This window comes from Onychostruthus taczanowskii, unplaced genomic scaffold, assembly GCF_017590055.1.
Source record: "Onychostruthus taczanowskii isolate IOZ18803 unplaced genomic scaffold, ASM1759005v1 scaffold3, whole genome shotgun sequence".
Classification (NCBI taxonomy): domain Eukaryota; kingdom Metazoa; phylum Chordata; class Aves; order Passeriformes; family Passeridae; genus Onychostruthus; species Onychostruthus taczanowskii.
This window is the reverse complement of record NW_024500349.1, coordinates 20,859,532-20,917,174: the sequence shown is the minus strand read 5'-3', so window position 1 is coordinate 20,917,174 and position 57,643 is coordinate 20,859,532. Positions and strand designations below refer to the sequence as shown.

The 57,643-nt window shown below is 39.0% G+C and overlaps 1 protein-coding gene across 1 annotated transcript; it reads left to right on the top strand.

Annotated features, from left to right (window-relative positions):
* Window positions 1-23,450: 23,450 nt before the first annotated feature.
* On the top strand, window positions 23,451-57,138 carry LOC121338003 (sodium channel protein type 5 subunit alpha-like). The gene is made up of 27 exons (XM_041408533.1): window positions 23,451-23,705; window positions 24,700-24,818; window positions 26,876-26,980; window positions 28,676-28,804; window positions 29,572-29,663; window positions 30,372-30,575; window positions 33,147-33,204; window positions 33,876-34,017; window positions 35,088-35,285; window positions 36,587-36,769; window positions 37,456-37,857; window positions 38,580-38,706; window positions 40,455-40,693; window positions 41,030-41,230; window positions 41,982-42,335; window positions 44,021-44,458; window positions 45,330-45,476; window positions 46,620-46,740; window positions 47,910-48,064; window positions 48,728-48,901; window positions 49,130-49,237; window positions 50,686-50,964; window positions 51,979-52,032; window positions 52,934-53,075; window positions 53,763-53,863; window positions 54,281-54,551; window positions 55,940-57,138. Exons 1-27 carry the CDS (start codon window positions 23,451-23,453, stop codon window positions 57,136-57,138), a joined length of 5,997 nt encoding a protein of 1,998 aa, XP_041264467.1.
* The last annotated feature ends 505 nt before the right edge of the window (window positions 57,139-57,643 follow it).

Here is a 57,643-nt window from a genome sequence, read left to right as displayed (position 1 = left end):
TGAGGGGTAGAACAACAGTAATATAATTTTCCCAAAGTAGCTACCTATTAGCAAAAGATAACTGAAAATATTTTGCTATTCACAGGGAGGCAGGAAAGATTTAGCATTTTCAGGCCAAGAATATAAAGAAAAATAAGGCAATGAATTTTTACTGTAATTTACCTTCTTAAATACTATTAAAATAGGACAGATTTAGTCAAAATGAAGCTATTTTCAGGACAAATAAAGGCACAGGCAAGCTAAGAGTTAAAGAGCTCAGATACAGTATAACCTGAATTAGATTTATTATGGTCCAACATTGGAACAGCCTCCCCAGGGAAGTGGTGGAGTCGCTGTCCCTGGAAGAGTTCAAAAAATGAGTGAATGTGGCACTTGGTGGGCATGGAGGTGTTCAATCAAAGGGTGGACTTGGTGATCTTGGGGGTCTTTTCCAACCTTAATGATTCTGTGATTGCTTTCAGAACCAGCTTCTGCTCATACAAAAAGATCTGCAGAGCTCTCAGGAGAACTCGGGGCTCCGTGGGATGCAGAGACACCGGGCGGGTCTGTCTCCTGTCCAGCCTGGATTGTGCCATGCACAGTGATGCTGCTCAGGTGAAACTATAAATTTTATTCAGTGTGAGCTGGAGTGAGCTCCGGAGTGAGCCAACAGCTTTTGTTCAACGATCAGGCTCCATTAGATGGCAGCATTTACTGTGGTTTAGGATGTGGCCACTCTTCAGTGGAACAGGTGAAACTCACCCACTTCAGCACACAGGTACTACCTTCATTCTAAATTGTTCACAGGTCTCTTTTTTTCCTATCCTGGGCTTTCAAGTTAGCTGCAGGTCTCAGTAAGTGGTTGTTTGCTGACTGTTCTGGTGTCTGATAGACCTTAATTGTTGTGAAAAAAAAAAAAAAAAAAATTGTTCTCCTGTGCTTGGAGTTTCCAGAGGGGTAGTTCAAGCATTTCTCTATAGCACTGTAAAAGGAAATGTTTTTTAGAGAAGAGGTAAGACTGCTTTGTTCTTGCAAAAGAAAATAGAATAATTGGAAATAGGAGGAAAATTAAAATATATTAATAATAATAATAGAAAATATATTAATAATAATAATAAAATATATTGGAAAATAAGTAAAGACTGGAAAAGCCATGTAAGAGAATTTTAAACATTAATCACTCTGATCTTTCCAATTAAAAAATGTTTGTTTGAATGCAACACCGGGTTCTCTGTCCATACCTAGAAATACTTCAAAGATGAACACTTCATTTCTGTTGCAGGGGCAGAAATTTTGACAAAATCACACCTGGCTTGAACACATCCTTAGTGATTATGTCACCTCAGCAACATACAAAACCACCTGAATTCTCCATGGGGATAATTTAAAAGTCTGACTAATTCTTTAGTATTGCTTAAGCATTAAAATTGCCTTAGCAGGCTGTTGCAGGGTTGGAAGGAGAAGGGTGATATCCAGCTGCTGCAGCTTCTTCCTGCTGGATTTGTCCAAGAGCCATTTCAGCTCCTGAAGGAATGTAGAGTTTCTTTAATAAGTCTGTAAATGGTGATGAGTTAAAGAGTGAACAGGTGGGAGCTTTTAACAATTCTGTTAATTGGGAACTGTGTGTTCCTCCAGGTAAAACTGCCTGGATTTCTGTCAACTCTGTGAGAAATTCAGGAATGCTTGGAACACAGAGTAAGAATATTCGTTTCCGTTTGTGAAGATTGATATTTAAATCAGAGAACAGCAGAAACAAAGGAATATTGGATCCCTCCAGTGAGGAAATACTGTGAATGTGGAGCTCCCAGGGAATTTCTGAGGGTCAGCAGTAGAGTACCAGCCAGCACTGCCTCCTAGTGCTGGTGCAGATCTGTTTTACATTTCCATGTGTCACTGTCCCTGTATGGAAATAGAATGAAACAAACCCCTGGGAAATAAGAGGTTTTTCCACTTTTGTGGTAGCACTGAATCCCTCTGAGCAGGATCCCCAAAGGTTTTGTGGAAATTGTCCTTTTACTTTTTGGAGTTCCTCAGTTACTGCTCACCTTGCAATGTTTGCACTACCCACTGTTTCCTCAGGACTCAAAAGAGACCCCATGTGTAAATAAATAAGTTATTTGAAAAGAAAGAACTTCGAGTGAAAAGTTCCCTGCCCATGGCAGGGAGGTGGGAACTGGATGATCTTTAAAGTCCCTTTCAACCCAAATCATTCTGTGATTCTATGAAAGGTACCAGAAAGAGAATCTCATCATTTCATCTTATCCCTGAACCTAACAGAGGTTTTTGTGCTTGACAAGTGTGTCATCTGCAATGTCACTGCCCAAAGCCATCAGGGATCTAAACATTCTCTCAAAACATGAGAAATCCTCACAACTTAAGTGGTGCAGGAAGACATCCCAAAATATGCTTTTCTAATTCATGTTTAGAGTGAATATTCCCATAAGAAGAGAACGCCAAACAAGCTGAGAGCTTTAGGCAGAGGTCAGGGTCATGGCTAGAAGTGGATCTGTTGTGTTAGAACCAAGTAGAACAAATTATTCAGTATTTATGGTAAAAGTTTCAAGGATGCAGGAACTGTATTTAAATACTTTCATTAGCTACCACCAGCTAAAAGCACACCTGACAGCAGCCAGATGCTTTTCAAACTTAAATATTATGGCTAAATAGATGATTTAATCAACAACCTGGGAGTCCATCAATTGATACTGTTTGGACATGCACTTCTAGTCTCTAGTCTAAGGCAAATTACCAAGAGATTTCTCACCTGCCCACCGCTGGAAACTAAATTATGAGTCCTCTGTGACATGCACAACATATCAGATTTCTTTCTGCAAGTTTCTTCAGTACCCTCATCCATTAAATATATTTGGATGAAGGTACTGAGCAGTGTCAGAGCTGAATGTGGTGGCACAAGTTGTGACTCTTTTCTCTGCCAGTTCCAGGGAAAATGTGTGAAGGCATCAACTTAGTAAGTGGTTTTATTGATCTTCAGAGACTTTTGAAAGAGCAATAGAGATGTTTTGGCAACTCCTCAGGAAAAAATAGCTGTTTGGGCAAATCTGTTGCAGTTATCTGCTTTGTGGTTCCATGGAGTTAAGGTAAGACAGGCCAAGCTGATTTTAATGACAGTCTTTACCTTAATGCAGAGCTGTTCTAATTGTGGGTAGACTGAGAGCAATTGAAGTTTCCTCTCCAGTTTCCAGGGAAGTTGGGTTTCTGCAGGAGCATTCCAAAGTTAGATATCCATAGGTTAGATTACAGACAACAGCCACCCTACCTTGCTGCCCAAACATTGCATGGAATTTGTCCTCAGGAACAATTTAAAGTGGTCACCAGAAAGAGCAGCTCTTTTCTAAGTTTTCCTTTATATATCCATACCTTTCTGGAAATGAAGAGGGTAGAACTGGAGGCAGTGTTTTAGTAATGCTACCAGTCTCAGCAGTCTCTGCAGAATTCATCAGCAAAGGCTTCATACCCTAACTCCAATTATCTATTTTTCGTGCTTGTGGCTGAAGTAATAACACAGACATGATGAGGCAAATAAAAAGCTACCTTTGCGTTCTTCACCTGGGATATTTTTTGCTGCTGCTACCAGTGAAGCCTGTAACTGCTGCAGCCAGAAATCTGTGTTTGCATGAGAAAGATTCTCCATCTGTGCACAGAAATTCACCAAAATATTTCCAGCTGTTTCTTCCCCCCAACCCCATCCTGAACAGAGAGTACAGAAAACTTCTCCCCCTTTCAGTGAGGTAACAGTAAGCTTCAATAAAAAAAGCAGCAACAGGATTCCACCACAGCATCTTCAGAGATGGACATTTGCTTCCTAAACATCCCTGCTGCCCATCACTCATTTCTCAGGCTCTCTGACATCCCATTCAATAAAACACTTGTGCTTCTGTCCATTATGTCCATTGCACTTATCTTCAGCTTCCTCCTATGAATTGTTTTGTCTGCTAGCTCTGCACAAGACAAATCCCATGGCTGCCAGAACATCAAATAAGATGGGTAGTAGTTAATGTCCCTTACTCTTGTAAATTGGGTGCTCACCCCTTAACAAGCAGCCAATAATACAGATCCCCAAAAATCCAGATAGGAAAGAGAGAATTAATGCACACGATTGGGTAAAATCAGCACAAGCTGCGCTTTCTAATGCACCTGGGAATCCACCAACAAGAAAGCAATGGAGATCACATAGGTATTGTGATTGAAATCTTATGTTGCTGTATTTTGCTAAGTGTGACCTTATATTTGTATTGTGATTTTGCCATGAATGAGTGTTTTAGGCTGCTCAAAGGATCACTGGCAAAAGCAGGTTCAATATGAAAGTGAAAGCGTGATGAAGTTCATTAGCAAGGTTCTCTCTGCTATGTAGTAGGTGGTTAAAGCACACAGAGAAAAAACAGGCTAAAATCTAAAATCAACCAGTCTAAAACTAAAATCAGTCTAAAATGACCTGTGTGAAGGCTGGGGATGGAAGAGAGTGAGGCTGGGAAAGCATAAGGATAAAAAGGAATAAGGACAATCCTATGGAATCACAAGGTTCACAGTGGCTGATCCTGCCAAACTCAGCCCAGGACTTGACCAACAGTTTAGGCCTAAAGGTTTCAACAATATTTGAAATTAGCAGGGTTTAACTGATAACCTAATGTAAACATTTTAACAAAAGACTCTATAGAATTTGCTTCAAGCACAACAGTAACTCACTTATGGGCATCCTCAGGACTTTAATGGATCCAAGAGAGCTCCGTTCCTTGTTCATTTCTGTATCATAGTCACACTCACACACACACAAACCTAAAGGAGTCTGTACAAGCTGAAAATTCCCACTCTGGTTCACTCAGGGCAGAAGCCTTTGCATCTTCTCAGAGGATGAAATGTTGAGCCTTGAGGAGTGGGGGTGTCAGCCCAGGCTCCATCATCAGCTTTCAGCAGCGATCCTCTGAGCACAGCAACCTTGAGAGTCCACAAGCTGCAGGGGCAGATTCTGGTCACAGCCCTCTGTGACCAGGAGAGCCCAAAGGGTCTCACTCTGGATGCTGCTTAGAGGGTTGCAAGAGTTTTGCCTTCAGTCATAATGATTTTTTTGTCCTGGACAAAATTTGGGTTGATAACTTTCTTGGAAAGTTCAATAGCAAACGTGTTGTTCCACTTGGGCTGTTATCCAGGCAAGGTAAATAAGTTTGCAAGGCTGTTGGTTAAAAAGCAGGAGCTCATTAGACAGCCCAAGTTCTGGGAGCCCAACAGTGTCCCTGACAAGCTCAGCCCAGGAGCTCTTCATCAAGGCTGAGCCCTAATGAGCATTTCTGAGATCTCAGTGCAGCCTGAGGGAGTGGGAGGGGAACAGATTTCAGCACATTATGTATCATTCAGCTGAATCAAAATCCCAAGTAAAATCAAATATATTGAAATAAATCAATTTGACATTAAACATCTCATGCTCTATGCTTGGAACAGCTGAAAGAATCTGTTTGGATTATTGGACTCTGAGAACCAGGCATGGCTGTTCTTCTTTCTGAAATTATCCAGGGTCAAGAGTACAAATGAACAAACATTTAGAGAAAAGCTTTTCTATTTGTTAAAGACAGAAATTATTATTTTAGAACCTATTTATTTCCTCATCTCAATGCTTATAGAAACAGTGACAACAACCATCTTCATTTAAGATTTTAAATTTTGCATGTTTACTTATGTACACAGAAACAGGTATTTTAATTGCAGTGCAATTAAATTAACTCCATAACATTTCATAGCACGCCATGAATAATAGATAAGAAGTAAATTGAAACCTGTCTCCACATTTCCAGGTTTGGTGATGAGAATTAATGGATTTGAATGCCACACTCAGCTGTAATAAAGGGGAAACAATGGGCTGGGTTGGCTGAGGCTTTCATTTCCTGGTGCCACCTCATTGCCCCACTCATCTCATGCCAGTGCTCAGTGCCCAGTGGGCCATTCCTCCCTGGAAAATGCACATTTTCAAACCTGGCTTTGTGGCCACAGTGCCCATCTCTCATGGGTTAAAGCAGAGGATGTCTGTAAATGGTCAGTGAGGAGTAAAAGCCATTTTCTCACAAAACGCTTTCTGGTTTTCTGCAGGTGATTTAGAAAACCTGCTTCCCTAAATAATCAAGTGTTTTTCCATCCTGCTTGCAAGGCTTCTGTCTAATTCCATCTTTCTATGGTGTGGAAGAGTGTAGAGGAATTTATAAGGCTGGTGGCCTTTTTCTAGTGCCAGTTCTGCTAAATTCAAAGTTGAATTTTCATGTCCTTTACCCCAGTAGAGAGGAAAGGCTTTGACTGACCTCAGACTCCAGGCAGCAAAGTAAATCCCCAGGAATCTTGTCAAGTATGTCCTTCCCAAACACTTAGGAATCACAAGATTATATATCATTTACCCCAAAAATGAATAAAGAGAGTCCTTAAGCTACCCAGCACTGTAAGTTAAAGGTGGGAGCATGCTTGCATGTTCCCATAAATCCCAATAATTTTGAGATTTTTGGATGTGATCAAACCGAGCTATTAAGACCATACCTTTAGCTTTTGCTTCAATTTTAAACCAAAGACTATTGATGGCCCCAACATCTCACAAATAAAAGTATGTACTAACATTGCTGTAAGGATTCCTATGGATCCTTTGTGTGTGTGTGTGTGTGAAAACCATCAGATTTTGCTATCTTAAAAAGCAATCCCTGATGCACCAGCTCTGGTATTGTGAACTGATGATTTTTTTTGCAAAGGAAGATCCTTTACATCAAAAGTTGACCTCACACCCAGAGAAAAAGAAACTGAATCCAGTTTCAGCAGAACTGAGTAGGCTCAGTACCCGAGTGGGATGTTGTATGAAGCTTGTGGATAAATACAGGCATTTCCTTCCCTTTTCTTTTCCTTTCCTTCTCCCTCTCATCTTTTTCCATCTTTTTCCCTTTCCAACCTGTCACATTCATATTTTCCGAAAATTCCCTTTGCCCAGGATTTTTCTCCTGAGAAGCTGAGAAGCCTCAGAGAAGAAGGAAAACAATTCTTATCTGATTTGCTTCTCCTGTGTTGTGCTTATTTGGAAGATTGTTTACCCACAGGTGATTGTTTCACTGCATTCTGGTGTGAGTTGTTTTCACTCTGGCCAATCAGTGCCGAGCTGTGTCAGGACTCTTTCCAGAGTCATAAGTTTTCATTATTATCTTTTTAGCATTCTGTAAGTATCCTTTCTGTATTCTTTAGTATAGTTTAGTCTAGTAGTCTGTGATATAATATAGTATCATAAAATAATGAATTAGCCTTCTGAGAATATGGAGTCAGATTCAACATTTCTTCCTTCATCGTGGCACCCTGCAAATACAATACCAACCTTTATTTCTTTATATCTTATGTGTTGCAAGGAATTGCATGATGAAAATCTGATGGACAAGATATGAGAATTAAACCAACCTCTACAAATCTTTTGTTGAATGTGTTTCATGTCTGGCACCCAGCAAATGCAAGAATATAAGAATAAAAATATACATAACATAAAAGTGTGCCCACAACTACAGAGCCTTTGTTTTATTTGGGAAGAAAACACCCAGTTTTGGCCTTTATAGGTGTAAATAGGCTCATGTGTCCATAGTATGTTATACCAGGTACTGACAACAGGAGCCTTGAACTTTCTCTTCTTCAAATCTTGAAGAAATTTTAGAATGACTTACACAGCTGAGACACTGCTGCTATTTCAGATTATTTCTTCCTCCTGCTTTTATATTATTTTGACACAAAACCACTTGTGGCAGGCGATGTGAACATTACACATTTCATAGCAGGAGAAAATCCCTTTGACCCTCAAGCTGTGTGCTCCTGTTGCCACAGACTCAAAGCTCCAGTTTCAGCTTGAAAAGGTGAGAGTGAGATGAGGGATGGAACAAATTCCAGACATTTTTTCCCACTCTGTTTGCTGAATTTGATAGACTTTTAAAGCCTGGCTTCTGAGAGGCAATTTCAGACACTTCTCTTAGCATCATCCAATTATGCATTGGCTGCAGCTCACTGCATCTATCAAAGTGTCACGGATGCTTTCATGTAGGCAATATATTGCTTTTTCAGACCCAAGAGAGGGGAAAAATCAGGCACCCCAGCATCTTCTCCTTAAGTAGGTGTTGAGCAAATTAGCCCCATTACAATCCAGCCTGCATTAGTCCATTAAAGAGCTGGAGGAAGATTCCTTTGTGCAAATGACTGGATGGTTTCACTGTATATTTGTATTAGTCATTTCCTGCTGTTCTTTAAAGAAAGTTCTTGATCACTGATGTTTAAAAGGTCTTCATTTCCATATAAGCATAACTTCAAAAAAAGAAAAAAAAAAAAAAGAAAAAACAAAGATAGAAAGCATTCTCATATATTTTAAAAGGTAATTAATTATTTTTTAATATCGTAAATTAAACTTTGTGGCTCAAAGGACATAACAGAGTGCAGATACCCAGGGAATTATCCTTTGATTAGGGTGGCTTCTCGTACACAAAACTTTTCTCCTTTCCCAAACCATTTGTGCTGCTGCTGCCAGATTTAATGGTAGATTATGCACAGCAGGTATTTGGGCTCTGATTTAGAGGATTTACACATCCCACCTGGAATGAACCTGCTGAATTCAAACCAGCAGCACTGGCTGGGGCTCTTCAGCTGTTTTGAGACACTGGAAAGATTTGTGGTAATGAAATGATGCCTTGGACATGAATTTGACCTCTTTTCACATTCCTGTTACACAAGAAGTTTAAAGACAGACTGAAAATGTAAAAAAATGGGGGAGGGGAAACCCCTTTAAAAATATATATACACTCACTTCTGTTGTACCACAGACTACAAGAGCCAGCAAAGTCACAATTGGACAAGAAACCACAAAACCAGAGGTGGAGATGCTGAAAAAAAAAAAGACCTCACAGAAACGTGTCATAGGTGCAGAATTACAATATCAAGATTACTAACGAAAAAGTGAAAATTCCTGCAGAAAACTGTTGAAAAGAGCAGGCAGGGAGAAACTCCTCTGTCCCAGGTAAGGTGGAAAGAATAAAGGGTGATCTGTTGGGGGTTGTGCAGTTTAGATCTTCCTTTACAATTATTCTGTGTTATAAAAGAGAAGACCTCTTTTCTAGACAGTGCTTGACACTCAGGTTTTTTTCAGCTCTTCCTGTCTAATAAATAATACAGTCTCTAAAAAACCACACTCTGCCAAACAGATGCTTTAGTCAATCATCTTATTATGTATTAAATAGCTCATCCACTGTTCTCTGTGTTTAGGTCCTTAAAATCTGCCTCTCCTGAAGGCTGTGGTTTATTCTCACCCATCTGGACCTTAATTCCAGGGTGTGATGCCTTCAAGTACCTAAAGCTGCCTCTGGTTTACCTCAGATAATCAAATTTTTGTGTTTTGCTTCTTCATTAAAAAAAAAAAAAAAAGAAAAAATATATATTTGGGTATAAAAAAAAGAAGGTTTTTCAACATGTACATATCCAATGCAATGTCTGGGACATTGAGGGAAATTTCCAGATACACCAAATGCTCCTTGATGAAGCAATATTAGGAATATTAATATTACAACTTTATTTCCTTCACTACTCTAATTCTCTTAGTGTTATTCTGATAGGCCTCTGAGGAGAGAGAGAAGAGCAATCCATATTTTTCCATCTGAGTAGGTGATAAGCAAATTTTCCTGATGGAAACGTGCATCGGACCATTTAGCAAGCTGGAGATTACTGTGTGTAAGAGAATGATTTTAATACACACTTACAGAGAAAGCAATTTCCTGTTACTCTGTAATAACAATTATCCATACAAAAGAGTCTGAATTTTACATCATCATGAATTTTTTTTTTAAATATAATTTCATCCTCTGACAAAAGGAAATGAGATTCCTTTATCCTAGGTCTTTTATTTTGACAAAAATGCCAATTAGCTACTTTACACCATTTAAGGATTCACTATTATGTGGGTCAGAAAATGGCTTCAGCTATTCTTTTAAAGCAACATAGCAATGGAATGTATGATAAAAGCTATTCTAATCTCTGTGCAGTAAACAGCCTTCATAAATCACTGGAAGCTCTCTGCAGCATCATTCCCTCCGTTCTCACTGGGCCACAAATCCCACATATGTTAATACTCATCCCATAAACAGCAATTGATGGGGATTTCCCCTCTTGGCCAGGAGGTTCCAGTTTCTCTTGTGCTATAAAAAAATCTCAAAACACCGAAAAACTTCAACATGCACAGGTGACCATAACTCCTGAGCTGACAGGCAGCATTTGGGAGTTGAGTTTTCATACCATGATTTCATCAACCAAATAAAATCAACAATACATCTCCAAAAAATGTGAAATTTATTATAAAACCCTCATCCTAGTAAGGGGAAAAAAAAAAAAGCATAAGGTGATCATAAGGTTCTTTATCTTATCTGTGTAAAACTGTGTCAGTCAAGCAATTCTAAATTAACCATAATTTTTATACTTGCACCAAAGCTGCAAAATAATTTGTTCCAGTCTGTGCTGGTTGGCACTAGAAATTACAATGCTTTCAATTAAAAAGCTATAATTTATTATTTTAGTTAGAAGGATGCTGTTCAGAATGTGAAAGATTCCTTTTGATTAAGGAGTATATAATTTGGCATTGCACATCCCAAATAGCCAACAGTGAAGGAAAGACATCACAACACTGATATTTTTCCTTTTCCAGATGATCTGAATTCAGGTCTGTTTTTGCAAACTAGACATTAACAGTTCCTATTTGTTTTTCATCTCCTTTCTCCCACATCATGCAACTGAAATGGTTCTGATTGATGAATCCTTATGCCATGAAAAATGAGGATCAGTTACCAAGCAAAACCCTACACTGTATCCTTACAGAAGGGGACTGTGAAATGTAAAAGGATTTTACAGCTGAGATTTCCAAATCATGTCTAACTTCTCAGGAAAAGCCAGAAATTAATCTTTACCAAATCTGGTGATGTTGTGAGAGTTCAGAAATAAATTAAAAATGGATTGCACTCATGAAATTTATCCTCTTTCTCCCAATTAAAGCTGCCATTGTATTCACCATTATGTTTCTGTTACTATAGTGATGAAATCTCTGTAGAAACCTGGAGAGATACTGATTGCTGCATTTCATGTATAATTTTTCACAATCTACCTTCCATTCCTTACTTCCTAAATGGCCACAAAACAGCATCATTTATCATAACAGATGGGTGTGTACACACATATCAATTACAGCATTGTCAGGAATCACACAGAAATAAGTTGGCAGTTATTTTTAAAAGAACCAAGAAATGGAATTATTTTGTGCTGGTTTCAAGTAACCATTCCCTACCTCAGAGTTATTGCTAAGCTGTGGAGGGTAAAACTGAAGGACAATTTGACTCTCACTTGAAGCTGAGCAGCTTTATTTCAGTTTAAACTTCTTCACACTTAATGAATATTCTTTTCTAATAGCAAGCACACACCACATGAATGTTTCACTTGTCTTTAAGTATTATTTTTCTTAAGTTCAAATATCCATTACTATCAAATATTTGTCCCATTCCATTAAGCCATTTCTGTATCATTTGTGAATGCAGATATCTCAGCTCTTTAAATACCTCTCCATATTTTCCCTCTAAACACCTTATTTTTTAATGGACTATTTCCATATTTATTCTTCACAAATGGGGAATGCATTTTGGTTTTCTTCTTCATTTAGCAAGGTTTAGATTTTGTGATGGCAGCATTCACATTTTTACTTTTTAAAGTTTCTTTTAGCTTGAGGTTTTTTTCCCTCCAGCTGCTCTCTGGACTTGAAGTTGCTAGGGGTGGAGATTCTTCCCTTTTCCTATTAATGGGGTAGAGGGGACTCAAACAGCTTTGCCCTGAGTCCAGTGGGAAAAAAATAAGGATTTAATTTCGGACAGGGAAGGAAAAGTCAATGCCAAAGGTTCCTCACCCTTCCCTGTCCAGCAGGGATTGTCTATTTTCTCCCCACACATTTAAGAGGAGATGGGACACTTCTAAATTCCAGTTTTTTCCCAAGGCAGATTTCATCAGCACAGCCAGGGGAGTCCAGAATTCTGCTTCTCTCACCTTCAACTAAATTTTTTTCATCTCCTGCAATTCAACAGCTCTGCATTTTTCATGCATTTGCTGCCTTTTGCAGGGAGCTGTGACCCAGGGCTACTTTGCCTGACAGAGAACATGAAACACCTGCTTTTCCAAGCAGTCCCCTGGGATAAACCCTGGGATAAACCAAGCAGCCCCTGGGATAAACCAGGCTGACTGGCAGAGAGGATTTCGTGCCCTCCTCACCACGAGCAGTCAGTGGGCTTGGACAGCTCAGTGCACACAAGGATGCGCCTGGAAAGGAACCTGAAAAAGAAAGTTCAGTTCAGAAACACCCTGGGATGTTTTTAATTACTGAGAGCTAATCTTATCTCTGATTAAGTCTGGGCCATCTCGAGGTTAGCACAAGGACCTGGGGAAGCCAGACATAAACATGAGATGCCTTCCTGCTTTCTTCACCCGTGGGTGACAATAATTATTTCTTGCCTATTGGAAGTGCAGGTTCTATTTCCCCGTCAAGTACAGGAGATTAACTCACAGGGAGGAGGCCAAGTCCAGCTGCTGCTTAAAGTCTGCTATTCATCTCTAACTTTGGATGAAATGTAAGGAACTTTGGGTGAAATCTCTAAATTCATGTTAAATGTAATTTGAAATTAGCACTGGAGATGGATAGGAAAGCTGTCTATGTTACTGGTGCCAGAGACCCTTTATGGTGTCATTCTCAAAAGTATTTAGGAGCTTAAGTCACATTATTGCAATGCCATTCTCACTGAAAATCCAGTTTGGCATCTATGTATTTCTTTGGGGAGCATAAATATATTTTAAAATATACCCTTATTAGTTGTCTGTTCTTTTCCTGTGAATGAAAGATGCAGATATTTGTACAAAGGAGGTGAACTTTACCCACCTTCATTGATATCTAAGCTTCAAACAGCTCACCCTTCATAAAATTAATGTCAGATGGTTTAAAAGCTATATTAGAGCTATGACAGACAGCTTGGAGGGAACAAGAGATGATATGAATTGAATTTGTTCTGTACCTGGTATCCCACTTTGAAGTGGAATAGTGGTGACAATTCAGAAAGTCAGAAGAAGGATTAATAAGTGTTTTATCTCTTTAACCTGCCATGAAATTTCCTAATTTCATTTGTGGATAGTCTTCCTCTTCATTTCACACGTGCATCTTCCAATGAACTCAAACTTTCTGTGCAGTGCCCTGCCCAAAGCCTCCAAAACAGAGTTTAACTTTCTACAGCAACACTCATTAAATTTAGAGCCTAATGAAGCAAAGCTCTGCACAAAAGACAGCAATTTTCCACAGCACATTAAAGACAGAGATCTGGTGTTCCACCATGAGTTCTTTCCCCCCTTCCTCACAGCCCTGAGTGTTCTGAAAGAAGGTAACTTTAAAGATTCAGCAGCAAGCCAAAAATTCAACAGAAAAACAATAGAATTTTTCTCAGGATATTCCAGGACTACTTCTTCCTTTGAAAGTTTCTCTTCTACCTCAACCTCTACTTCAAAGCTGCCAAGGATTAAATAAGAAAGAATTAGCAAATTATTTTATTGATCCTGAGAATGTTTGTTATAGGGAAGGATCCAGCACCATGATCTTTGTCAGAGCTGTGCCCACATTTTTAATGGATTCTCTTGCTGGAGAGGCACCATCACAAATTCCACCCAGAGGTCAGTTGGCTTTCCTTGGATTCACCTCATTTTAACTAGTGCTGACATCCTGAAAGGGAAGTACTATCTGTAATGATTGTATCATTCTTAGCTTCTCTCTTTAGTGTCTAATAATGAATCCTTTTCTTGTGCAGCCAATGCTTAATGCAGAGACAATATCTTTCTGTCTTAAAAGTTCATCAGCCAGGGTAATTCAGAAATACTGATCCTTTGGACCAGACTAACCATGAGATCACACTCTCTGTCCCTAAGCAAACCACATGGAGAAACAAGAAGAGAAACCCTGGTTCCCCTGCAGGAGAGGGAGGATCCTCTAAAATTGCTGGAGTTCCTCCTTAGAGAGGTGGGCTCTTGCTTTCCCTCTCTGTTTTTGAAGGATAAGAAAACTTAGTTTTATGGGCAGAAGTTTACTGTGCTATTAACTCCAGGGCCAGGGAATGAGCCCTGTTCCATTTTTCTAGGAGTACAGATGCAGCCATAAAGACAAAGGTCTCTCCCATCCTACCCAACAGGGGCTTCAGCCAGGGAGGAGCTGCAGGTCTCAGGAGTGAGTGAATTTCCCAGGCTTCTGTCCTACTTCTTGTTAATGTCATCATCTGTATAAAATTAACATGAATCTCAGAATCATAGTATGGTTTAACCAGGTTGCTCAGAGCCCCATCCAGCTGACCTTGAACACTTCCAGGGATGGGGCAGCCACAGCTTCTCTGGATAATCTTTTCCAGTTCCTTATCACCCTCACAGTAAAGAATTTTATCCTCATGTCTCACCTACACGTGCCCCTTCTCAGTGTGAAGCCATTTCCCCTTGTCCCATCTCTCCATGCCCTTGTTCCAAGTCCCTCTCCTGCTCTCTTTAGGCACTGGGAGAGGCTCTAAATCTTCCAGGAGACTGAGCAACCCCAGATCTACCATATACACCCTGAACAACCCATCTATATGAATCTTACATATACACTGACATTTTCTTTATATATGTGTAAATGTTCATGCACACACACATACACACACACAGAAAGGTAACAGCCACCAGTTTTCCCAGTCTTCCACTCAGCTTCAGTCAGAGTTTTTAAATTCACTTTATAGATGCACCCTTGTATTTTTTTTGGACTGCACTAAAGCAGTGAATTGAAACAGAGATAATCAAAGAAAAGATAAAGGCCAACACCTTTTACAGACAGTGTGTTAGAGTGCAGACATCCCACACTGTGAGGTTGACAAACACATCTTCCTCCGTGTTTCCCACGCACTCTGTCCAGCCTCACTCCTGATTTTCTGCGAAAGACTCTCAGAAACCCAGGGATGAGATGAGCACGGGGAAACGCTCAGCTTGGAGCCTCCCCAGCTGAGGCTTCTGCCTCTCCCAGGAGACCCTGTGTAATCACTTCAGCTCCTTCCCTGGCTCACACAGACACCTCCCTCAACACCCCCATGTACAAATAGCACGGTTCCTGGAGGAACAGCATCTCCAGAGTGGGGAGGGATCGCTGCAAGGGGACACAGGGATGCCAAAGGCAGCGGGGAGGCTTTTCCAGCTGGGCTGAGATCATGCTCCTCCTGCACGGAAAGAAGTGACTCCTTGAACCTTCACTTAGAGGGATGGAAAATAATGTAAGTCCTGTGGTTTACTGCACTTTCTCTTCTTAGGAAAAAAAAAAAAAAAAGGTGGTTTGTGGTAGACTCTTCTATAGGATTCAGTCACCTTTTGTTTGCCTAAAAATCATTAAAAAACCTGAGCAGCAAATTTTTCTTCCTGAGTGGCATGAAAAAAAGTGGAACTGGGGAGGAGTGAGTATTTATTTATTCCTTTACACAGGCGTTTCCCCAGTGTTTTTGACTTGTTATTTTGCTGAAATAAGTTAACTAGGGTCAAAAGTAGAACCCTAGAAAAGTGAATAGGCATATAAGAAAGTTTTTTTTCTGAGCATGAAAATTGCAGATCTGTATATTTAATCTATAAACATCAGGTTTTCTAGATGTAATATTTATTTCAAAGCAAAGACAGAAGAATTTCAATAACCTTAAGTTTTATAACATTATTCTCTCTTACATAGGTTTATGCTTAGTAATATTGTTCTGATACAGACTAACACGTGGTTTTTTTGAGACTTAAGAATGAGAGACTTATTTTAAGACTTTTTGAGACTTATTTTAAATAGGTTTTTTTTGTGTGTGTTTGAATAAGGCAGAATTGAATCTGTTTTATTTGTGGAATATGCTGTACTGTGCCTGGTGAATGCTTTTAAAACTGTGGGGCAAAATAAACTAAAAAGTGAGACCAGGGAAAACTAGATGCTCTGGAGGTTCCTCCTGTGGTACAGGTGCTGCTCCTTTTCCATGTCTCAAAGGTTTTAATTTTTTTATTGTATTACATTTTGGGTTTCTTTGTAATCATTTGACTTGTTCAGATATATTTTCCATATCCACAAAAAAAGTTTTGTTTGAAATTCGAGTTTCAAAATTTGAAAAGGGCAAATAGTGAATTTAATAAAGAAAAGTGAGGAACCTAATGACATTATGTGTGTCCTTATTAAGTGAGACTATTAAATGACACACCTAATGCAAATGGTTTGTTCAGAACTTACTTCTGATTAGATACATTTTAATATATTTAGAAAACTATCAGACAAAAGACCATGTAAATGGAATATTTCATTAAATTATGGGACTAATAAGGCTTTGTCAATCCAAGTTAAAATTGAGATTGTGGATTCAAATTAGTTTTTTTTAAAACTTATAGTTAAAAGCTTTCTCAGTGTGTTTTGGTGATAGATGAGGGGGTGTCTTTCAGGTTTTCTTTCATGGACCAGATACATTTTGTTATGGTCTTGGAAAAAAATATTTCTCTTGCATTTGTCCTAAGTTTTTTCCTCCATATATTTAGCTGCTGAGAGACCTTTTTGTATCAAAATGTACACAATTGAAGGAATCTTCAGAATGATAAAATGACAAGTCTGAGATACTTTTGGTGCATTTATTACTTTCCTCTTAATGGTGACAGTCCAAAATCCAAACCACGACTTTCTACAGCTTTTGTTTGTTGTAACCAAGTCATGTTAATATGAGTTATAAGTTTATAGAACCATTAATCACTTTTGAAACACTGCTTACATGTGGAAAGACAAAAAATCTGACTTATTGTCAGCCTGACCTGTAAAAACCTAAATCTCAAAACCAAAAAACCTAACTGCAGTTCTCACATGGACGTGCTTTAGCTCTTGGATGTTAGAGGCAGCAAGAGCATAGCTCTCATTCCTTAGTGGTGAAGACAACTCAGATTCCTCCTGTTTGCTTCAAAGCTGAGTATCCATAAAATCTGCAGGTGGTTCAGAACAGCACTGTAGAAAATAGATGGTTAAAAATCAGAGCTTGCCCCTCTCCTGGCAGCCAAGTGTAACCTGCTGCACATTCTCTTCCTTCCTCCCACTGTCATCCTTGGGCAGGACCCTGCCTGCCAAGCTTGGTGAAATGAGTGAATTCTCCTTTCTCCTGCTCGTGCTCCTCTTCCCCACTTCAGAGTGATGAAAGTGAGTGTTTCACACTGTCTGGTCACACTTCTAAAACCTGCCCCCAGGCCTGCTGATGTTTCTTGGTATGGCACTTCTAAATCAAGATATATTCCATTTCTTACTCAAGTTAGGAGAGGGCTGGGTCCTGACCTGTTTCTTCTCTTTGTTCTGTAAAACCTCACACCTCAGGTTTACTTCCCTGCCATCTGACCAGCACCTGACCAGTTTCCTTGATAACAGCAGAGGAAAGAGACTATCTCAATTAATCTCAGTAAGAGAATATCTCAATTCTTTGTGCAGTTGCCGCCATACAAAGCCACAGTGTGGAGAATCAGTGGATTCAGATATTATCACACTTTAACCACAAATATATGCAATTTTATAAATTAACTTTCCTGTAGGACAGCTCCAACCATAGCCCTGAGCTGTGGGGGTTCCTTGGGGTCTTCTCTACTCCCTGGGCTCCTCAGAGGTAGGAGAGATAATTCCGGATCCTGTTGTTGGCTCATGGACTTTCCAACCAATCTTTCCTTGCATTCTGGTTACACCCACTATCCTTAGGGACAGGGATGGCCAGGGAATGCCTGGATGATGATGACTCAGAGTGCAGACCACATTGTCACATTTGCAGTTGGCTTTTACCCTCTTGTTCTTGCCACTTTTGGAGGCTTTTGTGCTTCTTGATGACCAACAGGTTGTTTCCAAGCTTTGGTTATTTCCTTGGGGACACCAAGGATACGAGTTAGGGTTCATGGGCTGATGTTAATGGCCAGGTGATTACACCTAACTCATCCTAACTCCAGCAGCAATGGACTCATCCATGGTCATTAACAGCTTTTCAGCTCTTTTCTCTCAGGTTCACTCCTGTGCTGCCACTGAGTTTCTCTGCTTCCTCACTGCTTGCAACTGGCCTTTTGACAACTTGTCAATTGACTGCTCAAGCACTTACAGAAAGTGATCTCTGCACAGATTTAAATTATTTATGATGGCAAAGTAGCTGAAAATTAGTGCCCCCTTACCAGGCAAAAGAAAATGTGACTTAACGCTTCACTAATTGCTAAGAAGGCTTGTGCTGGAAGTAATCATTAATGAGACAATTCAATATTAGGCAATCATAGAATTTTTATGTGTTCACAGTCTGCTGGTGACTAATGATGCTTGCCCAGTCCCACCACTGACTGTAGAATCACCAATCTTTGGAAGTTTAGCAGGTGTCCATTAGTAGGGGCAGTGAGAAGAGTTGGTGTAATGGATGCAAAGAGTTGAATTTATCTTGTCTCACTTGAGACATCTCAGGTCATCAATTGTAGTCAACTGGCATTTCTTTCCTGAAATAAATGTGAAAAGGGGTCTCAGCAGGCAGCTTGGGAGCTCGTGGAGCTGCAGCTGTGTAACTCCAAGATGGAGGAACTCCCAACTTCACTGAGGTGAAATGAGTCCCACCCAGAGGGGCTTTCTGGATGAATGCCAACTGGCTTTATCAGGTGAATTGTTTTGTCACTCTCCACACTGTTTGCTGCCTTCATTCCCCAGCCTAGAACACTAAACTGTAAATCCCAGTTTAAAGAGTGGGAATTTATCTGACACTAGTGAGAAAAATCTGTTGCTTTTTTTTTTTTTGTACTCTCCATGTGTCTATGTTAATCTCTGTGTTTAGTCATCATTAGCTGCTCTGAATTCACAGTTTTGCTGATGTCAAGGAGGGTGTAGGGTCTGCCTCCCTTGGCAATCTCAGTGGAGCTGCACAGGATGGTGGAAATCAGACCTGGGAGAAGTTCCTTGCAGGCTGCAATGGAGGAGTAACTAAATGGGCTGAAGAAGGGGTAAAGTGTGCTCTCCTTATGGAGAGGCATTTTGGGGGCTGCCTTTTACCTTTCAAATAAAAGACAGACTGAGAGAGCTGAGGCTGTTCATCCTGGAGAAGAGAAGGCTCCAGGGATACCTTAGAGCTCCTTCCAGTGCCTAAAGAGGCTCCAGGAGAGCTGAGAGGGACTGGGGACAAGAGAATGGAGTGACAGGACAATGGATTTAAACTGACAGAGATTTAAACTGGATATTAGGGAAAAATTCTTTCCTGTGAGGGTGGTGAGGCCTCAGGGCCCAGGGTGCCCAGAGAAGCTGTGGCTGCCCAAGTGTCCAAGGCCAGGCTGGATGGGTCTTGGAGCAATCTGGGATAGTGGAAGGTGTCCCTCCCTGTTGAGGCGAACACCTCATGTGTGGAGACACGAGGCTTGACTCCATTTTCTCAGAAGGCTGATTTATTATCTTATATATTATACTAAAATACTACATTAAAACTATACTAAAAGAACAGAGAGAAAAGAAGAATGATCAGAAAGCTACAAAGAACAGGAATAGAATAGAATGCATAACAAAATCCTGTGACTGCTCACAGCCTCACAGGATTTTGTGAGGCACAGGTGGCTGTGATTGGTCATCAATTGAAAACAATCCACATGGACCAATTGAAGATGCATCTGTTGCATTGCACAGCAGCAGATAGTTATTGTTTACATTTTTTTCTTGGGACTCCCAGCTCCCAGGAGGGAAAAAATCCTAGGAAAGGATTTTTCATAAAATATCATAGTGACACCTGCCCATGGCAGGGGATTGGAACTGGATGATCTTAAGGATCCCTTCCAACCCAAACTATTAAGTATTTCGATTAATGCAATATTTTCTTTCCTTTTTATTGTGACAGTTTTGTATAGTGGGAAGACAAGAGGCAAGAGGCATAAATTAAAACAAGGGGGATCCAAATGAGAGACAGTCAAGTTTTGGAACAGGTTACTCAAAGAGGTTGTGCCAACTCTGTTCCTGGAAATTTGTCTGGGTAAAGCCCTGACCTCATGATTTACCCATTTTGAGGAACCTCCTAAATTCCCTTTCAACCCAAATTATTCTCTGATTAAAAAGTTACACGTGTTAAGATACAAGTGTATTTTAATATGTATCTTAAGAGCCATTAAGAAAATGTCAGCTTGGTTTGATTAAATCATCTGCCTCAAAACACAGAAACATTTTTGGGGAAAGAGTAGAACAGTTCTACAGAAACTTTGATCTCCTATTACTTACATATTTTATGTATTTAGTTCTAGAAAAATTTGACTTCTCCTCCAGAAATTCAGGTGTAGAAAGATGCAACACAGCCCAAGTGAAACATAGTAACAATCTGCCAAGTTAAAAAAAACCAACCAACCAAACAAAAAGAAATAGGGTTATCCTGGCAACTCTAATCATACTAACTATTTTGGTCATGCTGAACATAGGAATAATCAATATTTTTCACCTCTTTTTGTAACAGATGATGAAACCGTAAAAGCAAATAATTGAGAACAATTTTGTTCATTAACTGGGATTGAATTGGGGTGATTGTTATCACAATTAAAGGAGAGAAAACATCTTTGACAATAACCATGTTTCCCAGTCTGTTCACAAAGAGTATTCCTAAAGAGGAAAACAAATTTGGAAGAAGGCATCTTTACTTACTTTGGAAATATATCCAGCTACACATTTTGGTATTTGAGAAAGAATTAATAGAAAGTACGTTTGATGGCTGAGAGAAAAAATTATAATTTTTTTTTTGTTTGTTTCTTTGTGGTTTTTAATTTAAATAATTATTCTTTGATCATGGTGATTTCATTATCGATGTTTGGTCTTCAGGAATTACAAGGATAAGAAAAAATTTAATTTTCAGGAGATATTAAATGTAACACTGCTTTGTAGGTATTTCAAGTCTAGAGAAAAGGCCAAAATGGTACTTTGTTTCTTCTGTGACACGAAAGAGAAAAATGGTCATGAATCAACATTTTTTTCTACTTTAGGTCAAATTGCTCCATTGATACCTGCTCACATAAAAATTAAATACATCTCAACTGTCTTTTGTGTGCCACCCTCCCTGAGACTATGACTAACAGAAATTATTTTGGGGGTAATTTAAAGATGCTTGAATGAATCAGGGACATTTTTTCCCCAATTACTCAATTTCTAACAATTGCTAGATTTTATTCAGCATTAGGCTGATTTGTTCAGAATTGCCCATGGATGAAAAGTGTAGTTTTAGCCTTTTGCTCCATGGCTTGCAGCTGTTCTCATGGAAATTTTGCTGCTGACATGTGAGACAACAAGCTCAAGGCTTGATTTCCTTCCCTTAATGTTTGAAAAATTAATTTTTTCATAATTGTTATAAAACCACCAAGAAAGATCTCCCTGCCTGCTCTCCAGCTCTGGCAGAGGACTCCAGGCTCTACGTGCCCTCGTGCTTCCTTCTAATTCCCCATCCTTGGTTTTAGCCAGCTACCTCTTGTTTTCCTAGAATCTCCTCTGCCCTGGAATAATCTTGAGGGAAAATGGTGTGAGAATCAAAGTTTATTTTCTGGAAGGTTACAAGATGGTTTCTTGGAAGGGAAGACATAAAACCACAATGAAATCTGCAACAAACACAGAATTTTAATGGTGAACTTTTGAGAGCAGGTGAACTTTTATGGAAGTGGAGGGATGGGTATGTTTGGAAAATTTGGCACAAAGCCTAACAAAGTAATTATTGTATTCCCTCCGTGCATTGCACAGAAATTGCATCTTTTCATGCATCGTTCACAGCTCCCATTACTGATATCACAACATCTGAATTACTCTGAACATCAACAAAACAAACACTGCTTTGTCCAGATGAAGGCTTGAAATCTTGTCAGTGGATGTTGTAGTTTTTGTTTTTGCTGTAATACTACACACAGCTTCCAGACTGTTAACCTGATACTGAAAAGTATGGAATAATGAGTATTCTTGCCTGACTGTCCTATTTCTCTTCCAGAAATGATAATTTGTGCTGGGAGCAAGGGTTACTTCTCATATTCATAATTTCTTGTGCTGCTTTAATGGGAGAGGCAGGCAGACTGTAAAAATGGAGCAATTTCACTGCAGTTAGTTTGTCACTGGCCTCCAGCTGTTCTCACAGCAATGGTTTCCTACAGCTCAGCAATGTGGGGTCAGCTGAAATCATGTTGTATCTGTGGAAAAATGAAAAGGCATTGCACGACAGGGGAAGACACAGGCAGTCAGCACACACAGAAAAATTGTTTACAAAATAAAACAAAGCCTCTTGGTTCAGGCAGGGTTTTCCTGGGGTGTTCCATGTAGTGACTGGAAAGGAAAGGTGGAAGAACAGGTTGGTTGGCAGGAGGACTTAAATTTCAAGATTAAGCTCTCACTGCTGTCATGGAGTGAAATTTGAAGCACACTTGAAGGGGTGGTGGCAGCTTCTGAATGAAAAATGCTGACTGTGTGCCTCTAAGGTGATCTGTGCCTGCTGAGCACAGGGAGAGCCCTTGTCCAGGTGGGATCATTGCCCAGGGTGCAGGTGGGGCTGCACTGGCTCAGGAGTTCCCTGACCCCTTACTGAATTAACAATGTCCTCCCAGAGGTTGTAATCAAAGAAACTATTTTGGAGAAATCTCCTTGCAGAACATGCACTCAGGTTGTGTTTAGTGGATGGATTCTATCCAAAACCTGGCCAGATTTCTTCATCAAAAATGCAAAAGTGTTTTTCTAGCTTATTCTCAATATTTTTGTTCTGAGAGGAAGGCATAAAATATAAACTTTGTTAGATCAAGCACTTCTGTGCTCCATGCTCTGTGGGTCACAAATTAAATCCTCTTGGATGCTGCTCATTCCTGTGCTGGCTCCACCAGGATGGACTTTCCATCTGAGTGTTCCCATCTGCATTATTTAATTCAATACTTGATCCTCCTGTTGCTGACAACTTCCACACGTTTGATGTTGCAGTTGGATGAATTTTACTGTGCCATTTCCAAATATTGGGCTGAACCAGAAGAGTAGGTGTTTGTTTTTGTTTTTGTTTTTGGTTTTTTTTTTTTTTTTCCTGAGCAGCTGAAGGGCATTTAGGATAATGAGTATCTTATGTGAAGTGCTCCAAATACACTCTTAAGTTTATAGAGGTTTGCTTACATCCTATCTGTGCATATAATTAAAAAAAATATGGAGAAGACATCTCACTGCAAAAAGTATTTATCATATATTTTCTTCTTTTTTTTTTTAATTTTTTTTTTTTTTACATTTGTAGAAGCTGATGGCTTAGAAAGTTGATGTTCTTTGCTATGCATGAGCTAACAGTTGTTCCATTTCCATAACTCACCTGTTTTGGAGTTACTTGACTTCCTTTCTACTTGTTTCTATTGTTTGGACAGAATTAGTGACAGGAAGAGAAGCATGAAAAATGGCTGAATTCTTGCTACCTGGAACCAACAACTTTCGCAGGTTCACCCAGGAATCCTTGGCAGCGATCAAGAAGAGAATTGCTGCCAAAAAGAATTGTCAAAAAAATACCACAGAGCAGAAACCTGAGGAGAAAACACGTCCTCAGCTTGACCTAAAAGCTTTCCAGAAGCTGCCAGCTCTCTATGGAAATCCTCCTCCAGAGCTCATTGGGGAACCACTGGAGGATCTCGACCCCTACTACAAAGATCATAAGGTTAGAGCCAACCAAGATACTTGGATTTTATTTTTAATTAATTTAATTTAATTTATTGCATTGCCAAAAGTTTCTGTGGGCAGATTTTCAAAGAGTTTTGCTTACATCCCTTTATGCAAACCCTCATCCCTTTCTAGGTTAAACAACGTGTGAAGTTGGCAGAGCTGAGTGATGTGCTGTAATCCTTTTTTAAAGAAAAAACTTTAAATTTTAAGAATGAAATCATATGAAATCAATTAAGATTTGAATCAGAATAGAAGCAGAAAAAATAAACTGGATAAAGGAAGAAAAGGGGAGTTTAGAAAGAAATTATAATAATTAGGAGTTATAGTAATTTTGTACATTTTGCACATAATTTTGTAATTTTCATAAATTCCATAGTTTTGAACAATGTGCTTCACTCCATCTCAATGCTTTTGTTCCACTTACACATACAATAAATGATACTAATTATAAAGATTATTTTTAAATGATTGCTGATGAATCCTTACAGCCTCCTAACTCAAGCTCCATATTACAGTTGTGGCATATTGAAGAACATGATTTTCAATAACAAACAGAGAAATGGAAACTAATCCATTGGGAATTATGTTTTTTGCTTGAGAGGAGGTTAGACATTGAGCTAATTTCTACAGTCTAAGAGCTAGAGGATCACTGTCAACAACAGCAAATAAAGGAAAAGGCTGCAGTTCTTCCTTGCACCTTTTGTATATTTTGACTCAGTGAGGGGTTCATTCTATTTTAGGAGAATAATCATAGGCAAGATTATTTTGCAAATCACAGGGTTGAAAAAAGAAGTTTGTGCTAAGGAATATTTTGCAGCCTGAGAGTTAAAGTTTCTGATGAAAGGATAGAAAATGTATTCAGCCTTTCCAGTTAACCAGGCTAAAGTGAAATTCAAGCTCTTGCTCATGACTGACACAACAGGATATAGCACAAAAATAAGTTTTGTGTTCAACTTCCTGACAAATTCTTGTTTGTTTATTTTTAAAAGATATTCATAGTGCTAAACAAGCAGAAAACAATCTACAGATTTACTGCTACACGTGCCCTGTGGATCTTCAGTCCCTTCCACCCAATACGAAGAAGAGCAATTAAAATTTTGGTACATTCATATCCTTTTATCAGCTTTATTCACTCTTTTTGATTATAAAACCCTACATAATCCTGTGCTTTTGTGTTTTATAGCTCTGAGTTAGTCTGGTCTTTTCTTCACTACAGACAAATTCTAATTATGAATCATCTTAGATATTATTAGTGTTTTGGTGCTCTTGTGATATTTGGAAATAAGTTTTGTGAGTATTTTGCTTATTAAGCCTGATTTTCTACAGATTTGTATTTTGAGCTCTGATATTGATTTCTTGATGTGTCACAAACAAGTATCTCATTCTGAAGCCTTTCCCAGTGAGAAGATTGATAAGATCTCTGTCCTCTTTTTCATCTTCTGCTTACCCAAATGTGGGAATTAAATTCAACTCATGTGCCAAAGCTGATCAACCATTGGCCAATTTTGAGAGAAAGGTTGAGATAGGCAAGCACACACAGGAAAACACATAGAAAAAAACCCATGTAAACTTAGTTTCGCTGGGAAATAAGATTAAAAAAGTGTACATGAGGTATACAAAAGTAAATATTTTCAGGAATTCTGTTGCAGGGAATGCCTTAAGAATACAAAGGTAATATAGATCCCACCTCATATATCAAATTTAGGGGGTGGGAATCACAAGTGTATTGCTCCAGTTTGGCACTGAGGAAGGACACCTGAGCTGTGGCTTCAGACTGAATCAGACCCAGAGTGGAGTCTGTGATGTCCCTGTGTGGATTTTGGATTTCCAGCCATCTCCTGGCTCTGTGGTGTGAGGTAGCTTCAACGGCTTGAGGTTGTCATCACAGCAGTGTGCAGACATCCCTGGAACAGCAATGCCTCTCATCTGGGGCTTTCTCTGTGCAGAATTTGGCTGACATTGACATTTTCATGTGTGGCTCAGCTCCTTCTAACAGCTGGACCATGCCTAGAGCTAAAGCCAGGATTTTTTTTTTTTTTTTTTTTTTGTGAGGATGGAGAGAATGGATAATGGCAAAGATAGATGTCCTTCCCAAACTCCTCTACCCTATGGATTGCCCACATGTCTGGTACAACAAGGCATGAGATCCGGCTCCAGAGTCATGTGCTTGAGCTTTGGTGTCATCACATGAGGTAGCTGCCCAAGATCCCCTTCTCTGGGCCAGCAGGTCCCAGGCAGCACCTGGGAAGCCCCTAGAATTGGCTAAACAAGGGCATCACAATATAAAAACCCCATTAATCTATTAGAGAGCAGCGAAAGGAGGGCTGTGCAGATGGTGAATGGTCTGGAGGGGAAAGCACATGAAGAGTGGCTGAGGGCACTTGGTCTGTTCAGCCTGGGGAAGAGGAGATTAGGGGGAGACTCACTGTGGTCTTCAGCTTCATTGTGAGGCACAGTGGAGGGGCAGACCCTGATCTCTTTGCTTTGGTGACCAGTGACAGGACTTGAGGAAGTAGCTGGAGTCAAGCCAGAGGAGTTTAGGTTGGATATCAGGAAAAGGTTCTTCACCCAGGGGTGGCTGGGCACTGAACAGGCTCCTCAAGAGAGTGGCCACAGCACCAGCCTGAAGCAATGCTCTCCAGCACATGATGTGATGTTTGGGATGTCCTGAAAAGGGCCAGGAGCTGGTCTTGATGATCCTGATGGGTTCCCTCAAACTCAGTATATCTATGATTCTATGGTCTAGAGTTGTTTGAGACTCCTGCAATCACCTTGTCAGATTTCGTGCTGTCCTTTGGAAGAGAAGAGCTTTGCCAGGTCAGAGGTAGGTTTGGGCTCCACCTGTGTGATTTGGGCGAGCATTTAACTTGTATGCCATAAAATGAAACTAAAATTGCATCCTTCCACCCAATCCTAAAGTGGTTAGGGGCCTTTTCCCAGGCTGGAAACGCTTTGAGCAGCAGATCTGTAATCAATACAGAAGTCCCTGAATAACAGCAGTAGTGTTGTCATCTAGCATGGCTCAAAATCACTGAATACCTGTGCATGCTGTTCTTGCATGTGCTTTAAACAAAAAGCCAGATAATATCAGCCAGTGACTGATGCAATATTTAGTTACATTTCTGAATCCATGTCATATTCTTTGCCTTCACTCCCATGCCTTACATTGTTCACCTGGTTTATCATGTGCACCATTATAACTAATTGTGTATTCATGGCTCTGACTGAATCATCTAAGTCTTCATCACCTTCGTGGAACACATATGTTGAGTAAGTATCTGTGGGTATGTATATTTTTGATTTATGTGGTTGTATTGAGTTATTGAGACTTGCCACTTTCACTTGAGATAGTTTGTGGGAGATTTAAAAGGAAAGTTGCTGGTCTTAAGGGGGTTTTTAAATTTAGATTTTATTTGAGGAAGTTTTGTCTTTAAGCCCAATATATACAATAATTTTGATGGTATAGGAGACAGTAAGTGCAGATTCAGTTCTACTGTTGAACTGGCTTCATGTCTGCTGCTCCAGTTTTCCCACTTTGTGAAGTTCCTCAGTAATTATTAGCTCTCTATCAAGATGTATTTCTTATTGTTACTGATGCTGATTTAGCACATGGGAGTTGTCTTTCAAAATTCTGGCTAATTATATTGAAATGCTGAGCTTTGCTCTAATAAATCTGAAGTTCCTCAGTAATTATTAGCTCTCTATCAAGATGTATTTCTTATTGTTACTGATGCTGATTTAGCACATGGCAGTTGCTGTCTTTCAAAATTCTGGCTAATTACATTGAAATGCTGAGTTTTGCTCTAATAAAATGTTCTGTCAGAAGTACTTGGCCTGCAGAGTGCTGTTAGAAAGGAAAGCTTTTATCTTCGGTGCTGCCAACACCTGCAATGTCAAATCACAATAAATCCATGTTTTGCAGTCAGTCTTGAAACATAGAATGCCATGGGTTTGTTTGTTTGGGTTTTTTTAAGAGACTATTTCAGCTGTCACTTTTTCACTTTTGGCAAAAATGCTAGAATATGAATACTGATAATTCTAACACCTAACACAAAGGAGAAGATTCCTAAATACTGAGTATTAAAAACAGGTTTAAAAGTATTTTTTACTATATCATGTTAAATGACATTGAAACAGCTTGGAATGGCAAATGTCATGCAAGCAGGAACAAGACTCTGCATGGTATTAAAACACCAGAAGATGCTGAGGTGCTTCTCTACCTATGAGAGAGTTAAAGGTTGGATGAGAGCTGTATCTGCTGTTGACATCAGCTACCATTCAAATGCATTTCAAGAATAATTTCAGAATATTTCTTTCCAAATACAAAGGGAAGAATTACATCCATATAATTTCTTAGTGCATTTGCTGACTACCGAATGAAAGCCTTTTGAATTCTGCAGGGATATCGCTGCCTCCTTGAAATTATAAGTGCACTCAGTTAAGTCCAGAAGGGCTTTTACTGAGCATTTTCCACTAATAAGAATAATTGCCATCTTAAATTGAAAACCCTCTACTTTTTTATTCCTCTAAGTGTTTTAAATATTCTACACAGAAATGGTTGCTGTGTGCTCAAAGGAAATAACACAACACATCACACGTTCACTAGGCCAGTTGAAACTGGAGGAAGATAGAGATTTGGATCTTTATTTTAGCTAGTAACTGGGAGTCTGGTGTTTCTGAAATTATGGGGTCTCACGTGAAAGAATTGGGAAAAAATTGTGAAATTCCAATAAGTGTGCCATGGGTTGCACATTAATAGCCATGTCCAGGTTGCAGTCAGCTGCTGTCTCTCCAGCTCCATGTGAACCAGATACTGATGGAATACACTGAAATCCAGCAGAAATCTGTTTGTTCTCTCCAGCTTTGTCTCAGTTTGCTGGCCCAGACATTAAATAGTCTGACTGTGCCTCTTCCACTGAGTGCTAACACTGCTCTTTCCCTTTGGCTCTTTTCTCCCCTCCTTAGATTTACTTTCACTGGCATTTACACTTTTGAATCATTGATAAAAATATTGGCAACAGGATTCTGTCTAAATGAATTCACTTTCCTTCGGGATCCCTGGAACTGGTTGGATTTCACCGTTATCGTCATGGCGTAAGTGGGAACAAATAAAATATGGATTACCTGCCTCCTTTCTCTGTGCTAGAAATTCTCATTGCTGTGGTGCAAAAGGCTGTCTGTGGTTTAAAAACCAGCCCATGGCTCCTAATTGCACTTGAAACTATCTAGAACATTGACTTTTCCCCTCCTTTAGCACTCCCTGTATTAGGATAATGTTTTAGTCTTTCAAGAAGGGAACAGAGCTGTGCAGAGCAAGATATTCCCAGTGGTATGTATCTGTGAATGGATGTGTTGAGACTGGTGAAATGTAAGAGCTGGGTGTAAATACAGACTTGCTGACCCCATGAATGAAAGTATAATTTTGCAGTTAGGGTGATGGGTATAGACACCAGGAGAGTGGATTAAAATCCACCTCCATCTCCAAAAATTGTAGTTAAAGCCTGATTTTCTGGTAATTAGCAAGCTTCTATATACTGGTTAAATGCAGCTACAGAAGGGAGATCAAAACAGCTCAGCCAGCCTTTGTAAATTCATAATATTGAGTGGTACCTTTGTATTTTAAATGAATAATGTTTAAAGATGCTCACAGAAAAGCAGCCGTGCACAAGCCAGGAGCCACCTCAGAGGGAAACTCTAACAATGAAGAAATGCATTTCTATTTTATTCAGACAAATCCTTGCTATGTAGCTTTTTAATGCTTAAAATATGCTTGGAAAGATTGACATCCAAGAATGACCACTGAAAGTAATGCCCTGTTAACTGTGTTCAAGCACTTGGTATTTCACATCTGCCCTTCACAGGTATGTGGGAGCATTCAGTGACTTGGGGAGTGTGTCAGTCCTCCGGACTTTCAGGGTTCTCAGGGCTTTGAAAACCATTTCAGTAGTCCCAGGTGAGAAATCTTACTTGCTGAGTACTTTCTCCTACTTACAACTCATTCTTTGATTCATTCAAAAAGGCTTTTGCCTTTTTTTTTTTTCCTGTGTCTTTCACAAGTTGCAGGCACAGCTGAATTTGTGCACACAAAAAGTGTCTCAGTTCATCTGTCCCAGTCAGAATGAATCAAGTGTTAGAAAGAATATTGAACATAGCTTGTTTTTATTGTGCTTTTCAAGATACTTCAGAGTTTATAATGCCAGTTTTACAGAATGTGCTTTTAGCTGATGTGTGTGTTATGGGTCCACAGAAATAATTCTGGATATTCAAAGGACCTTACCACTAATGATTTTACATCATCAGTCCCTGCCAGGAGAGGTTCAGATTGGATATTATCTTCACAAATTACAAGTGCTGGAAGTATCATTGGAATTATGCATGGATAAAGAAAACTAGACTATCTCTGGTTTGTCACCTTTGCATGAATATTTTTCAGAGATTAAAGGAACATCTTAAAATGTAGGGTCAAAGAAAGGAAGAAAAAAATATTTCTCTCATATTAGTCACCCTCACCATAAATATACTTGCATTGCAAATATATTTGCCATATACTATCCTGTAATTCTTATACTTTGGCTTTTATACATTGTTTTATCTCTAATCAAGTATGATATTTGAATCTCAGTTTTTCATCCTGTTTTTCCTTTTTATATTGTCTTTTTAGGGCTCAAGATCATTGTAGGGGCCCTTATCCAGTCTGTTAAGAAGCTTGCTGATGTGATGATCCTGACTGTTTTCTGCCTGAGTGTTTTTGCCCTCATAGGCCTTCAGCTTTTTAAGGGCAATCTCAGGCAAAAGTGTATCAGGAACACTACAGAATTTTGCAATAAAACATGGGAAAGTTATGAAAAGTTTGTTAATGATTCAGGTAAGTTTTTCCTCAATAATTCTTCTTTAGATGATGCCATAGACACCCATGCACACATGTATAACCACTGCTGTGAATTAGGATGTTTTGATTTGTGTTTTGATGAGTAACTACCTGATAATGGCCTTCTGATTGCCAGAGCAGCTCACAGGCATCCAGAAATGCTCTCCTTCCTTTCATTATAAGAAAAAGCACTCCCAAATTTTCCAGTAACATCCAGATCTGTTTCTCTGAATGATATGACAATAACTGAAACATGCATTAGCTCGTTCTCTGTTGTAATTCCCCAAAGTTCACCTTTTACTACAGGCTGAAGAGCCCATGCATCTTCATTTTCCTGCTCAGTGAGAACTGCTCCTCAGCTTAAAACAGAGGAATTTTTTGAAAAGACAAATTACTTACTTCTTGACATCAAATATATCTTATTTTATGTCTTACATTAAGATATCTACAATACATGTTTCATGTTTACACCTTGGCTGAGACTGGTGATGGAACCATGGAGCAGAGATCTGAAAATGCATCGAAGCATTCTCAGAGGAGCAACTGTAAGATGCAGTCCAGAATAGCAAAGCAAACCCTTGTGTTAAAGGAGAAGACTCAATATATGCGAAAAAAACAGACTCAAAATAATCAATGTCTGAGCCAGAAATATGAAGAAAGCTTCATCACTGAAGAAAATCTCTCCCACTGAGCTCAGACACACTGCAGTTGCACAGGGAGAGAAGAATTTTCCCAGGGGAACTCTAGAAATACATGAAAAGTCACCCAGAATTTCTGTTTGTCCACACTCTGTGTTGGAGATTTGTTCAGACAGGATTTCTTCAATAACTTCACAGTCCAGGGGAAAAACGTATAAAAAAGATTTTTGAGCAAAACCTTTTTTTTTTTTTTTTTGGTTCCTACCAGAAGACCACACATAAAAACCAAATAATTTACATGTACAGAATGCTGTAAAAATTGTAATTGAAAGCAAACTTGAACAGGAATCAATCACTGACCAGAACACCATAGCAGAGACCATGGATAAGACAAAGTTGGGCTAAAAATGCTGATTTTCTGTGCTGAAGAACAAGAAGCAAAAGGATCTATATTTAGTATATGCAGAACATTGAAGCTGTACAAAGGCAATGGTATGGAGAAAACATACCTTGAGAAATATAAAATCTGTGCTGCTTCACAACCTTTGTGTTGTTCAAATCCTATGCCAAATGAACAGGAGAGCCCAGACAGGTATAATGCTTGGTAGATGACTTTTTTATAGGATTTAGGATGTACAGCCCTATAAGCTCAGTTTTCTATAAAACTATTTTTATATATTTTTTATGGACTACTTTCTTCCTGATTTCATGGGATGTTCCCATCTCCCACATGGAGAACTATATGTTATTGTGGTTCTCTGAAGTTCAATCACTGAATATTTTTTAAAAAACTTTTTTTCAGTTTGCAGGAGTGGAGCTGAGCAAAATTCCAGTGGAAAGTAGCCCAGATAGGGATTAATTCCTTTCTAGGGTATTTACATGGTATGGCAGAGCTGATATCAAAGGTGTCTCTGAATCATGCTCACTTATCTGATGAGCACAGAAGAGGCTTGAGAAGCACCAGGGAGATGTGAGACCTCCCTTACATCTGGGATAATAAATCCAGACCTTAATGGAGATAATTAGCTATTAGCTAAAGCTTTTACTTTGATTCTGCTGATAACAGAGTAACTAATGCTAAGAGAAATAGGGGAAGAGTTCAGAAAGGGCACAGCTCCAGCAACCTAATGGATAAATCTGCATTTCTCAGCTAGGTGGGGTTAGGCTCAGCAGTGGTGGATATTCACATAACCAAATACTCTTTCTTGCCCCTCAGAACTGGACTTTTTTATTGCTCATTGGAAACAGAACTGGTCTATTCTACTCCTAGCAATGTTTGCACACATTCAGAGGGGTAATTGTTACGGGCCAGAACTCTGCCAGTTTGTGCCAACATTTTAAAATATTGGAAAATATTTTAGCAAATATTGGATTGGTTTAACATTTCAATTAGATGTTAGGGAGAAATTCTTTATTCAGAGAGTGGTGAGGTCCTGGCACAGAGTGCCCAGAAAAGCTGTGGCTGCCCCTGGATCCCTGGAAGTGTCCCAGGCTGGGCTGGATGGGGCTTGGGGCAGCCTGGGACAGTGGAAGGTGTCCCTGCCCATGGCAGGGGTGGAATGAGATGAATTTTACAGTCCCTTCCAACCTGAACCACTCTGGGATTCTGTCTTTGAACCAATGTCTTCCAATTCTTCATTTTCTTTATACAGACGTAGCCAAAGTGATCATAACTATAAGAATTCTGCATTAAAGGAGTGCCTTCAGTCTGAAATTTGTGCATACACATATGCATGCTTATAAATGAGGCCAGGGCATCCTGCAATCTGGTGCACTTAATGTGAGCATGGGAAACCTGTGCACTCACTCTTACAGGTCACTGGTTACTCATCACTACTAATATTAAGTGATAGAGGATTCAGGCTAGAAAGTGCTCTGGGTTTAATTTTTTTCCTTTTTTTTTTTTTTTTTTTTTTTTTTTTTTTAATAGATGACTTTGCTAGGAAAAACGGTACTGTGGACATTTTGCTGTGTGGTCCTGGTGCTGGGTGAGTGACTTAAGATTATCTCTTCCTTGGAAGTTTTCTCTGCCTCAGTGCTCCTGTATTTGCTCAGTCATGTGAGACAAAAGCAGAAAATCCAAGCTTTCCTTGAATGCAGAAACAGGAACACAGAAAACAAAGTATAGCAAACAGTCAGATAATTTAAGTCTTACAGGGAATGAAGTATGAACTTGCAGTTGGCTTATTCAGATCTAATTAGTCTTTTAGACTCTCCTGAAGTGTTGTCTTCCTTTTCTCCACGGATGTATGAGAGAACTGAAAATGTGAAAGGTCTGAGGTATAGCACAGGACAGACACTCCTCTCTCTGAAGGGTCATGAGCATTAAACTGAAAAAACAAAACAGGGATTTCAGAGGGCAGGTTTGGGCAAGGAGGGAGATGTGGCTGCTTTGCATGAGGGGCAGGGGATGAGGATTGGTGATGAGGGGGCTGTCCTGGGATGGTGGTCTACTCCAGCCTGTCTTGTTCCTTTGTTTCTGGATTGTGGGTGCTGCTTTTTCCATCCCTCCTTCCAGACAGTACTACCTGGAGTAGAAAATTTTTTGCACTCTAATGAACTGCAGACCTGAAACATAATCAGAACTCTTACATAAAGCTGAAGTTTTCCTTGAAATCTGCACATTTATAAGAGCTCCACTTTTTGTTATTAATTCTAGGGACTGTCCTCCTGGCTATAAATGCTGTAAAATTGGGCCAAATCCTGATTATGGTTTCACGAGTTTTGATACGTTTGGCTGGGCTTTTCTCTCCTTATTCCGCCTGATGACCCAGGACTACTGGGAGCGTCTGTACCAACAGGTACCAGTTTTGTGCATGGCTCAGAACTGATCTTCATTAGTTGAAGCAGAAAATGTGTAAAGAGAACAAGAAACATCAAATAAAAGCAATAGCTGCAAGTCATCGAGCCCACGTCTTCCCTTCTACCCGTGGCTCCTGAAAAAGGGATGCTGAAGTGCTCCCCAGCCCTTTTGCCCTGCTCTTGGAAAAGAGTCCTAGAAGGGTTCTGTACTGTCCTTCTAAAATGTAAAAATGTAAAAAATCCCATGTTTAATGGGATGTACAATCAATGATTCATCTGTGAGGGTGTTGCTGGATGAACCCTCATTGCTGGCGGCGGGCGCAATCCCAGGAGCGGGTCGGCTGGGAGTGTGGCAGTAACTAAAACAGGGACAGGTACAACAGGAGTGCTCAAAAATCGAAGTTTAATAAAGGAAAATAAAAGATGTGCTAACAATAACTCCACAACAAAAACATAAGCTGTACACTGTAGGAAGCTACTCCAGAAGACCACAAAATGAGGCAAACACAAACTTATATAGAGGGCAGGGAACCAAAGATCAAAGAGAAACAGAAACTATACCTTATATAGAACCCAAGACTAACCAATCAGAAAGCAGGGTTCATAACATCACCTTATATGGAATAACTTAATCTGCATAGCTGCTCCCATAATTCCTTTCTTCTCGCCCTAACTACGGAATGTCCAGAACCTATGGTGTACTCTTCCAGGGCTTGGTCCTGGTAGGCTCACAGGCCTTCCTTCTGCCTGTAACTGCTGAAAAAGGGTTGTTGAAGTGCTTCCCAGCTCTTTCACTCTACTCTTGGAAAAAATTCCTCAAAGGGTTCTCTATTGTCCTTCAAAAATGTAAAAATGCCTCCTCCATTGCCTTCATAGGATTTACAATTTGAGGGTATCCGAGGAGGGAGGAAGACAGGGAAGAATAGCAAAGAAATTTTTAATTCCATTTAAGCTTCCTGAAACATTGTGTCTAGGAAGCTCAGTGCTTTTGAAGAATTTCAGAGACACACTGAAAGCCTACCTGGTGCTTTTTGTGGTAATGCTTATCTCTGGGGTGTGTTGCTTGCAGACCCTCAGAGCTTCTGGGAAGGTGTATGTAGTCTTCTTCATGATGGTCATCTTTCTGGGCTCATTTTATCTAGTCAACTTGATTCTGGCTGTAGTAACAATGGCATACGAGGACCAGAACAAGGCCACCATTGCTGAAACCGAGGCAAAGGAAAGGAAATTTCGGGAAGCTATGGAATTACTGCAGAAGGAGCAAGAGGTATGTAAATTATTCACTTGCAAGTGTTTGTCTCATTGTTCTGGTTTTGGTCAGGTTTAGGATGGAAGGGCAGGTTTAGGTTTGGAGGACACAGTCTCAAGCTGCACCAAGGGAAGTATACGTTGGATATTAGGAAAAAGTTTTTACAGAAAGATTGATAAAGTTCTGGAATGGCTGGCCAGGGAGGGGTGGGGTCACCATCCCTGGGTGGGTTTAACAAAGCCTGGATGTGTCACTGGGGGCCAGGGTTGAGTTGAGCTGTTGGGGCTGGGTTGGACTCAATGATCTTCAAGGTGCCTTCAACCTGGTCATTCTGGGAATTCTGTGGAAGGGACCTTAAAGATCATCTCACTCCAAGCCCCTGCCATGGCCAGGGACACCTTCCACTAGACCAGGTTGCCCAGACCTAAGAAAAAACATTGCTCCCTGTGTATAGCTGTATATAAAAACCACTCATGGAAAGAGGAGCAAGTGATAATTTACTGAAATTAGTGATTCCTGGAGCAGCAGAACCACTCATTGTTCAGCTGTGTATGTTTCCTGTGAAACAATGACTCTTATTCTGGATAAAAAGCATTAAAGGTTGACGTTACTTTAAGAAAATCAGTATTTTTAAATCTGGAAAACATAAAATTCCATCAACCAGCAGCTTCCAAAAGAAAATTTAGCTTTTTTAAAATTAATTTTTATTCTGTTTTGTCATTTGGGCTCCTGAGCAAAGAAACATACAGTAATTCTGCTGCAATAACATCTGAGCCAAAACCTATTGTGGTTGAATGAAAAGCCTCTTGGTAACTTATATAGCATAGGAGCTTCTGGAACAAGATACTCCTGTGTTTTAAAAATATCACTCTAAATTCAGCATGGGAAGAAAAATCATCCATGCTGTGAATATAGTCCCAAGGATCCCCAATGAAAAGAAAGACTTTTATTACAGTTTGGACATTTATTTTGGGGAAAGGAAATATTCTACTGCATTATTTTCAAACTGAGCATTTTTATTGTAAGTAAATTTGCCATATGGAGGAGTAGGAGCTATAATGTGATTATTTTGCCTCTGGCAGGCCCAGTACTTATAATCATATAACACACTGCAAGTAGCAAATTGTTCAGTGCTCCATATGCTGGGGAAGTTCTCTCCTCTTTTAGCATTATCACATATTTGAAGATTTTTAATGAGTTTTGTGAAACACAAATTGTTATCAGGAAATAGTAATATAGAGCACAGAAGTGTTTTCTTTCTGCTTTTTCTCAAAGCACCCAGCAAAATTATCATCCATGTTTGGTTTTTTTAATTTCAGTCATTGGGTATTAAAGGGATTGATATCCTGTCACTTAGCTCCTTTGAAGCCTCTTCTCTGTCACCCAAAGAAATCAAAGAAAGGAGCAATAGGAAAAAGAGAAATAAGTCATTGGGGAGAGAAGAAAATGAAGAAGAAGAAGAACTTCCCAAGTCACAGCTCCCAGACAGTCAACGAAAGTTGGTAATCTATTATCTGAATCTGAGATCCTTACAGCTTTTCTAATTTTAATTTAAAATTAATGACTTGAAAGTATAAACTAAATCCCATTACAAACACAGATCACTCTTAAGTCTTTAAAATAAACAAATGTTGGGATAAAGAAGAATTAGATGAAAAAATTTATTTGAAAAGGAAGTGTTATAAATGAAGGATGAAAGCAAAGTTAAAATAGTTATATAAATTTTCTATAATAAAGAAAAAGAATATATAATAAAGAATACATATCTATAATATATATATAAAGAATATATAATAAAAAGAAGTGAATGACTACTAGAACTTAGCTTTTATACCATCATTCTCTGAAAAATTTCATCCTTAAAATGTAAGTATAAATGTAAGTATAAAATTTCATACTTAAAATGTAAGTACAAAATGTAAGTATTATCTCAAAAATACTTACATAAATACTTACTTTATGAGCTGTACCAGCTATCTCAAAAATAGCTGGTACAGCTCATAAAGTTTTATTATCTGCCGTTGAGAATCTAAACATAATCCTTCCTGGAAAATCTAAATCAAATAAGAGTTTTGGACTTGCAGTGGTCGACAGTAAACGTGACGAAGCTCCAATACTTTACGGCTCCCCCAGATTTTCTCTGTGATGTTACTCTGCTCTCTCTGTCTTGCTTTTCCTGGGCTTCCAGTCTCTCCTGGGCCTGGTGTACGGCCCCAGCTCCAGCCAGGCCAAGCGCCGGCTGAGCCACGGGAGCGTCTTCAACTTCCAAACGCCCGCGGTGGAGGTGGCCTCCAGAGTGGATCTCGGCGACGAGGACACCCCGGGAGCCGGGGGACACAAACCCCGCTGCCGGTCCTTGTCGGGGGCGCAGATGGGACGACGGCCCAGCCTGCAAAGCCAACGGGGCCACAGCTCGCACCCCGCCACCCCGAACTGTGCGCGGAGCAGCAAGGGGGGCAACCTGGACGACCACCTCGGGCTGGGTTCGGGGCTGGGAGGAGGGAGCAGCAGGGTGCACAGCCAAGATCCTGTGTCCTCTGAAGGAGCCGTGCTTCCACCAGTCATGGAAGATGCAGGAAAGGGGAACCTGGTGAGGAAAAATATAATATTTTAAATATATGTTTTATATGATGCTTTATCGATCAGTGGCAGGGTTGGGGTTTTTTGTTGTTTTAAGGGTTTCACCTTGATGGCAAACAGTGATGTGAACTCAAGCATGCTGATGTGGGAATTTTTCAGTTGTCTGTAGAAACCGGTTTTTAATTAGTCTGATGCTTCCTGAAAATTAGATTTTGGCCTTCCTGTTTTAAACCTTGTTTCTGCTATTCATTAATTGTACTAACATAGTTTGAAAGATTCCTAGTGCTGAAATTACAAGTCACCCTTTTCATCCCAAATGCTGCTCAGGGGTGTAATTTTGAATAATACCCATGATTTTTAGATTTTTCTTTTGTTCATAGCCCCTTTAGCATCATGCAGCAGCTTTGACTGTAAGTTCCCAAATTTCCCCTATTTATCCTTCACTTCTCTCCTCTTCCATTAGTTTCTTGAATAATTCCTAGGCCTATTTCCCCTCATACACTCATTTCCAAGGCTGTGCTTGCCCCATGTCACATGCTTGCAGGATCCATTCATTGCAGCCCCATAAGAGAGTAGGACCTTCAATCTCACCACCTATTACATCTTGTAAAAATGTACATTTATTTGGCTGCCTGTCATTGTTCCTATTAACTCTCACAGTTACCCATCATCACGTCCTGGTTCATTTCACCCCTGTGGTATCTCCCTAATCGTGTTTACTTCTCTGAACAGCCAGCTGTGCATGATGAGAGCAGCATGATGCATTTACCTCCTCATCTGTCAGTGGAGTACTTTAACGAGGCTCTTCAGAGACAAAGGGCAGCAAGTGTAGTCAGCATAATTACCAGTGTCTTGGAGGGTAAGTGGTTCCTCATTAAGTTTATTTCAACCCTAAAGTAATGCTGCCATGAAAGGAAAAAACATATTTCTTAAAGGTTAGCAGAGATTTGTGGGTGAGTAGTTAGGAATTTCATTGTTAATTTGGACTTCTTTTACAAAAACAGGTGTTACACAGTCTCTGTACTGGAACACGTTCTTTGCCTATTGTAAAAGCTCATTTTTTAGGACAGAGAGTGAAGGGGGTTGGGGTGAGACTGGATGGAAGATATTTCTGATCATCTGACCTGCAGGACTGGGACACTTTTCTTCTGATTTCTCTTGTGTCAGTGATAGAATTCAGAGGATTCACAGGCATGCAGAATTCAACAATTAATAAGATTATGCAACTAAAATTAGTTGTGGCAATTTTTGTATATTGAATAATTTTAATTTACCTTCCCAAGGGAATTTTTGGTGGGAGTTAATCAGTGACAGTTATTTTGATGGCTGATAGATTTGTTGCAGATCTTGCTGAAAAATTTCAATCCAAGTTATTCAGGATGAGGAACTTTTGCTTTCTTTTGGCCCATTTGAGAAGCTCTGCCACCAGTTCCTGGACCACAAGTATGGGATTGAACAGGGGGGTACCTGTGGCAGGAAGGTCCCTTTTCTCAATTTTTTAAAATATTTTTTTCCTGGGAGAATCATGGTTGCAACACATCCAGTTGAGCTTTGCATTGCGGTGTAATTCATCAAAGATCTGGGTTTTGTTGCACAGTTTCAGCTGTGAACTGGGGGGGAACAGGACTTGTAGCTCTAGTGGAAGACAAGAGCTAGACCTGGAGTGAGGACTGAGTCAAAGTGATCACTCTGGAATAAGTGGTGTGGGGTACAGATGTAGGTATTGAGCCCAGGGGAGAAGAAATGAAAATTAAACAGAGGGAAGAAATAAGGGTAGGTCCAATTAAGAAAAGGATATGAGTCAGACCAAGCTCATCTATTTCTGAAAAGCTTCCAGGTCCCTGAAAACCAGATGAGTAATTCTTACTTTTCTTGTATTTAAAGCCAGTTCCAGTTAGTCAATGAATTTGCACAGGACTTAAGCTGGGTCAAAAGTATTTTGAAGCGCTAATTAATTATTAATGGTGAAGAAAGAAAAGCTATGAGATTTAGATTTGATTAAAAAGATGAAAATGACAAAGACAAAACGGCTTCTGTCCCAAGTTCTACTTGAGGAAAATGGAGATGTGTTCAACTTGCATCAGCTGGGGAATGGTGGGTGTGACCTTTCCCATAGGAAAGACCAAAGGCCAAATTTCAGGAAATTTCGATTTGCCAGAGTCAGCATTCCCATGTCTACCATTGATTCTTTAAACTGCCTTGAGGGTCAAGGGAGACAAAAAGTCGTTGGGTTGTCCCAGACAATGTGAGGACAAGGTGGGAAGTGCTGTAGCTGCTCTGTTGTCCTGCAGGAGCATGAGAAGCTGTGGTGAGGCCCCTGAATCACAAATATCTGCATTGCCAGATGGTTGTAGTACCAATCTGAGACAAATAAAACCCTTTCCAAAGGCTTTTGAATTCACAAAAGAATTTGGCATTTTCTCTGAGTTTTTATTTCACGTTTATCAGCTAATGTAAGAACCACATGAAAGGTAAAAAGTGCAAGGAGGCTCTGTGAGAGATGAGAGATTTCCTTTTCCTTCTCTGGTCTTTTGAATGCTTGAAGTTGTTGTTCCACCATCTTGCTTAGTGATTACTAATGATAGAAGGATTTTCTTTTTCATTTAGAACATGAAGAAGCTCAGCAGAAATGCCCACCACGCCTGAAGAACTTTGCTTTAAAGTATCTGATTTGGGACTGTTGCCCACTTTGGTTGAGAATCAAGGGAAAAGTGGCTTCTTTCATAAAGGATCCTTTTTTTGATCTCACCATCACGGTTTGCATTGTGATGAACACTTTGTTCATGGCACTGGAGCACAATAATATGTCACCTACTTTTAAATTCATGCTTAAAATAGGAAACTTGGTAAGCAAATTCTCAGCTATGTGGCTTTTTATAGAATTATTTAGTTGGCTGATGTGTGTTTTCACTTGAAACATAAAATGTGAGAGTAAAAATTAGCAAACCCTGCATTTATAGACTTTATTTCTAATACAGACAATTCCCACATTTTTTTATACACTTTGTTATGCTCCTGAAAAGGCAGAAAATAATCCTTCCATTTTAATTAAAAGTGCACTAGAACTTGATAAACATGGGTTTTATTAACCTGTCCATGAATGTTATTTGAGGGAAGGTGACCTAAAGACAAGATAAATTCATGGCTACTTTCAGGCTGATGCTACTGTTTCCTTGTCACAGGTTTTTACAGGAATCTTCACTGCAGAAATGATCTTAAAAATCATCGCTCTAGATCCCTATTACTATTTTCAGCAGCCCTGGAATATTTTTGACAGTGTCATTGTCACACTGAGTTTAATTGAACTGAGTTTCCCCAAACACAAAAGCAAGAAAGAAAGGAGGAAAGGAGGAACCCTGTCAGTTTTACGATCCTTCAGACTGGTAATGCTTCACGCATGCTCAGTTGTATGAAACTTTATCTTGTGAATTTCATAGAGAATACTTCTGCAGTTAGGAGGCAAGAAATTATTTTTTTTTTTTACCTCGATTATTTTTACTACCTTGTCTTGGCTTTAAAGAGCATACTCAAACTCCTTGTGATGCTAGAGTCAGAGATTAAGAAGTGTATTTCTTTTGAGTTCACTGAGAAATATTCAAAGGAAAAAATATTCCAGTATGGAGATGTTATAAAACTGATGCAAATAATTAAAAACTAGCACAGGAGATTAGGAAAAAAAGTGTTGGAGTACAAACAGAAATAAACAGTATTTAAAGAGAGATGTGAAATTATGTTAAGGTATCTACTTCATATACCAGGGACTGATTTAAATTGCTTTTTCAAAATATAGATTCTTTTCATAGTGCTATGGCAGCAGTCCCTGAGCTTTGGGTCCTTTGTTCTACATGTAAATTAGGCACCATAATCTACATCAAGAGAATTGCATGGACACCTGCCTGCATTTATCAGGGTCTCAAGTTAGTTTGGTCCTCTATGAGGTGATTAGTTTATGTTTGCAGTGTTGCCCAGTCAAGAGAAAAAATACTTACAAATAGTTTAAAAAAATATTAATGTGCCACAAATGTTGCTGGAATAGTTCAGAATATCAGTAATTTGGTTGTTGTAGGATTTGCATGGTGCAAAGATGAGTTATCTCTACCAATGTCTAACACTATGTTTTATGTTGCTACGCAGCTGAGGGTCTTCAAACTGGCAAAGTCCTGGCCAACTTTAAACACTCTAATTAAAATAATTTGTAACTCCCTGGGAGCACTGAGTAATCTGACCCTCGTCCTGGCAATCATCATTTTCATTTTTGCTATAGTAGGGGTGCAACTTTTTGGGAGAAGTTATGTGTTGAACTGCACTAAAATAAGCAAAGACTGCAAGCCACGCTGGCACATGAAGGACTTTTTCCATTCATTCCTCGTCATTTTCCGAATTCTGTGTGGAGAATGGATTGAGACCATGTGGGACTGCATGGTGGTTGCTGAGCCATCACTGTGCCTCGTTGTCTTTCTGCTGGTCATGGTGATAGGAAATTTAGTGGTAAGTTTCACAATGTGTTGTTCTCTTCATCCTGTCTGTGCTGGACTCCAGTTAATGGCTGTTCTGACAACAAAAGATAGCTCCCCTAAAAACAGGTGGGAAAGTTACCTGTGTATGGTGTAGTCTGTGAAATCCTCTTTTTCCTTTCACCATTGAGCCATTTTCTGTTTATTCCCATTTTGTGAGCTTTGCTCACAGCACCACTTGACCTTTCCATGTGACAACGTGACGAGAAACACCTTTGCAGTAAATACACCACAGGCAGCTAAGTTCCTCCACATCCTGGGACTTGGATGTAAATAATCAGTGAGGCTTATGGCTCACCTGTTTGAATTAATTAGGCCAAGTGCTTAAGTCCCTCTCTAAATCAATTTTATTTATTTTATTAAGACTTCATGCAAGTACTGAATTATTTGTCAGCAAATGGCAGAATCTACAGTGCTACCACAAAAATCAGGGTTATTTTTAGGCATCTCAAAGTACGTTTATATCCAAGAGCTAGATCTTGCAATGGCATAACCTACACAGCCTCAACACACTATGCTGGGACACAAGGGACAGCCTGCCTTCCTTCATCCTGTGCTGTCCTTTCTTGATGCCCAAATCATAAATATCTTCTTTTAGTAACTTCGTTCCTCATGTCCTTCATTCATAAGCTTCTCTTAATTGTAAAAAAATTCTGAACATATTGAACTCTAGGCAGACCTTTGTGGGAAATCTCTGCTCTGTGGCTGAATCCTAAAAATGTATTTAATGTCCTGTCTGTTCCACACTGCAAGGATTGATGACAGTGATGAAATGCTGTGAGTGAGATTTATGTTGCAATTTAATGTTAACTGTCAAGCAATGAAGTGTTTAGCCCCCACTTTTTGTCCAAGCTTTCTTATGGTCCAAGGAAGCAGAGAGAGGTATCTGGGACTGAGATTTATTCCAGCCTGAAGTCAATGACTAAGACAGATGGGATGAATTGATCTCTGGAGAGCTGAGATTCTCCACTGCCTGTGGTCCTTGGATGGCTTGGAGGTGTTATCTGCCCAGTTCTGCCATGACAAAAATTAAGATACACAGATCCCATTAATAAAATACTAGACCAAAAAATAGACCAAAATAGTAGTGAAAAAAAAATTCTCACATTGCCTTAAAAGCAAACAACAACAACAACAAAAACAAATGGAGATTTGAAAATTCCTTTATTTGAAGGTACTTAAAAATGAAAAATTCGAGCTTCTCTTGGTTTTGATTTTTGTGAAAATGTGGCAGATTTGAGGAAATTTCTGGGCCTGAATCTGATCTCTCAGAATTTTGGAAGTACCTCCACAGATGCCTGATTTAATTGTAATTTGAATAATGAAGAGACAATTGTTAAACTGACAGGACATGAGTCAATGTTACTGCTTTAACCTTTGAAAAGTTGCTTTCAACAAATAATGCATTTGGCACACAGTTATGTTCTCTTTTGTAGTTTAAATTACATTTTTTTGAGAAGAGAGGAATGGGAACATTGGAATTTCTGATAGAGAAGTTAATTTCATCAACCACAATGTGATCAGTCACTGCCATTTCCTTATCACCTTGTTTTGGTTTGCTCAGGAGACACAACTTTTTCAAAGCTGGAATTCAGATTTTCCAATGCTAATTTCTGGACTTTAATTTTTTCTATATATAATTATTTCAATTGCTTTCAGGTTCTCAACCTTTTCATTGCACTGCTGCTGAGTTCTTTCAGTGCTGACAGTCTCCAGACAACAGAGGATGATGGAGAGATGAACAATCTCCGGATTGCCTTCGCTCGCATCCGCAAGGGATTCCACTTTGTCAGGAGCGTGACGTGGGATGCCTGCTGTAGGAAGCTCAGGCAGATAAAGAAAGTGCACAAGAAGAAAATCAAATTGACTGCACAGAACTCACTTGGGTTCAAGAGTGAAGAGCCAAAAACTTATAAAGAGAATTACAATAATGAATGGATTGAGAGAAACGGGGACAAGTGCCCAGGTCTTGAAGATTTTGTTAGAAGTCCCAATGTGTTTGTTTGTGTCCCTATTGCTGAGGCAGAGAACACAAGTGAGGGTTTCGAGGATGATGATAAACTGAGCACATTTACTGACACAGAATGCAGCAAGCAGGTGATGGATTTCTTCGTTTGTGTTGGAACAGTAGAATTGTGGAGAGAGATGAAGGGAGGGGGAGGGGTGGGTGGGAGAAGAGTTTCTACCAGAACAGGGTGGGAGATGTTGATCCATTTCCAAAGTTCTGAACTAGAGCCAAAAGTAAAAATATTTACAGCAAGGGGTAAATCCTTGGACCTTTTCAAATTAAGATTCTTTCATAGTTTTAAAAGAAAATTTTTGCAGGATTTCTAGCTGATGTGCTGTGGTGCACACTCAGGTAATTGTGGCAGTCCTTGGTGAACTTGTATTTTTTAATGTAAATATTTATGCATCATGCCAACTGTTTTGGTATTATTTGCACAAAAGAGCAAAAATACATGTTCTGTGTACAGAACATTATCATGGATTCAGAATATGAATTGATAGCTCTGATCCTTACTTTGTATTTTTCCTTGCTGTGTGTAGTATGTAGTAATTATTATGAGTGCATGAGTTTAAGTATGGAGTGGCTCTACTAAGGACATATTTTTGATACTACATCATATATTTACCCTATTTCTTTGTGCTCTATGAATTTTTCAGTTCTGTTTCAATCACAATTGTCATTCTGGTATCACAATTTCCCATATTAAATTTCCCTCTTAATTCCTATGTAAGAATTCTCATTTAAGTTTTGAATAGATCACTAAAATGCCTTAATTTGCTCTGTTGGGGAAAAGTTCTATCCTTAGGTAAAATCAGAGACTCAAAATGATCATTTGTTATAACTCTTGTCTGGAGATTCCCACTTTAAATGAAATTTATAGCTTATTGGTTTTTCCCCTCTGACTTGTGCGCTCTCTAAAAAGGCAAAAGAAAACCCCTCTAATCCAAAGATTAATTTCAGGATGAAAATCACCTGAGGCAAAGGGGAGACAGAGCAAAAAATTCAGGCAGCTCGAGTAAAGGATCGGGATTTTCCTCTGAAGAATTCAGTGTGCTTTTTCTGGGAAAAGACAGGAAGAGTGAACTCTCATCACCAGAAGAAAAAGAGGTAACAATTTTTTTTTTTTTTTTAATGATGTTAATTTTTCAATACTGGTCAAACACAGGCATATTTCTGTTCAGGGATTTACCCAAGAGAAGTTTAGTGCCAGAAGCAGCTCTGAACTTGCAGTATCTGGTCTGGCAGAACAAAAGCCAATACTGGAGCTGGAATTCTGTGAGCAAAATCAAAGGTTTTCTATTTGTTTTAAAGAAAAAAAAAATATATATATATATATAGTATAGGAAAGAGCGTGTAGAAATGGGAAAACTATGATGTAATTTTGGTAGTAATCATGAATAATTTATAAAATACTCTCTAATATGTTCCATGTGTTAAATTCTGACTCCATGAAAAAGGAAAATTAGAAAAAAAAAGGAAGAATTAAGAAAGATAAGCTTCCAGGTGGGAAATTCCATCAAGTCTGCTTGTGTCCTAAGTGTCTTGGATTCAAGAAACATAATGCTTGAAATGAGATTCTATGTCATTAAAGACTGTTGTTACCAGTTTACAGCGATTTTAAAATAATGTTGAATGTAGAATACATTCAAAGAAGTAAAAAGCAGCATTATGGAAACATGAAAGAACAAAAGCATAAAGTAATTGCTAACAAACAGCTGACTCATAATATTGTCTTTGGTTTAATGGGGGGGCAAAAAGCTTTGTAACTGAAGAATACAGGGTATGATTCCAATTTCTACTTCCTAAATACTGTCATGGGTGCTCAGTTCCTGGCATGGTAATGGATTTATTTATCTGGGTCTCCTGTACAAATGCATCTTTCCATAAATCTCTTGATTTCTTTGAAGTAGGATGTTTCATGGTTTTAACCCAAGTAATTTCTCCTGTTTTGAGAGCTACATTCACTAATATGCAATTTAAAAGCTCTTCAGTTTCCCAGCTGATTAGGCAGTTACATCTGGTTCATGTAGATAGATATTGTAATTACAGAGCTTTGGCCTCTATTTGAATGCACCCATTGGTACGTCTAAGCTTATATCTTTTAAAATCAAAAGTTTTATTCCATTACCAACAATACTTGTAATATTAGTGCATACCAAAACTTCAATTTTGAGTTTTATTTTTTAATGGATTAATTTATTCATATGGACCCGAGTTAGAATCAATAATTGATATTACTGTGCTTGCTAGTTGGACAGTGTCAGCTCTTCTGAAGTCAGCACAGTGGATTTGACAAATCCTGAAGATCTTTTAAAACAGATGCCAGAATTTTCTGAAGACTTCAAGACTCCAGAACAATGTTTTCCAGAAGGTAAGACTCTAATGGAAATGAGAAAACTCATCTTGTTTTGCTAGTGATGCTGAGCCAATAGGGTCAGATCCTTTTCAGTTAATTTTACTTATCTGAAAAAAAGCTAAGTAGTTGTCTCTATCTAGTCAACACAGAAACTGAGACACCTGAAAAATAAAACCCTTTCCTCTAAAAGCCAATTGCTTCCAAGTGAGATATGGGCAGTGGCACTCTGAAAAATAGGATTGTGAGGTGCGATAACCCTTTCCTCTAAAAGCCAATTGCTTCCAAGTGAGATATGGGCAGTGGCAGAGACCCCACTCTGAAAAATAGGATTGTGAGATGAGAGGAATTTCACTCAGTTTGACACAACCAAGCCACTCCGGGGGTTTGACATAAGAGAAGGGTGTGGGATCAGGTCTCACGTGGCAACGGTCACCTGGCACATCAGATTTATTAATACTTTGCAGCAGTAAGAGTATTCCTTGAATAACATTTCATGAGCAATCTCAAACAAAGGAGTGAAATAAGCAAAAGAAGCTGCTAAGATGAATTGAATTTCTATAGGGTGATGATTAGAGAGAATCATAGAACGACTTGGGTTGGAAAGGACCTTAAATATCATCCAATAATCTGAGGAGTCTTTTCAAATTGTCTGACAGTATCTAGCTTTGCAAGTTTTTCTAGGGTGTGTTCAGTGCTTATATGATTTCTTCCTACCCTAATATGTAACAACACTGGCTTTTGTATCAATCCTGACAAATTTGGTGGCTTTCTATGCTGGGGTTACAGCATCTCATCTCATGAGCACCTCAGCTCATACAGCATTTCCAAAGAGTGTGCAGAAACTGAGAAGGACTTTTGTAACATCAAGACTTTTTCCCATGGCCTTGAAGTTTTGTGTGCCCCAACAGCAGGCCAGTGAGCCTGTCCAGTGTCTCAGAAATGTCTTGAAATAATGTAAAATTGTCCAAAGGGGCTCTACCTACTGTGTATATAAATAGGAGCTACAAGGCAAATTAAACTAGATGTATCCCAATTTTTTTTCTCTCGGTAAAACAGGGAAAACCAACAACAAGGATGCAATAACTGTGACCACTGACTTTGTCCTACCCCCAGAAGTTTCCTGGCCATGCCTTCACATTCTCCTGCCTTCCTTCCCTGCACTGATTGCTGTCTCTCACTTTCAGTTTGTGCCCGGCACTTCCAGTGTTGCCTGCGTAGTGCTGCAAAGTTTGGAGGAGAAACCTGGTGGGATCTGAGAAAAACCTGCTACCAGATTGTGGAACATTCTTGGTTTGAATCCTTTATTGTGTTCATGATTCTTCTGAGCAGTGGAGCCCTGGTTGGTATAGCACAGTTTCATGTATCATGAAGGAGTTTTTGCTTTAATTTGCACCCAGAGAAGTTGTTTTTACCAACAAACAAACTGAATATCTTTCAACTCATAAAGAGGGAAGAGTTTTCAAATAGCAGTTGTTTATTTACCATTTTAATTATTGCAAATCTATTATTGATATTATTAAAAATTATAAGAGTGCATAAGCTAAGCTAAGAATACATGAATCTCAAAAGCTGTTTCTCTTCTGGTTGAATACTGGATGTTTCTCAGGAAGTTATGTCACAATTGTGAAATATTAAGGAGATTTTATATCATTAAAACAAACAAGTGACTCTTAATACTTGGGAAAAAATACTTAGTTCTATTCAATATATAAACTTTATTATATACTTTTCTAAAAATATGTATATATTTTTATCCTGTCCTCCCAGGATTTCATTGTGCAGGAAGGATGCATCCACAGGGCTGTATTATATAGAGAAAAAGAAAGAGAAGGCACAGGGAGAATTACACTTTTATCAGCTGGCATAGATTTGAGTAACAAATGCTGTTCAGATCTGTATTAAAACAAACTTAATGATGAAGGGCTCTCAGTGTTGCTTGACTTTAAATGTACAAAGTTAATTTCTGATTTTTGACATTTGTCTATATCTATTATGGTATCAGGCATTTGAAGATATCCATATACACAAGAGAGAAAGAATTCAAGCGATATTGGGATTTCTCGACAAAATGTTCACTTTCATCTTTGTTCTGGAGATGCTCCTGAAGTGGGTGGCTTATGGCTTCAAGAAGTATTTCACCAATGCCTGGTGCTGGCTGGACTTCCTTATTGTAGATGTAAGTTCTGCCCTTGCTGTTCCTACACAGTATTAGCAGCAGAATCCCTGATTATTTTCTGGATGTAAATTTCCGACCTTAATCCGTGTAGCAATGGTGTCAGGATATTGTACTCCTGGCGCAGAAAGCAGGGTTTTGTTTGTTTGTTGTTTTTTTTTTTTTTTAAACAGAAATAAAGGAAACAGATGACAGGATGTTTTAATGCATTTCCTTTGTCTTCCCACTCAGGTCTCTTTGATAAACCTCTTTGACAGTACCCTTGGCCCCATGAAATCTCTCAGGACTCTGCGAGCTCTGAGACCCTTGAGAGCGCTGTCACGGTTTGAGGGAATGAGGGTAAGAGTGATTGCAAAGCAAAGCTTGTCAGAACTGATGAGCACATAACAGGTTTGTGACTCATCACGGTGTCTTTGTGAAGTTCACCTGTTCACCCTGAGTTCAGTTTAGGAACTATAAAATAAATTTTTAAAGAGACCCTTGGTTGTGCTCTTCTGTACCTGGGCATTCCTTATAGACTTTCCTGGAGTGATTGATCCAAGTGCTGTTGAAATTAAAACTGGCCTAGGTGGAACTTTGTTCCATTGCTGCTCAGACATTCTTGTGATCCTGTCTTACCGAGATAGGCAAAAATAAAGTAGAGAATAAGAACTGTGAGCACAATTATAATTTTTGAAATCTGATAGCAAGCTAACTCAGAGGAAAGAGTCGCTTCAATTTTGAAAGATTTTACTGGATTGATTTACAAAAACTGTAGCCTATTAAAAAGTACTTTGCTCAAATTATTGTTTCAAATAGAGTTCTTTCAGAAAACAGAAGTGTTTGTCTGTAGAACATTAGATTTTCTTTTCCCATCAAAAGAACACATTTATTTATTATTTTTTATTCTGGAAGTGAGACTGAAAACTCTGTGGTTGCAATCTTGACACTGTGAAGACAGAGAGAAATGTCATTAAATTAATTAGCAGAATGTATCAAAATTTCCATGTCTGGAGTAAATTTTGATATTGAAACAGGTAATATTGTATTTTCTGTCTTGCTATGAAGAATGTGTGTGGCACAGTCTCCAAAAAGTCTTCACAAAACCTTTTAATAGTTCTGCTGGTCCATCAAGTTTTTCTTTGCTACCTCACAGATGAGTTCACTGCCTTCACTGTGAAACTCAAAGAAATGTTCCCACCATTCCCTTACCCAGTTTTTTCAAAGCAATCTTCTATGTCTTGGCATACATTTATAATCTGCATGTACCACTCTTCTGTGGCTGCACAGCACCTAGCACAGGAAATGTACCTGGCTTATGCCTATAGACCCCAAACACAACCATAATCCACTAAAAATAAATGAGGCAAATTACTAGTGGAGAATTATTACTGGTCCATTTAAGAACTACTTTTGACAGTCTTAAAAATAGTCCTCTGCACAGGTGCTCTTGGATGAATACTTCAGAAGTTTTATGTTAATAAAATCTAAAACAAAGAGACAAATGGACTATGTCCTATTCCAAAAATAAGTAAAATAATAATAATAAAAAAAAAGGTGGACTTACATTTTAGTAGTGGTAGGGTCTCACAGCAGACCAAGAAATATCAACTATTGCTTTGCAAGCCTAATAGATAGTAAAGATGCTGTTCAAGGTTCCCCTGCCAGCTGTGACTATTGTGACTGAGACTAGTTTTACACAGAAAACATCAGGTTATTGTTTGCAGAGATGACTAAGTGGCTGCTTACAGATACCTGGGCTCATCCTTTTTCTGAAGCATATTTTTCCTCTCCCTTTTCCATCCCAGGTTGTGGTCAATGCCCTCCTGGGAGCCATCCCCTCCATCATGAATGTTCTGCTTGTCTGTCTCATCTTCTGGCTCATCTTCAGCATCATGGGAGTGAACCTCTTTGCTGGGAAGTTTGGAAAATGTGTCAATATGACAGACGAAAATTCCATATTAGATAACAATATCAAGAACAAAACAGACTGTGGGATGTATAACAACACTGGAAAAATATTCTGGGTCAATGTTAAAGTAAATTTTGATAATGTTGGCTCTGGCTACCTGGCTCTTCTTCAGGTGGTAAGTGCTGCTTGTCCTCAGTAGCCAGCTCTTATGAGATGGGCATGACTTTTTCTTAATTCCTAACTCATCTCTGAGGGTGATGGAAAGAGTGAAATATCCTGCAGCTTGCCCTCCACTTGTATTGTAAATCAGGGCAACCCCGATGAAGGGGAGAAATGACGAGGAGGACTCCATTGATATCAGAAGGCTAATTAATTACTTTATTATACTGTATTATTCTATACTATATTACACTGAATCTGCACAAGCACCCAACTCAACCCAGCTGCGCAGAATCTCGTGACTGTCAGCCAACAGTCCCGACACTCACACACGTGGATTCAATTGGTCAATGAATCAAAACACTCACACCAGAATCCAATTACCAATTCACTTCAGGTAAACAGTCTTCCACAATGCATTCCACTTGTGAGCAACAAGAGAAGCAGCAATTGAGATAAGAGTTGTTTTTTCTTTCTCTGAGGTTCAGGGAATGTGAATCCCATAAAATCCTTGGGAAGTTGTGCCTTGCTTTTCTCTGTGAAGAGAAATGTGGCCACACTCGTGTAGCTGGCTGTTCATGCACACAAATGGGGAAAGGGGGACAGATGAGACTCTGCCACGACTTTTCAGGTGATAAAGGAACATCTGGTGGGCAAGTGCTGTTGCAGGCTCCAGCAGTTTTGTGATCCTGAGAGCTTCCATCTCAGAAGGAATTCTGGGGCAAATAGTGACCTTTTCTGTCAAAATGTGGATTTATTCAGCCATGAGGGTTGCATGGCCTTTAGTGCCATGCTGATGAAGGTTTGCTCTGTCAGAATCCTAGGATAAAGTGTTCTGTCTCCCCCTTGAGAGCTTTCATGTCCTGATGAGGCTGAGAGTGCCACCTACAGCAGCAGCCAGAGCTGGGTGCTTTGTGCCTGTGAACATAGCAAAGGCTCTTGTTCCAGGCAGTGTCATTTGGATATAGCAAATTATGTGAAGACTTTTAAGGTCGAAGTTCAACACATTTTCCATAATCTCTCATTCCAGGCAACATTTAAGGGTTGGATGGACATCATGTATGCAGCGGTAGATTCACGAGAGGTCAGTCATTTCTTTCAAACCATATTTTTGGAGAATGCTGCTGCTTTCTGCAAATGCAGCATTCATTTTGCACTTCCACATCTGCTGTTTGTCAGTGCTAAATACTACCAGTAATTATGTTTTGTCAGATGATGTAAACATTTAATCTGCAAATGACTCATCATAGCCTAAATCTCCTCTGTTGTAATGGGGAAAAGGGTTTCAGCTCTAGATCCACCCCCTTATACAGAAGGAAGTGGTATGACTTAGTAAGGAAAGAAATTGAAATGTAGAGGATATCTTAATTTCATCAGGAGTTCAAAGGAATAAAAGAATTTTTAAAGTATTTTAATATTATAATATTAGCAATATTATATATGGAAATGGAAATAATATATAAAAACAGGAAAATACTAATAATAGTATTTTCATACATCAATGTTTTTGTATGTTTAAATGTTTTTCTTCTTTGTTCTTCAATTTGAAAAGTTATTTTTTTGTTCCAATTTTTTTTTTATTCATAATAGCCATCACAGAAGTTTTTTACTAAGAAGATAAAAAATACAAGAACATATCTAAGCCAATAATTTTAATGGCAAGAGCTTGGAATTTGACTTCTAAATAGTTTGTTTGTTTTTTTCACATACTGAAAAATTTACAGCTCCTGTTCTTATTGGAAGGAACTGAACTGGTGCTTCTGCAATGCCTGTGGAAATCATGTCAAGAATATTCAAACAAAATTTTGTGTTACGCACTATTGGTAATTTTAAATTATACCACTTTTGTCACAATTAGCAGTAAGGCTGTAAATCTTAGTTCCTCCTGGTATCTATTTTTGAGAGGAGCTTCAATATGAAGATTATTCTCAATTGGGCCCCTGTTGCTGTATTGTTATTTCTCAAGTTTCTTCTCGTTCCTGCAGAAGGATGATCAGCCAGAGATGGAGAACAATCTCTATATGTACCTCTACTTTGTGAACTTCATCATCTTTGGGTCTTTTTTCACCCTGAACCTCTTTGTTGGTGTAATTATTGACAACTTCAACCAGCAAAAGAAAAAGATAAGTGTATTGGTTGTGCTTTGGAGAACAAGGTCCTATACATGGAATCTAAAACTTCAATTGGCATTTACCAGAGCTTTAATAATTAAGTTACGAGAAAATAACTTTCTCCGTTCTTTTCCTTGTAACCTGAACACCTAGATCTTCCCCAAACATTACAAAGCCTCCTACTAAAACTTCAATTGGCATTTACCAGAGCTTTAATAATTAAATTACAAGAAAATAACTTTCTTTTCCTTGTAACCTGAACACTAGAACCTAGATCTTCTCCAAACATTTCAAAGCCTCCTGAAATTTCAGTCCTTTTGGGGAACTCAACATTACAGGAGGTTCCTTATTTAGAAAGTGGTCTGCTAGAGGTGCTCTGATGAGTGATTTGGATATTCAGCAAGCCCAACACAAAAGCCCATGGAAAAATTTGGATATTCAGCAAGCCCAGGGAAAGATTTGATCCTGTCCATGTTTTTTGTTTGCATGCCTTTTGAGTGAGCTGAGTTTCACACCAAGACTTCTACTCTGTGAATGGCTGGTTTGTGCCATTTTTATGGACACAGTTACATGATATGAAATAAGACCCAGTAACAGCAAGGTGTAAAAAAGGAAGGAATGTCAGTTTCCAGAATTTTAGACATTTTCAGTGCAGTAGTTTTGCTCTTCACCAAATAACAGTGACATTTCTTTGTATACTTAGGTGGGGAAGATATCTTTATGACAGAAGAACAGAAAAAATACTACAATGCAATGAAAAAGTTGGGATCCAAGAAACCTCAAAAACCCATTCCAAGACCCTTGGTAAACTGAATTCTTCACTGGGAAAATGTGTTGCAAAAATGAAATTTAATTCACGGAAAGTGCATATAGTTATATATTGCATATAAAATGTTCTTATTGTCTTTACATTGATACTCACACAGTGCTGTAAAGTCAGTTCCACACCAAAAAGTTGACTGAATTATTTTACAGTTTAAATATTTATTAAGTTATCTGCCTAAATATTATTGGGTTTTATATTCTCTTTTGAACTGATAACACTTCAGGATGGGAATGGATTTTTAATGTCATTTTTGTACTCTGTCTTTCTCCAGTTTCTCAGACTACATTGTAGCTGAGTGACTTTGCAACATAAAAATTGGAAATGTTGGAAACATGTATGGATGAGTACTCCTTATTTTCATAACTGATGTCAGAAGTTTTTTTTTTCCCCTCTAGAACAGATACCAAGGTTTCCTTTTCAACATTGTAACATCCCAGATGTTTGATGTTGTCATCATGGGTCTCATCTGCCTCAACATGGTCACAATGATGGTGGAAACCTATGAGCAAAGTGAAACGAAGACAAACGTCCTCAGCAAAATCAATATACTCTTTGTTACCATCTTTACTGCAGAATGTGTGCTGAAATTGCTGGCCCTGAGGCAGTACTATTTCTCAAATGCCTGGAACATATTTGATTTAGTTGTTGTTATTATGTCACTTGTTGGTAAGTAAAATTGTCTTGAAAGTTCTTTACTATATAAATTATTATTCTTTTTAGAAAGAAAAAAAAAATTAGTTAAATTTTGTTAACTGCAAATAGTCATTGAAATGTAAGTCATAATACTGTGAAGTCTTAAGGAAAAAATAAGCAAGCCCCCTCAAGATTATATTAAATAATATTAAATGAGATTCAAAACAATTCCTTTAGTAAAAGTGTGCATATATTTATAATGGTTCTTTAGGTTTTTTTTCCTCATCTGAAATACAGAATAAGTAACTCATCATAGTAGTATCACATGACATGATAATTTCCATTGCCACAGATTTAGTACCAACTAAGAAATATTCAATCAGATCAATTGTTGGGTTTTTTCATCTGTGTTTTTGATAGATGACTGAATTATATAGAAAAATAGGACTACTGGAATATGTATAGAGTGGGAAGACTGGAATTAGATTATAGCCTGTAGAATTCAGGCATTGCTGACTGACAATAAGGGTTCTCACTTTGTAACACAATAGAAAAGATCACCAAAAATATATTAGTTTTTACTTGAAGGGATTGCAATGGAAGAATGGGGTAAAGAGCTCTGTTGCAAATTTGAGCTTCCTGCCAATTTAACTATTCCCAGGGCTAGTCCTGCCCTAGCAACAGGCATTTAGGGCAAGAAGGACATTTCAGTTCTTTACTATGACTTGTGTCTAGCGTAAGTAAGATTGCAGTAAAACTATGGCTCATCCTTGAGAAATTATGTTTCTGGATTGTAAATACAGAAAAATTTATCCAAAGCAGCTGCACTTAGAAAAGACAAGCCTCTTCTCGTGCTATTAGGTGTCATTTATTTCATTGAAACAAAGAAAAGATAACATCCATGTGTAGCTCTGTCTCTGAATGAACCAAAAGCCATTGTAAAGTGGCATGCACATCTTCTGTGTTCATCACTCTGCTTCTACATGTCATGCCTTTATTATCTAAATGATAACCATGACATTGCATTATATCTTGTTTTCTTAGTTTAGCTTTGTAGTGTCAGTATTTGAAGACAAATGTAGAAGATAATTTGAATTAGCTGACATATTCATGCAACCAAAGTCAAAGAAAACCACCAGTCATCAAGTGTCAACTGATACAGATATTTGAAGTTGTGCACAGAAAGTTCCTTGTCATCTTTTGTGCAACAGGGACTGTCCGCTGATGGCTGAAGAATGTAGTTCATAATTGCTGATTTCAACAACTATTATTTCAATTCAGCTTCTCCTAAAAGTTATTCTGGTAGGGCTTAGCAACACACATCAGCTATTTTTTAGCTGTGAATATATTATCATTCCAGCTTCTTTACTAGTTAAGGAAAAATATGATATTCTAATGAGTTGTTATCCTCTCCTTTTCAGCCTTACTGCTTTCCAGCATTGGCAAAGCCTTTGAACATTTCTTACCACCCACACTCTTCAGGGTCATTCGCTTGGCCCGGATTGGGAGAATTCTGAGACTCATCCGGGGAGCCAAAGGAATTCGAACTCTGCTCTTTGCCTTAATGATGTCCCTTCCTGCTCTGTTCAACATTGGCCTCTTGCTGTTTCTGGTTATGTTCATTTATGCCATTTTTGGCATGGCTAACTTTGCCTATGTGAAGATGGAAGGTGGCATTGATGATATGTTCAACTTCCAAACCTTTGCTAACAGCATGCTCTGTCTCTTCCAAATCACCACGTCAGCTGGCTGGGATGGTCTTCTCAGTCCTATTTTAAACACTGGGCCACCATTCTGTGATCCAAACATAAATGGTACAGTGGGTGAATGTGGTAAACCTGCCATAGGTATTATTTATTTTGTAAGTTACATCATTATATCATTTCTCATTGTTGTAAACATGTATATAGCAGTTATTCTGGAGAACTTCAATGCTGCCACTGAAGAAAGTGCAGAGCCTTTAGGGGAAGATGACTTTGATATCTTTTATGAAATCTGGGAGAAGTTTGATCCTGAGGCAACTCAGTTCATAACTTTCTCTGAACTTTCAGACTTTGCAGATGCTCTGCCCAAGCCCTTGTGTGTACCAAAACCAAACAAAGTTGAACTCACAGCAATGGACCTGCCTGTGGTCAGTGGGGACAAGATACACTGCTTGGATATCTTGTTTGCTTTCACCAAGAGGGTGTTGGGAGATTCTGGGGAGCTGGATACTCTGAAAGTACAAATGGAGGAGAAATTCATGGCTGCCAATCCATCAAAACAATCCTATGAGCCAATATCCACTACGCTCAGCCACAGGCAAGAGGAAGCGTCGGCCACGGTAATCCAGCGCGCCTACAGGAGCCACCTGCTCCAGCGCTCCCTCAGACAGGCTTCCTACCTGTACCAGCACAGAACTGGCAGCTCTGACACTCTGGGAGATGCTGCTCCAGAAAAAGAAGGACTCATTGCAAATATGCTGCGTGCGAATTATGGTAGGAGTCCTAACAGGTCTGAAACGTCGTCCTCAGTGTCCATCCCTCCGTCGTATTACAGTGTCACAAGAGAGAGTAGTGGCAATCTCACAGCTGAGAATGGAGAAATAATGGGCAGTCAACAATCTCCAGACATTAAGTAGTTAATTGGTGACAGAGCTGTTAAGAATATTTTTAAATTTTCACAGAAGATGATATTGTAAATACATGTCAGCAGAGGCAGCCTCCCTATGAAACCAGGTCTGTTGATAATGGCAGCTGAGAATCGTGGCCTTTGGCTCTGCTGTGTTCAGTTTTCTTCAATATTTTCCTATTCAGAGGAAGGTTTTGGATCTGTTTGATCGATGCAAAATGGGTCCCACAGTACCTGGGTGCTGTGACATGTTCACAGCAGTGACAGGCAAAATCAGCTGATATTTCCTCTGTACAGGAAGCAGAGAAAAGTCCAAGCACCAATGGATCTACTGGAGAACAGGAAATGAATGTCAATATGAGTATAAATTGAGGAATGGAAAAGAGCTAAGATTTATTCCATTCCTAATTGCTACTATCATTATAAACCTGCTTAGCAAATCACTGATGATTTTTTAAATTTTTTTTTTTTTTTTTAGTGTTTGGGGACAGATGTACCACAAACATAGACCCTGC

Bases quoted from the DNA above. Each gene is read 5' to 3' on its own strand.
- LOC121338003 (XM_041408533.1), top strand. From the start codon at position 23,451: ATGGCTGAATTCTTGCTACCTGGAACCAACAACTTTCGCAGGTTCACC. The intron at 40,694-41,029 runs GTAAGCAAATTC...TCCTTGTCACAG, and splicing joins TGCTTAAAATAGGAAACTTG to GTTTTTACAGGAATCTTCAC. The intron at 45,477-46,619 runs GTAACAATTTTT...TGTGCTTGCTAG, and splicing joins CATCACCAGAAGAAAAAGAG to TTGGACAGTGTCAGCTCTTC.